At 34.1% G+C, this 71,501-nt stretch overlaps 4 protein-coding genes and 1 long non-coding RNA gene across 7 annotated transcripts; 3 read left to right on the forward strand and 2 right to left on the reverse strand.

Moving 5' to 3' along the window:
* The first annotated feature begins 338 nt into the window (after positions 1 to 338).
* Positions 339 to 4,954, forward strand: LOC105776936 (zinc finger CCCH domain-containing protein 44-like). The gene is made up of 4 exons (XM_052622087.1): positions 339 to 878; positions 1,312 to 1,391; positions 1,894 to 2,081; positions 2,236 to 4,954. The coding sequence occupies exons 1-4, from the start codon at positions 547 to 549 to the stop codon at positions 4,294 to 4,296; spliced, it is 2,661 nt and encodes an 886-aa protein (XP_052478047.1). The 5' UTR covers positions 339 to 546; the 3' UTR covers positions 4,297 to 4,954.
* Positions 4,955 to 25,504: 20,550 nt separating this feature from the next.
* LOC128034110 (uncharacterized) lies at positions 25,505 to 28,191 on the reverse strand. Its single transcript, XR_008190212.1, has 3 exons — positions 27,558 to 28,191; positions 26,592 to 27,466; positions 25,505 to 26,475 (listed from the first exon to the last, which is right to left on the reverse strand). It is a non-coding gene; the product is annotated as an uncharacterized LOC128034110 (long non-coding RNA).
* A 194-nt stretch (positions 28,192 to 28,385) lies between these two features.
* Positions 28,386 to 30,387, reverse strand: LOC105778556 (cytochrome P450 84A1). The gene has a single exon (XM_012602276.2). It carries the CDS (start codon positions 30,296 to 30,298, stop codon positions 28,751 to 28,753), a length of 1,548 nt encoding a protein of 515 aa, XP_012457730.1. The 5' UTR covers positions 30,299 to 30,387; the 3' UTR covers positions 28,386 to 28,750.
* A 34,749-nt stretch (positions 30,388 to 65,136) lies between these two features.
* On the forward strand, positions 65,137 to 66,759 carry LOC105777400 (glutaredoxin-C3). The gene is made up of 4 exons (XM_012600657.2): positions 65,137 to 65,466; positions 65,677 to 65,750; positions 66,221 to 66,319; positions 66,415 to 66,759. The coding sequence occupies exons 1-4, from the start codon at positions 65,300 to 65,302 to the stop codon at positions 66,468 to 66,470; spliced, it is 396 nt and encodes a 131-aa protein (XP_012456111.1). The 5' UTR covers positions 65,137 to 65,299; the 3' UTR covers positions 66,471 to 66,759.
* A 1,008-nt stretch (positions 66,760 to 67,767) lies between these two features.
* Positions 67,768 to 69,837, forward strand: LOC105777399 (WAT1-related protein At3g53210). 3 transcript variants are annotated; one of them, XM_012600655.2, is made up of 6 exons: positions 67,768 to 68,070; positions 68,168 to 68,230; positions 68,310 to 68,426; positions 68,530 to 68,929; positions 69,040 to 69,191; positions 69,267 to 69,433. In XM_012600655.2, the coding sequence occupies exons 1-6, from the start codon at positions 67,847 to 67,849 to the stop codon at positions 69,280 to 69,282; spliced, it is 972 nt and encodes a 323-aa protein (XP_012456109.1). In that variant the 5' UTR covers positions 67,768 to 67,846; the 3' UTR covers positions 69,283 to 69,433. The 3 variants fall into 3 exon arrangements, with proteins under 3 accessions (XP_012456109.1, XP_012456108.1, XP_012456110.1); XM_012600654.2 differs by having other exon boundaries at positions 67,776 to 68,070; positions 69,292 to 69,837; XM_012600656.2 differs by having other exon boundaries at positions 67,844 to 67,960; positions 69,292 to 69,837.
* The last annotated feature ends 1,664 nt before the right edge of the window (positions 69,838 to 71,501 follow it).

A 71,501-nucleotide genomic window follows, 5' to 3' on the forward strand; every position in this document is an offset into this window, starting at 1 on the left:
TACATGTCAAATCCAAGCCATTCGTGCAATAAGTACACATGCAGTAGCAATTTGACCCATGAGTTTTAAATATGCTTTACTTTATATTTGAGTTGGAATTTAATGTACAAACTAATGACAAGGTTGATAGAATTACTTGATTAATACAATACCAATACTTTGAAGATTCAATTAAAATAATTTAAAATTTAAGGACCAAATTAAAATATAGATAATAGTTTGGGATGTTTGATGAAATTAACCTTAAACTATAATTTACTTGTGTCCGCGCTTCCCCTACCTTCCTTCCTTCCTTCTATATCTTTGAAAAGCAAAACTTTATAAAAAGGTAATTAAACTTTTTTTTTTTGGTTCCTTCCAAACAATGCCTTGTCACGTCCCTTCCCATTCCATTTCCATGTGCCTACTACTACTCATAGCTCCACCACCACTGCCAAACCCCCATTTCAATCACTAGGGTTTTCAATTTGTATTTAATTAATTTATTTTCTGTACGTCTTAGGAAAATAATTAAAGAACGAAAAACTTTTTTCCCCAATTTTTAATATGGAAAATTGTCAACAAGTAGAATCCGCCATGGCTATGTTGAAACCTTGTGGTGATGTTAGGGATAAAGGTAATAGTTTGAATCGCGATCAATGCCAGGAGGTTCCGGATTTGGACGATTCGCAAAAGCTCGTTGGAAAATCTGACGTGGCGGTTAATGGAGTCAAAGTTGTTGAGATGAGCGTGGGGAAGCGCCGGCGGGGAAGGCCGCCTAGGAATCAGGCGACGGCCGTTTCATCATCGGCGCCTCCGCCTCAAAGGAACAATAACGATGAAGAAGATGTTTGTTTTATATGCTTCGATGGCGGGAGTCTCGTGCTTTGTGATCGCCGGTGAGTTTGGAGATTTTGCTGCTTTTATCTTGTTTTTGTCTCTCTTTTTTTGTTTGATTGATCAGAAAATGTAGGAAAATGGAAGAGAATTTTAGTTAGGTGGCCGAGATTAAGGAAAAATCTAGAGCGTGGGCTGAAAATTTATTAACCTTTTGTTCAATCTTGCTTATCATAGTTTTTATTTAGGCGAATTTAAACTGGAGTTAATTTCAGCGAAATATGGAAGTTGTATGCCGATGCCTTTAATTTTCAGTTTATTTGTTGATACTGGTAATTCATATATTGAAATTCATGATCTTCTTCTTTTGGAAACTAAAATTTGGTGTAGTTTTAATCTTCATCTGTTTATTCTGGCTCATATATTCTTTTTGTCCTTTTTCTTTTTTCATTTGTGTTGTATACTATTGCTGATTATATTGGATTTTACGGTCAGAGGCTGTCCTAAGGCATACCATCCAACCTGTATCAAAAGGGATGAGGCGTTCTTTAATTCAAAGGCGAAATGGTACTGTGGTAAGTTGCATTTTAGTTACTTCTTGTAAATATTTTCCTTTTCATTTAAGTTTAATTAATATAACCACTGGAAAGTGCCATTGCTTGTGTTAGCATTATCTAGATTAATATTACACTTTGCTTCCTTTGCAGATATTTATCTGCTATTTTGTTTTACTGTTGACATGCGCATGTCATATGGTAGCTTACCTGTTTGATGTTGGTTTAGATTCTTTGTTCTCGTGTAGTTATTGGATCTATTATATTTATCTTAGTTATGGTATGATATGATATGATACAGTTAACACTTGCATATTGAATGGTGGCTTCTCATGTCTGCCATTGACTTAGATTCCCTCTTCCGGAGTAGTTATTACTTTACGTTTTTCATCTTAGTCATGATATCTTACTGTCTCCATGTGCATATTGAATGGTTATTATGCTAACATTTTTATTTCAATTATTAGGAATGATTAAGTTATTTATTCCATTATTTTTCTGGTGTTCTACTTGTGTATTTCAGGGTGGCACATATGTAGCACTTGTCAGAAGGCTTCATATTATATGTGCTATATGTGTACATATTCCTTGTGCAAGGATTGCACTAAAGATGCTGATTATGTGAACGTAAGAGGAAATAAAGGATTTTGTGGATTGTGCATGAGAACTATAATGCTGATTGAAAACACTGCCTTAGGAACTAAGGAAATGGTATGATTAACTATGCCTTATACATTCAATTTCTTTTTGAATGTGTCTTCACCTTTTTCAATTAATTTGTAAGTATTGTAATTGGCATGTTCAGATTGCTGAAGACTGAAGAGATTTTGTCTACCTTAAAAGCCTTTTAATTTATGATGTGCAGGTTCAAGTGGATTTTGATGATCAAACTAGTTGGGAGTATCTTTTCAAGGTGTATTGGACTTTGTTGAAAGAGAAGCTATCATTAAGTTTAGATGAGATTATTAAAGCTAAAAATCCCTGGAAAGAAATTGCTACCATGGAAAGGCCTTTTGAAGACCTAGGAGCTAGTTATTCGAAGAGAAGAAAAACGATGAAACAACAGAAGCTTTTGAACAAAGTTGAATCTCCTGACGGCACAATTGGGGCTGGTGAGAAGGGACACACAAAAGAATATCCTTCGTTGCTTGGCAGGAAGGAAAAGGAGCTGGCCTCTCCACTAAAGGGAGGTGATGTCTTGAGTGATATTGGAAGCAGAGAAACTAGCATAGCAGTTCATTCTACAGAAATGGAGTTATCTGTAAATAAGATTGAGACAGATAAAATATGGCACTATCAAGATCCACTTGGGAAAATTCAAGGGCCATTTCCTATGGCAATGTTACGTAGATGGAGCATGAGTGGTCATTTCCCACCTGGTTTGAGAATATGGAGAGCAAATGAAAGGCAAGAGGACTCCACCCTCTTAACTGATGCTTTGGATGGGCGGTACAGCCAAGTGCAACAACTGCTTCATAACAGCTGTGTACCAACTGAGGACGAAAGGGATGGAGATATTAGGGAGAGTTGGGATCTGAATGTGGATCAGGTGGAAAGTAAACAAGTAGAAGGGTGCTCGAACTCAATGCAGAATAATGCGAATGGTCATTGTTGTGGTAACAATGAATCTGCAAAGAGCAAAGAATTGGGCTCTCAATCTTCTTCTTGCACCACTCCCGTACATACGGTCACTTCCAGTACAGTACAAACAGGAAGTCCTGTGCCACATTGGGAGCCTCTGAAGGGTGATAATTACTTCCCTGGCCAGCCTCGAGTGAGTAGTTCACGTCCCTCATCTACATTATCTGCAAAACTATGTGAAACGCAGTCTCTTCAAGTTATCAGAGGTCATGGGGTTGAAAAATGGGACCGTGGTTCCATTAACATTAACGAAAATTTGAACGAGACCTCTGAAGTTCAAATTATTGCTGGAAATGTGAAGCAAGAAGATAGTGAGGGAAAATCTGGCAAATCTTGTGGGCAAAGCTGGAGGTCACCTTTAAATGATGCTTTAAATGGATGGGATTCCAATTGTGGTCTCATTTCTCTGGCTAGGGTTCTTGAAGCAGCAAAGCACAATCATGATATTGATTTCCCAGACTTTCCTACCTCGACATCAAAGTTGAACCACAAAGACTCAGAACCCCAGGCTACTAAAAGCAAACAGTCTCTTTCTTCAAGTGCTCATCATCAGGATTCAGGTCCTAGTTGGAGCACAGCTTCTAGTCTAGTGGGTAATGGACCACAGCTTTCTGAAGCAGCTGGTGAATGGGGTGGGTATTCCTCCACCCCAGCGAAACCTTCTGTGGAGGAATGGGACTCTGATCTTGTGCCCAACTCTTCACTGAAACAAACTAACCTGGGAAGTGATCATGCTGCTACTCCAACTTCTGGAACTGGCCAAAGGGCACATTCTTCTCCCACAGATCCTGCAGAAAATGCATCTGGTTGGGATTCAATTGTTCCTGAACCTAATGAGTATTCTTTTGGTGATGAGTCAGTTTCTGATCTCTTGGCTGAAGTTGAAGCGATGGAGTCTCTTAATGGATTGGCGTCACCTACATCAAGTTTACGCTATGACAGAGAGTTGGTTCACGGTGCTGAACCTGGTTGTTTTTGTCCTGTAGGAGGATTTAGCCCTGCACCTGATCCAGGAAAAAATGATGCTTTGAGCTCAACAAATGATCTAGGAATGCCATCTGCGTCTACTTTGACCAATGAGCCAATTGGGGTCTCTTGGTCTGAAGTTCTTGATGCTCGGAAGAGTTCTGGTTGGCATTCTTCCACGAGTGCTGAAATGGATGAAGATAAATGGCCCAGCGATGCCTCTGTTAACCGATATGAAGCTGGTTCAGACATGCAGGTTCCTGCCCCACTGGCAACATGGTGCATGGCTGCTGTAGACACCACTTGGAGAGCAGGTTGAGAAACTACAGGAACCAACTGGGAAGCCATTCAGGGAACTCCAATTTTTCATTCTGGAGGTTTAGGTCAAGGAACGAGGAGTATTGGTTGGGGAAATAGTCAGGGAACATTCCAGGACAATGAAAGCATCAACTCAGGCACTTATTGGGGAAGCCAACAGAGGTATGTCAGTTCAAGAGGCCCTGATTTTCTGGCCAAAGATTCAAGTTATAGTAGGGATAGGATCTTAATGCATAGGCACTCAAACTACGGTGGCCCTCCTCTGAATGGAGTCGATACCTTCAGAGCTCCACCCAAAGGGCTACGGATTTGTAAATTTTATGAACGGGGAGACTGCAAGAAGGGAGCATCATGTAGTTGTTGGCAACCCTTGATAAGGTAAAGCACAGCAATTCTGTGCATTGACTGTTAGTTTATTCTCAAAATTTAAACCGTGAGCTGTAACAGTAGTGTATCATTCATTATTCAAGTCGGGCACGATAACAATACCATAAGATTCTACGCTTATAAACAAATAAAACAATACCTTACCTGTGGCAAAGTAGGTAGCCTAAGCGTTAGATTTTCTAATTTTGTGTATTTTATTGTATTATATAAGTTTTGACATTTATGGGTACAAGGAATTGATTCTTATGCCAAAGGTGAGTGGATTGGTAGAATATTTGGTGTCTATGTACCCTCTGAAATTCTGCTTCATGCCATCATGTTGCTTCTTCTTCATTTCCTTAACCATTCCAACCTCTGCTCCTTACTTATCACCATGTTAATTTTCAACTTGTTTATATCATTGCAAAATATGACACTGAAAATTATGAATAAGAGTTATTTTTTAGATCTTAGACTTCTTCCACGTGTTTCTTAACAAACATTTACATGTGATTTTATCTGTTTTTTTAATTCATTCAATATACTTTTACAATTTCAAAAACATTCCACTATTATTAATTTAATTTATACTAAATGTCTTAATTTTGAAAGAAATAATTGAAAATAAAAAATAATGTTTTAAAAGTAATGAAAATAAAAAAAGTGAAATATTAAATGATTAGTTAAAATAAAAAAGCATAAAATTAATTTATAAGATTAAAATAATTGAATAGTTTAAACACATAAAATAAAATAATTAATTACATACGGTTTTATTTTTTTATTTTTAAAAACAAGCAGTTTGTTTGGTATTAAATACTAACCAATAATATCTAACAAAAGATAAAAAAATTACTTTAATTATTTTTGAGATACTTCTAGCTTATCAACGTTAACAATGTTGATTTAATCTAAATCAATATAAGTAATTATTAGATGATAGATATAATATCTCAAAACAATTAGGTAAAAAAACATTCGCAAGTAAATTAAAATAAAATAATAATCTATCAAAAAAAATCAAATAATAAAAGTATCAAACATTTATTTTTACTCATAACCTTTTTCAAACCCTTAAATTGGAGGAAAAATGCGCTTAAGCGCGCTCAAACCTACGTCTTACTCATAGATACAATAGCAACGATCCCAACTGAGCTAAATCTTAATACATCAATTTATAGTCCTAAATCATAATTTTAATTATTATATAACTGTAACACTAATTAAGTTTTAATTAATCTAAAATAATAAGTATAATTTAGTATGGACTTGAAATCCAATGATTTTATAATAACTCTAACACTAATAATAAAAGATTAGTAATAAAATAATGATTAAGATATGCCATAAGTTCATGTACTCTTCAGTAAATTTAAAATTTAGTTCTGTACTTTTATTTCTAGGAATTTAGTCCTCTACTTTTCAGATTTCAAAATTCAAGTTCAACTGTTAATACCATTAAAATTATTTTATTAAATTCAAGTTCATTACAACGTCATTTTTTAGTTACTGATACTACCAAGTGAGTATTTTTTTTATTTCAAAATGTCACACATACAAATTAAAAACAAAATTTTAACAATGTTAGTTATTGAATATGAATTTTGAAATCTAAAAAGTAGATGGAGTACTTCTTAAAAATAAAAGTACATAGATTAAATTCCAAATTTGTGAAGAATACAAGAACCTATGGCACATTATAACCTAAAATAATTATTATATTTTATACTAACATTTAATTATCGAAAAGCTATGTAAAAACTATCAACTAGTTTTATATTCAAGATTGATAATAAAAATCATATATCAGCAATTTATCTATCCTATATTATAATATAATATAACAAGTTATATAAGCTATATATGCTATAAGTGACACATCTATGTTTCTTTCTTTCTTTTTTCTGTTTTTCATTTTATTTAAAAAAATTAAGTCTTACTTAAAAAACATTTAATTCTTCAAACTTCAACTTAATAAATTATTTTTGTATACTTGAATGAATAATATGAATTAAAATTCAATATTTTCAATTCTAAAATTCATTTATTTAATATTATGTTTGGTCTACAAAATATAAATCATCCCATGAAAGAATAAAAAAAAACATTACTATAGGTTTTATTATAAAAAATTAGCAAATTAAATAATTATTAAAAATATTGTTACTTTATGGAATCAAATAGTCACCAAAAATACTTAGGGGCTGGAATAGTAACACCAGTCACGCACCAATTAGAGAGCATACCTAATCTGATTGCATGGAAGATTAGTGTAATCATATATATATATAAACTAGATACACAAATATTAAAGTTGTGTCAAGTGACGTATCTATATTTTTTCATTTAATTAAAGACTAAATTAATCAGATAATTTATTCATTTTATTTAATTTATATTATTATCTATTTTAAATTTTAATTATCACGTAAAATTTTTAAAATTAATTATCACATTTTGAAAAAAGTATCTTAAAATTACGTAAAATTATCTATTCATTAAAATGTATCATTATTTTAAAATATTTAAAAATAATTATCATATTTATATTATATTAAATATTTAATTAAATTATTAGAACTTTTAAAATTTGGATAAATATTTAATTAGATAATTTATCCATTTAATTTAACTTAAATTATTTCTATATTATCTATATTATTATTTATTTTAAATTTTGAATTAAACATAAAATTTCTAAAAATTAAATATCAGATTTTTAAAAGAAATATTTTTAAATTACTTAATTTATATTTTATGATTAATTTAAAATAATTTTATAATTTTATATTATCTTAAATAATATTATATAAAAATAAATTTGAATAAGTAAAAATTAAAAAATAATCTATTTAAATATTAAAACTTGATGTAATTTTACATAATCAATATTAATGTATAAAATATTAATACTTGGGGCAAAATACTAAAAAAAGCCAATTTTTTTTAAATTTACCGAAATAGACCCGGTATTTTATTATTTACCGGAATGGGCCTTTTTCCCCTAAATCGCGTCCACGTAAGCGCGAAGTCAGGGGATATGTCAGCAAATCGTGTCCACGTCAGCGTGCTATGCTGACGTGGCAACAAAGCGCGTCCTTGAAAGTGCGTCCTTGAAAGCGCGATTTGTGTCACATCATCAAAGCGCGCTGACGTGGACGCGATTTGTTGCCACGTCGCACGCCCTTGGGGACGCGATTTCACCGTGTTTCCCTCGTTAGGATTTTTAGGGTTTTTCAGATTTTTAGGGTTTTGGAGAGAAATTAATTAATTAATTAAAATTAAATTACGTTTTGTAATTAAAATATATTAAATTTTAAGGTTTAGGGTTTCGTAATTAAATTAATTAAAATTTATTCAAAATTGGATCATGTTTCGTGTTTATGGGTTTTTAAGATAAAATCAAAGCAGGATGATTTATCAGAAGGATTTTTTGATCGGCATGCGTTATCGCTGCGCTTTTGCTCTGATGAGGTCCCGAAAAAATAATTTTGAGTTGACGTTTCTGAGCAAATAGTATAAAAACGCTTCAAGCAGGATGCTATATGCGAAGAATTTGTGAAATCGCGCCCTCCTGGACGCGCTTTTGCTACAGTTGGTCCTGAAATAAACAATTTCGAGTTGATCTTTCTAAGCAAATAGTATAAAATCGCTTCTACTAGGATGCTTTATGAGAAGAATTTGTGAAATCGCGCCCTCGTGGACGCGCTTTTGCTACAGTTGGTCCTGGAAGAAATTATTTCGAGTTAACGTTTCTGAGCAAATAGTATAAAATCGCTTCTACCAGGATGCTTTATGAGAAGAATTTGTGAAATCGCGCCCACGTGGACGCGCTTTTGCTATAGTAGCATGTTTGGGCTGAGGCTATAAATGAGGCAAAAAAAATGTTCTCAGAATGCATAAGTCACAGCAGAAACAATTTAGAGAGGCTAAGAAGGTTAGAGCTTCAAATATGAGTGAACGTATTAGTGCTGTTATTTACTATGATGGTGAGGTTTGCCACACCGAGAATGATGTTATTTTTTTGTCGGAGAATACGGTGCGACTGGTTTTAACCAGAACATAGATTTGACAGAACTTCGTAAAAGAATTAGGCGTAAAATTTTCAGAACGACGCCAATGAAAGTTCTGTCTATCACGTAACGATTTTGTTCTTCTGTTGATCCGGTGACATATGACTCGTTCGACATAAAAGGTGCTCGTATCTTGGAGGCAATGATGCAGACTCATCTTGTTAGTGGAGCACCTTATATTGAGTTATATGTACAATTTACATCGCAAAATGATGTACTTGCGACCAGTGTTCGAGATGTATACACGACCCTTGGCCGACACTCGGTTAGCGGGTTACAAAATATGGAACAGCCCATGTTTGGTGGTGGTGTCGAATGCACATCCCCTGCAAGACACTCTGTCGGTGGATGAGACATGTACGTCGGTGGCTCGATGTTTGATGCTAAAAATACGTACTGGGAACGACATCAAGTTCTAGTGGGTGGCAATCTACATCCAATTGGGGATGTTATGAAATGCCCAGAAGAAGGGATGATGTACTCCCTATGATGTCAACCGGTGAGGGGACCTCGTACGCTGTAGATGATTGTGGGTTAGAAGATGACTTAGATGTGGATCCACCTCGAGAGCCCGGGCCCAATGATGCAGAGGTTGGCTTATTTTCTGAACCAGAGCCTATTCTAACAGAACCTGAAGATGCTGAAAGGAGTACAGATAAAGAAGAAAATCCACGATTCAGAGCATACTCACCTCCCGCCCACATGCATAATGTCGATCTGTCTGTAGATGATGCGTTAGAGTTTCCAGATCTACCACATCGGTTGCGTGATCGTACAAGTTCGGGGGTAGATTCGGGTGAATTTGAAGTTGGCAATTAGTTTACCAAAAATGATAGTTTTATTGGGGCTTTGAAACAAAATAGCATCAAAAACCGTGTTAACTACCACGTCATTAAATCCAAATCTGATAAGTTTGAGGCGAAGTGTGCAGTGCAAGACGGCACATGTTCATGGAAAATCTATGCCTCATTAAGGAAAAGGACAGGGTTGTTGGAGATTAAAAAGTACAAAGGTCCACATACATGTGCTGCAGGTACAGTATTGACGGTTTCTGAATAATACTTTTATTATGTAATGTTGCATTATTTAATGTACTCCGTTTATAGGTGTTTCACAATATCATCCCAAGATGGATTCAGCTATGTTAGCTAGCTTGATACTGCCCACGCTAAAAGCAAATCCTAGGACTTCAGTGCCGGTGTTAATTGCCAATATTCGTAGCCAAATGGGGTACATGCCCTCTTACCGCAAGGCTTGGATAGCTAAGAAAAAGGTGTTGGAGAATATGCATAGTGGGTGGATGCCTCATATAATGAAATATGGCAGTGGTGTCAGGTGCTAGAGAGATACGTCCCAGGTGCCATCACAGACCTTGAAACGGAACATGCGCACTACAACGGCCGATTGTTACATGGATGCCAAGTGTTCAAACGCCTATTTTGGACCTTTAAGCAATACCGATACGCATTTCCATACTGTAAGCCATTGGTACAAATTAACGGTACCTTTATGTTCGGTAGATATACTCATTGGCTATTGCTTGCAGTGGCACAGGATGGCGGTGGGAGAATTCTTCCAATTGCATTTGCAATAACACCGGGGGAGTCGTCTGATGAGTGGGATTTCTTTCTCTCTAGGTTAAGGAGGCATGTATGCCCCCAACCTAATATCTGTGTTATTTCAGATCGGGGCACCGGTATACTAGCTGCAATTGATCGACAGGGAAGCTTATGATAGCACACACACCATAGATATTGCGTAAGACACGTTGTTTCGAACTACTACAGGCAATATCCATCTAAGAGTGAACGACGACAAGTGACCAATATGGGTATTTAGTCTCTATCTGTGTTATTTCGTTTTTCAATTTAAATTAGTTTTATTGGTATAAGTGGTATGTAATATTCGCTACGAACTTATATTGGCAGGGTATGAAATAAATAAAGACCATTTTCACGAGATGTTGGTAATTTTACGTTCAACTAACGGAGAAAGGGCGGACTACCTCTGTAACATACGTTTCGAATAGTGGGCACAAACATACGACGGTGGCCTACAATATGGCCATATGACGTCGAACCTGGCTGAATGCATAAATTATATTCTTAAAGGAACACGCCATCTACCGATAACATCGGTTGTGCGAGAGACATAGTTTCGTTTGGCGGTGCTATTTCCAAAGCGAGCAGCAAGTTATGCAGGCCAGATGTAGGGAGGCCATGTATGGTGCAGTAAGGTAGTTCAAGAAATTAACAAGGCCAAGGCGAGGGCAAACACCATGCACACAGTGTGTCACGATTGAGACAATTTATGGTTTCGCGTGACAGAGTTTGACAGACCTCACCAAGGTGTTGTTGGCGGGCAATATCGTGTACACTTGCGAAATAGGACTGTTGACACCATTTTTTTGGTTGAAAACAGGGTCGACTTGGGTTTGCAAATAAAAACGAAAAAACGGGAGTCGCCACCGATCTTTTTGATGAGGTGTGATCGGATCACCTTGAAAAATAGTTATTTTTAATAAACAATTTAATTTTATTAAAACAACGAATTTGGTCCACGAAATTCAGAAAAACGGGTTCGGGAGCCGGTTATGTACGAGGAAGGATTAGCACCCTCGTAACGCCCAAAATTGGTACCTAGTTGATTAGTTAATGTCTTAATGTTGAAAATTTAAAATTTTGAAGAATTTTAAAAATACGATCCTTATATTAAAAAAACACGTATAAATTTAGAGAGAGAAGCATATTTTCACGTTATTCAAGAAAAAGAATCATGTCCCGTAAGTTAGGATACAGTATCTAAAATTCTCGATACGGGAATAAATGCCGAGAAAAATTATTTGTTTAAAAGATATTTAGCTATCTCGAATTTTAAAAAAAGGGATCAGGCCCAGTAAGTTAGGACACGATCTTTTCTTAATTCTCGAGATCATTTAAAACTTGAATTTGAAAATATTCGTGCATTTAAATTTATTATGAAATTCGAAACCCAGTAAGTTAGGGCATGACTTTCTCAAATCTAAACACGCAATTTTATTTATTCAAAAGTTATAGTTTATGCGTTGAATAAAAATAATCTAACACAAAATAGTAGAAATAAAATACGATGTTAATTCTCGTAACAAAACAATATTGAATACGATGATGTAAAAATAACACGAGTAATAGCAACAAAAATAAGATAAACAAAATTACAAATCAATAGCATATGAAATAGCAATGTATACAAGCAAATGAAATTAAAGCATTCCTTCAAATCAATAATGAAAATGAAATAAATAAATAAATAAAATTATAAAAGTAAAAGGATATATATATACGTAAAAATATATGTAAGTATGTATGTATATATATATAAATTTAAAAATATGTATATAAAGATATATGAATAATATAAGGTATAAGATATATATATATATATATATATATATACAAATATGTATTTATATATATTTATGAAAATTAAAATGTATATAGATGTGTATTTATTACGTGTATATATATAAATTGTAGAATATATAAAATATATATAAAATATATACATAAGAAAAACATGAATCTTAAGATATAAAAATATATAAGTATATGTATATATATATATCTATGAAAATAAAATATGCATACGGATATAAAAATATATATATATATATATATATATATATATATATATAAGTATGTGTATACATAAATTATAAAAAGTAATATGTATATTATAAAATATATGCATGTGTATATATAACACAATTTAGGGATTAAAAGGGATACATGAATAAATAAAAGAATATTAATGATGCCATAATATTAAAATAATTAATTTAGAAATAAAATAATTAAAATAACAAATGAAGGATTAAATTGAAACTTAACTAGAATTTAAGGGCCAAAATCAAAGTAAAAAAAGTGTAAAAACACTGGAAGGGGTTAAATCAAGATATGCATGAAAGAAGGGGGACTAAACGGGAAATTATCCGCTTTTTTATCCCTTAAACGCAGCGTTCTCAAGTGCCAATATAGTCAGAGGACTAAAATAAAAACAAAACAAAATTATCAAGCTTAATTAAAAGGAATAAAAAAAACAAATGGACTTAATCGAAACAGGTGTGAAATGCGGAAGGACCAGGGTGGTAAATAGACCCTTGATCCAAAACACGCGGGTCCTCCTGGTAATGGGTCGGGTCACGCACGGGTTGTGTAAAACGGCACCGTTTAATGAAGCATCAAAATTCCCCATAAAAAAAACCTAGTTCATTTTCTGCAGCCCTCCAAAAAAAAAAACAGAGAGCCTCTGCCCCCTTGACTTCCCCTCGTGCCTTCCGACGGCCTCCTCAGGTCTCCATCGCGCCTCGCGGTGGCCGGCGGACGGTTCCGGAAATGAGCCCTTTAGCCACCGCTTCACGGTATCCTCGAGAGCCAAAGCTCTCTCAACCCGTGAGAGTCAAAAACAAGGGAGGCTTTCGGTCCCGTTGGGCGCGATTCGGGCGACGGAGGAAAGACGCTCCAACGGCAAGGCCACGACCGTCTGGTAAGTTCTTTTTCAGTTATTTCTTATTACTAATATTCTAAAAAAAGTAGATAAAACAAAAAGAAAAAATATTTATGAACAGAATAATGGAAGAAGAAAAAAAAAGAAAACCTTTGATCTGTTTTTTGCCTTTTATTTCTTTTTTTCTTAATGTTTTCTTTCAAAAAATCGGGACTCCCGATTACAGTGATGAAGCCCCCCTTTTACATTTGTTTGATTCGGCCTCTTATAGCCGAAAATAATGATACCGTTCTATTTCACTTCTGTTACTGTTTCTTGTGTCATGTCTCTGCCCTATTTTCGCCTTTTTGTTTCGTTTGCAGGACCTGATGAAGTCAACGGAGATGGAAAGCTTCCATTTTGGTACAAGGCACAGCTGGCGGTGGCAAACCTCGGGCGTGGTGCGCGCCGAAGACGCACATGGGTAGCACGGCGCGAGGCAAGGGCAGGGAACCCTAGGGTTCCCTGTGCTGTTTAGTTTTTGGGCCCCAATGGGCTGTTTTAGATTTTGGGCCTTGGGCTATTGGGTATTTGTTTTTGTAATTGATCCCCGGGTTAATGTTTTTGGCACTAGGCCTGGGTAAAATTGGGTCTGTACAGCTGCCCCTCTTTGCTTGATGTCATGTAACGAGAACAGAGCAAAGACTAAGAAAGACCAATTTTGCCCGGTCTCGCCACTCTTGACCTCTTGGTGCCCTTCTTCTTCAGGTAGCCTCCTTCCAGTCCACTGTGTCTTGTTGCTTCAACCCACTCTACTGCACTTTAGAGAGTTTTGACTTGTAGCTTTAATTTTCTTCGCAACAATTTCAGGGGGATGAAGTTTGTGGTTTTAGTCTACTCCACTGCAACGTCAGGGAGATAAGACTTGATGCGATCTGCTTTGCTGCAACTTCAGAGAGATAAGATTTGTGATTTTAATCTGCTCCACTGCAATTTCAGGGAGATAGGATTGGTTTATTTTTTCTGCTCCACTACTGCTTAGGGAGATCAGACTTGATGCGATCTGCTCCACTACTACTTAGGGAGATAAGATCTGTAGTTTTAATCCGCTCCACTGCAACTTTAGGGAGATAGGCTTGGTTTCTTCTGTCTAGACTTGATTTCTTCTGTCTGCTCCGCTACTGCTTAGGGAGATAAGACTTGATGCGATCTGCTCCACTACTACTCAGAGAGATAAAATCTGTAAGCTTCGACCTACTCCACTACTGCTTAGGAAGATAGGACTTGATTTCTTTTGTCTGCTCCGCTACTGCTTAGGGAGATAAGACTTGATGTGATCTACTCCACTACTGCTTAGAGAGATAAGATCTACCATCTTTGACCTGCTCTACTACTGCTTAGGGAGATAGGACTGGTGGCTTCAATCTGCTTCACTACTACTTAGGAAGTTAAGATTCGCCGTCTTTAATCTGCTCCACTACTGCTGAGGAATGCAAGATCTGTTGTCTTCAACCAGCTCCGCTACAACCGAGAGAAGCAAGGCTTTGTTTTCGATCTGCTTCGCTGTTAACACAGGAAGACAAGATCTGCTTCTTTAACCAGCTCCACTGCAATCGATGGAGGCAAGGCTTTATTTTCGATCTGCTTTACTGTTAACGCAGGAAGGCAAGATCTGCTTCTTTAACCAGCTCCACTACAACTGATGGAGGCAAGGCTTTGTTTTCAATCTGCTTCGCTATTAATGCAGGAAGGCAAGATCTGCTTCTTTAATCAGCTCCACTACAACCGATGGAGGCAAAGCTTTGTTTTCGATCTGCTTCGCTGTTAATGCAGGAAGGCAATATATGCTTCTTTAACCAGTTCCACTGCAACCGATGGAGGCAAGGCTTTATTTTCGATCTGTTTCGCTGTTAACGCAGGAAGGCAAGATCTGTTATCTTTAACCAGCTCCATTGTAACCTCAGGGAGATAAGATCTGATGCGATCTACTCTACTGTAACTTCAGAGAGATGAGATCCTTTATTTTAATCCACTCCACTGTAACTTCAGGGAGATAGGATAGTGTCTTGGATCTGCTCCACTGTAATCTCAGAGAGATAAGATCTCTGGCTTCAATCTGCTCCACTGTAACCTTAGGGAGATAAGATCTGAAATTCTTCGGTCTACTCCACTATAACCTCAGGGAGATAAGACCTGATGCGATCTACTCTGCTGTAACTTCAGAAAGATAAGATCCTTTATTTTAATCCGCTCCACTGTAACTTCAGCAAGATAGGATAGCTTCAATCTGCTCCACTGTAATCTCAGGGAGATAAGATATGAAATTCTTCGGTCTACTCCACTGTAACCTCAAGGAGATAAGACCTGATGCGATCTACTTTGCTGTAACTTCAGAGAGATAAGATCATTTATTTTAATCCGCTCTACTGTAATCTCAGGGAGATATGACTACCAGCTTCAATCTGCTCCGCTGTAATCTCAAGGAGATAAGATCTGAAATTCTTCAGTTTATTCCCTGGGGAACACGACCTATATAATGAACCTAATTATGCCTAATAATTAGGATGGCATGATCAAAATGAATCAAATGCTCCTAACTAGACATGTGTGAATGGTGTTTGCATGAATGCAGAATTTTATTTTTCATGAATGATCTCGCTTAGGTTATCATTACTCGAAGTTTATTAAGGCTTTGTCATCGAAGTGCTATAACACCTTTCTTCTCGACTGGTGTTTTCTGAAGAAACATTTAGCCAGGCTGCCCCCACTGTAAACCTCAAAGTTATATCCACTGGGACGCCAAAATTTGTATCATCTTTCTCCTGCTGTAATACAATGGTATAAATATGTGGCTTTTCCTCCGTCCTCTTTTATCACAATTCGGGGATATAGGATCTGAACCGTTCTGGTTTCCTACACCATTTTCAAGGTGTCGTACCAAAGTCTTATGCGCAAATGAAGGCTCTCTTCTCCGAGGTAACCTCTTCCTATTGCCTGATGATCATTGCTTGTTTGTTCATTTAAGCTTTGTCATTGACACGACATCTTGTCATTTTGTTCAATCAATGCACTTGACAACATAAATCCAAAGAGAAAGTCTAAATTCAAACACTTCCTTCTCAGATTTCCAACCTTTAAAATTGATGTGTTCTAAACAATAGTCCTGTTTCAGCCTCCTATATTATTTAGAAACTTTTCAGAGTAATATGCAAAACTTCCTTTGTGAAAGTTTTATTAGTCCATTAATCATTATTCCAATGCAACATGCTTGCAAAAAGGGTCATAACAATGGATAAGAATAAAGTTGGTTCTGAGCATAGCTCGAAAGAACAAGTTATCCAAAAATAGTAAAGAAGGATGACAAAGAAATTGATTGGGAATGTATATCTTGAAAAAGAAAAAAGGTATTCCAAGAACAACAAATAATATGAGAATTGGGTGCCTCAGATATCGTAGCTTGAACTTCTCCGTACAAACTTTCTGAAGACTATTTTGAGTTTGACATGTGTTTAGGAGATCTACAGTGCTTTGTCGATGCCCCAAGATGTCGCTTATCCCTTCCTGTTGATTCAAGCATAGCAAGACCACCACATGCCCCAATTTGATCAAAATTTGAATTGCTCTGATCACCTCATGCCCCATTCTGATTAATATTTGAGCCGCCCTTTTCGGGTTTTCAACTCAAATCCCCTTTGGCCTAAGGCGCCCTTTCCGAGTTTTCCCCTTAGCCTCTCCATTTTTCATTTTCTTTTTTTAATTTTCATTCTCATTTTTCATTTTTTTTTCAGAGTGCCCTTTGCGGGTTTTCACCTTGGTCCTTTCTTCTTCTTTAAACGAAATATTTTTTGACTGGATCCGAGTTTATAGGACTAGCAATCTCACTAAGGATCAGCGCTCTTCTGAAAAATGTCTTCTTTACAACGTAGGGACATTATCAGTTTGACATTCATTTCCCTCTGGAATCCTTTTGGAGAGGAATGATCTTTTTCGACATCCAACCCTCTCATGAAATTCTCTGGGATGACACTGTTCATTACAGGCTCGTATCATTTGTTTTTGCTACATCCGACCCTGAAGAATAGCTTTTAACCTTTTTCCTAGGTTCAACTGATCGTATCACTATCGGATCCATTCTGCTTCATCCAATTCTAGCTCAACTAATACCCAGAGAGAAAGGATTTCAATAGGTAAAACTACCTAAACTCCCCAAACCAAAGAGAAATGTATTGCCCCGGTACAGATGTTCGACAAGCAAAGAAGGCAAATAGTAATTTCTCATGCCAATCCTTGTAAGTCTCAGTCATTTTCCTTTAATTTTCGATGTTCAACTCTAGGTAATTCAGTGACGAATCGTGGTGTCCATTTCTGAGTTAATTTGAGACCTCAACGATCGTGCTATTGTTTAAGCTCAATGCATTCTCCAATACCCTCTTCTCTGAAATTCTGTATCGGTATATGATGACTTTGGCTCATGAAGTAGCCTCTCAAAATGAATCAATGCCCATTAGAAGTCTTCGATAATGGTGATGTCCATGCCTCATTGTGCTCGAAATTTGAGTCGCCCTTTTCGGGTTTTCAACTCAAAACCACATTTAGTCACAAAGCACCTTTGCGGGTTTTCGCTTTGGCCTCTCACTTTTCTTTTTCTTTTCTTTTTCATTCTGATTTTTTTATCTAGATTTCTCTTTTTTCATTCTTCTTTCTTTTTCTCATTGTCATTTTGATTTTGATTTTTTTCTTCTTTCTTTTTTTTGTTTTTTTTATTTTGATTTTTAATTTTTTCATTTTCCTTTTGACTTTGATTTTGATTTTTCTTTTTCCTTTTTTGATCTGAGCCTTTTAGGTGCAACTTCAACAAAAACTTTGGATCTTCCTCTTTAATCAGGATGGACCCGACAACAACTTGAAGAGATGGAAATTCGACTTCAAATGGGCAAAGCTATGCTGACTCCACGAGACAGGCATTGCCTCGGCAATGAATTACATTGTTCATACTGCAAATTTCTGACATCGTGCTGTTGTGCAAATTTTATTATAAGAATCGAGGCATACCCTGGTATGATCATACAAAGACATCTTTGAACTCTAGAGGTAACTCAGCAATGTCTTGCTTCGTCTCTGTGGTTAGGTCAATTCTAGTCTCCACCAAGCTCACAATTTCTAATGATTCCTTGAGAGGTAGGATCTGTTTATCCTCTTGTTCTACGATCCTCAACAAGTTCGGAGATAGGCTACAATTTATGTCATTTCCAAAGTCATGAGATCCGTCTAAACACATGCCTCGCTCAAAAGGAAAATCTGAGTCTGTAGCAGTGTCACTCATGTCATTGATATCTGAGGACTCATAATAAGTACCAAAGAATATACAAAAGAAAGTATAAATTTATGAATAATTATTTATACAATATGATTATGAATGAATGATGTGGAAGAAAATCTAAAAGAATGAAATAATCAGAAATAATTATTCAAAAAGAATGAAAGAACATTGGCTCAAAAAGGAATGCAAAGATGTATTTTATTAGAATAATGACGTTCAGACATTAGCCTATTTCACAAAGGAATTTCTATCGCTTTAGGCTAAAAACAACAAAAATGTTCTGAACATTACTCTAAATAAGATCTAAAGACTACAAGGATTTCTTCCGCAATCCAATCGCTTAGAACGCTCTCAAATTTATAAGGGCGGTCATCTAACAAGTTCCCTTTTCAATTGTGTCCTTATATATGTCATTGGTGTGAACACTTGCCAATACTTCTTCATACATCGCATTCATCCCGTTGTCAATATGATTGGGTAGATAGCTTTCTGCACTAGATGAGTCACCCAACTTGACAATACCCATGTTGATGAATTTTTTGACTAGCTTCTTGAAGGCAATGCAATTCTCTATTGAATGCCCCGTAATTCCCGCATGGTAGTCGCATTGTGCATTCATATCTTACCATTTGGGATAAGGAGGTTGTAAAGGGGTCAAGTAACGAGGAGCAACAACATGCGCATCGAACAAGCTTTGATACAGCTCCTTATATGACATCGGAATTTGTGTGAACTGGAGCTTCTCAGTACCTGGTTTCACTCCAGGTTCTTGCTTTAAAGGGCTTTGATGGCTGGTGGTCTCCGTCTTTGGCTTGCTCACAGTGATTGGTTTTGAGTGGCCCTTGTTATATCCGCCTACATTATCCCTTTTATTCCCCTTCTTCATTGGGGACTTTGTAGTATCTGGGTACTCTACCCTCATCTGCTTTATTTCGGCTAGATTAGCAACAGGATTAACTAAATCGTTCCTCAAATTGGATCCTAAGCCTGTCAGGTAATTCACTGGTGTTGATGTACCAGTCTGATAGTGTTGGGATCCGATAGTAAAGAGTGCTCCTTGTGGGCACCCATCTGGCTGGACCTGGACACTTGTCGGAGTACAATCTAAGGAATAGACAAGATCCTCATTATCAACCCCAAAGTAAACCACTAAGTCTTTCACTTCTTTTGACTTTCCAGCTAACAATCGGTTGAACTGGTTTATCATAGTTCTCCGTAGTTCTAGCATCTGATCTCTCATCTCCTGTTGAAACTCATTCAATTGCTCCTACATCTGGATCTGCATTCGCTCTAATTTTTCCAACCTTTGTTCCATTTCTCTAGCATTTGCTTGGATATCGTAAGGGTGTTTGGTTGGTTGGTTTTCCTGGTTAGCTGAAATAAATTTACTCGTTTAGACTCTTTCAATGGATTTTAATGCATGTAATGCAATGTGATGCAAATGCATGAAATGAATGCCTAAAGAGACGTTGATTCTGATTTAATTACATTTAGGAAACTTTTCTAGAAAGCAAATTCCCTTACAAAAAACAGATACATGTACGACCTCACCCTCGTATTCCAAGAAACAACATCGGTCTTTTTCTTCATCCATATGTTTGAGGTAATCTCGCCAATAGATGCCATTGCTAGCTACACTCTTGATCTTGGTTGCAATCCATCACCTGCCCGTCCTCATAAGGCTCGTCTGCCTCTTTAAGGGGGGGATGTTGAAGGCTCTCATACAATTGCCTTGAATCCTCAGGCCACGAAGCAGGGTCACGAACTCTTCCATCGTCATTCTTGTGTTTCTCAGAATATATTCGGGAAGTCGTATTATTTTCCACTTTATCAAGGAACCCGTATTCCCTGACAAGCTTTCTAATTTAGTAATCGAACTTGAATCAATATCTCTTTCCTACGATGCGAATGCAATGTAATGCAATCATAATCAAAACACAACAAGAAGGGTTAGAACAAAACATAAGCAAGTACGGAAAACAAAAAATACCTAATCAGGTAAATACTAGAGATTTGGAGTGGCTCTATCTAGGGTAAGTTCCTAAGCCCACCATATGAGGTTTGGCTCTAAAGATAATGTACCCGAACCAGTAGATTCCTCGATCTTCACCCATTATAGGCTCATACAGACCGTGTTTGGTTCAGGGGAATACATTTCCCTATAGGTGCACGGAGATGAAAATCTCACAAAGACATAGGTACGGATGTATCCCGAAAGTGATCCACTATCCTGCACGGAGGTGAAAACCTCACGAAGGAGTAGCTTCTCACTCCCACTTAAAAGGGAATAATCGAGCGATTATGTAATGCAATATGCAGAAATATATCAAAATTCAAACCAATAGAGCAATTACAAATCGAAGTAATGATAATCGTAACAAAAATGGACAAACGTACAACAAAATGACCGTAGATTTGAACCAAGCTTTCGGGTGACCTCTAGGCATTCGGTGTGGTTCTACCTAGGGTAGGCTCTTAAGGCTCATTATATGCGGTTCGGTTCTAAAGTAAAGGTACCTAAACCAGCAGATTCCTCTATCCTCACCCATTATAGGCTCATACGGACTGAGTTCGGTTTAGGGGAATATATTTCCCTATGGCCATGCAGAGATGAAAATTTCACGAAGACATAGGTACGGATGTATCCCGAAAGCGATTCACTATCCCATGCGGAGGTGAAAACCTCACGAAGGCGTAGTTTCTCACTCCCACTTAAAAGGGTGTGACCAACGGTCATGCAATGCAATGTGCAGAAATATACATCTAAACGCAGTAATTATAAACAAGATGATAAAGACTGAAATAAAGTCGAATGAAATGCAACACAAGGATCATATATTTAAATCAAGTTTTCAATTTTCGACAAAAAGACAAAAAGTAATCAACTCGTGGCTTGACTCTCTTATTTTGGTCCCCAGTGGAGTCGCCAAGCTGTTGACACCATTTTTTTGGTTGAAAACGGGATCGACTTGGGTTTGCAAATAAAAACGAAAAAACGGGAGTCGCCACCGATCTTTTTGATGAGGTGTGATCGGATCACCTTGAAAAATGATTGTTTTTAATAAACAATTTAATTTTATTAAAACAACGAATTTGGTCCACGAAATTCAAAAAAATGGGTTCGGGAACCGGTTACGTACGAGGAAGGATTAGCACCCTCGTAACGCCCAAAATTGGTACCCAGTTGATTAGTTAATGTCTTAATGTTGAAAATTTAAAATTTTGAAGAATTTTAAAAATACGATCCTTGTATTAAAAAAACACGTATAAATTTAGAGAGAGAAGCATATTTTCACGTTATTCAAGAAAAAGAATCATGTCCCGTAAGTTAGGACACAGTATCTAAAATTCTCGATACGGGAATAAATGCCGAGAAAAATTATTTGTTTAAAAGATATTTAGCTATCTTGAATTTTAAAAAAAGGGATCAGGCCCAGTAAGTTAGGACACGATCTTTTCTTAATTCTCGAGATCGTTTAAAACTTGAATTTGAAAATATTCGTGCATTTAAATTTATTATGAAAGACGAAACCCAGTAAGTTAGGGGATGACTTTCTCAAATCTAAACACGCAATTTTATTTATTCAAAAGTCATAGTTTATGCGTTGAATAAAAATAATCTAACACAAAATAGTAGAAATAAAATACGATGTTAATTCTCGTAACAAAAAAATATTGAATACGATGATGTAAAAATAACACGAGTAATAGCAACAAAAATAAGATAAACAAAATTACAAATCAATAGCATATGAAATAGCAATGTATACAAGCAAATGAAATTAAAGCATTCCTTCAAATCAATAATGAAAATGAAATAAATAAATAAATAAAATTATAAAAGTAAAAGGATATATACGTGTGTGTGCATAAAATTACGAAAATATGCAAAAATATATGTACGTAAAATATATGTAAGTATGTATGTATATATATATATAAATTTAAAAATATGTATATAAAGATATATGAATAATATAAGGTATAAGATATAATATATATATATATATATATATATATATACAAATATGTATTTATATATATTTATGAAAATTAAAATGTATATAGATGTGTATTTATTACGTGTATATATATAAATTGTAGAATATATAAAAAATATATAAAATATATACATAAGAAAAACATGAATCTTAAGATATAAAGAATATGTATAAGTATATGTATATATATATATATCTATGAAAATAAAATATGCATACGGATATAAAACATATATATATATATAAGTATGTGTATACATAAATTATAAAAAGAAATATGTATATTATAAAATATATGCATGTGTATATATAACACAATTTAGGGATTAAAAGGGATACATGAATAAATAAAAGAATATTAATGATGCCATAATATTAAAATAATTAATTTAGAAATAAAATAATTAAAATAACAAATGAAGGATTAAATTGAAACTTAACTAGAATTTAAGGTCCAAAATCAAAGTAAAAAAAGTGCAAAAACACTGGAAGGGGTTAAATCAATATATGCATGAAAGAAGGGGGACTAAACGGGAAATTATCCGCTTTTTTATCCCTTAAACGCAGCGTTCTCAAGTGCCAATATAGTCAGAGGACTAAAATAAAAACAAAACAAAATTATCAAGCTTAATTAAAAGGAATAAAAAAAACAAATGGACTTAATCGAAACAGGTGTGAAATGCGGAAGGACCAGGGTGGTAAATAGACCCTTGATCCAAAACACGCGGGTCCTCCTGGTAATGGGTCGGGTCACGCACGGGTCGTGTAAAACGGTGCCGTTTAATGAAGCATCAAAATTCCCCATAAAAAAACCTAGTTCATTTTCTGCAGCACTCCCAAAAAAAAAACAGAGAGCCTCTGCCCCCTTGACTTCCCTCCGTGCCTTCCGACGGCCTCCTCAGGTCTCCATCGCGCCTCGCAGTGGCCGACGGACGGTGCCGGAAATGAGCCCTTTAGCCACTGCTTCACGGTATCCTCGAGAGCCAAAGCTCTCTCAACCCGTGAGAGTCAAAAACAAGGGAGGCTTTCGGTCCCGTTGGGCGCGATTCGGGCGACGGAGGAAAGACGCTCCAACGGCAAGGCCACGACCGTCCGGTAAGTTCTTTTTCATTTATTTCTTATTACTAATATCCTAAAAAAAGTAGATAAAACAAAAAGAAAAAAAATTTATGAACAGAATAATGGAAGAAGAAAAAAAAAGAAAACCTTTGATCTGTTTTCTGCCTTTTATTTCTTTTTTTCTTAATGTTTTCTTTCAAAAAATCAGGACTCCCGATTACAGTGATGAAGCCCCCCTTTTACATTTGTTTGATTCGACCTCTTATAGCCGAAAATAATGATACCGTTCTATTTCACTTATGTTATTGTTTCTTGTGTCCTGTCTCTGCCCTATTTTCGCCTTTTTGTTTCGTTTGCAGGACCTGATGAAGTCAACGGAGATGGAAAGCTTCCATTTTGGTGCAAGGCGCAGCTGGCGGTGGCAAACCTCGGGCGTGGTGCGCGCCGAAGACGCACATGGGTAGCACGGCGCGAGGCAAAGGCAGGGAACCCTAGGGTTCCCTGTGCTATTTAGTTTTTGGGCCCCAATGGGCCGTTTTAGATTTTGGGCCTTGGGTTATTGGGTATTTGTTTTTGTAATTGATCCCCGGGTTAATGTTTTTGGCACTAGGCCCGGGTAAAATTGGGTCTGTATAAGGACTTGTGACTGTGGGATGTTTGATGCACTTCGTTACCCATGCGCTCATGTTATTGCAGCTTGTCAGAATCTCCGTCTAGATCCAATGAGCTATGTGGACGAAGTGTACAAATTAGAAAACATGTACAGCGTCTGGAGACGTTTTCCCACTGGTCCTAGATGAACGTAAGTGGCCACCCGTATCTCTTGCTCCTTTTAAGCTATTACCGGATAGAGAATTGCGTCGTAAACTAAAGGGTCGACCTTGCTCGACTAGAATACGTAACAATATAGATATCCGAGAAACAGCCAGTCAACACAAGTTGTGCGGATGGTGTAGGAATCCAGGCCATACAAGTCGATCATGCCCTAATCGGAAAAGTTGAATGTAATTGTAAATATATTATATTTTTTCAATTATTTATTGATAATTGTATTAATTGTTAGTAAAATTATCAAATTATATCAAATTATTAATTATTAGTACCAGTCAAAACATTTTTTCAAATCTAACATTATGTGAATGTAAAAATATTAACTGATAATTGTATTAATGGTTAGTAGAATTATCAAATTATATTTAACTTAAAGGTTAGGATTTTAAAGTTAAGATTTTAGGGTTTAAAAGTTAAGGGTTAGAGTTTTTAGATTTAGGGTTTAGGGTTTAAGGTTTTTAAGTTAAGGGTTAGGGGTTTTTAAGTTTAAAGTTTAGGGTTTTTAGGTTTAGTATTTGGGGTTTTAAAGTTTAAGGTTTAGGGTTTTTAGGTTAGGGTTTAGGGTTTAGGGTTTTTAAGTCAAGGGTTAGCGTTTTTAATTTAAGGGTTAGTGTTTTTAAGTTAAGGGTTAAGATTAGGGTTAGGGTCTTAAAGTTAAAGTTTTAGGGTTTAGGGTTTTTAAGTTTATGATTTAGGGTTTAAGGGTTTTAAGTTAAGTATTAGGGTTTTTAGGTTAGGGTTTGAGGTTTTTAGGTTAAGAGTAATGGTTTTAGGTTTAAGGTTAGGGGTTTTTATGTTTAGGGTTATGATTAGGGTTAGGGTTTTAAAGTTAAGGTTTTGGGGTTTAGGGTTTTTAAGTTTAGGGTTTATGGTTTTTAAGTTTAAGGTTTGAGGTTTTTAAGTTAGGGGTTAGGGTTTAAGGTTTTTAAGTAATAACTCAAAAAAATTTCTATTTTATTACATCAAATAATATCAAAATATTCAAAATATTTGTACAAATAAAATTAAATACAAAAATCAATCTCCGTTCATGGGATTCGATGCCACATGGCGATTGAATTGATGCCACATGCCGTCGTGATTCTGTATTGGATTCCTCCTTTGTCCAGCTTCCGGTGGCAGTTGTGGTTCCTCCAGCGGGGATTCTAATTCTTCCGGTAGGGCATCTGTTGTCAGAGTTGGGACTATGATCCACCTTGAAAGAATAGTGAATGTGGGGGTGTTTGCATTACCAACGGCGACGGTGTTTGAAACTCATACGGTGGTAGGGATTGGTAAAAAGAAAAGCTCCCTGACCGCCTCTCTTGCGATCCCTCGTGCACCGCTAGCCTATACATCGGCGGTCCACTCGGTGTAACAGGAAATAGAGCTGAACCGGGCCATTGGCTTCAACCTTCCATAGGACTCAGAAAAGGATATATATAAGGGTTAGGATACATAAAAGGGCTAGGAAACGCACCTGGCATCATTTGAAAAGGCGGTTGCGTGGGTATCATCGGTTGAACTGCTGGGTCGGGTGACTCTGTCGGTGCAGTCGTTGGGCCTGGTGATTGCATGGCCGTTGATGATGGGCCAGGTGAATGTCTGGGCCTCGTTGAGGGGCCAGCGTCGTCGTCTCATCGTCTTGGATTTAGAGGCCCGCGCATTTCCCTTTGGACACGTATTTGCCGCTGCCTCTCCTCTGGCGTTAGTAAATATGGCTTGCCATGGATCCTAAAGCATGGCATGTATTCTGGCACGCACGCTAACTCCGGAACGATGATTGGTTCCCGAGTAGGTATATATTCGTACCGATCTTCCCACATTTCTATGTACTCGGACCAGTATCTCGGCCAATTTGTATTCAATTGCCGAAGGTCGACTTTGTGTTGATCGTCAAACACCTCAGGTTCTACGGGAATTGGTTGTCTACATCCAAACTGTCGTAGCACTCTGTCTGACTGGTGCGGCTCCATGGTTACGTAGTTGGTCAACGCGACTTTCACGTACCAAGCATTTCGATTTTGTAAGAACTCATCCGGAATTACTGTCTGAATTACCGGATCCTCGTATGGTGTCCATTGAAACTATATGAACATTATAGAAATATTAGTTATATACATAGTACTAAATACTAAATACTAATTACTAATTACCAATCGACTAGCGAATGATGGAAATATCAATTTTATTTAATACTTACATGTGCTTCCGACTGTTGGTCTAATAGAAGCCGTATATCTTCAAGTTCGGTAGGTAATCGAGCATGACTTGCCGGATGGTTTCACATAATTAATTAAACTTTTAGCATATTTTTATTTTTAAATATCTACATAATAATTGTAAAATCTAATATAAAATTTGCCTTGTTATGAGTGGGAATGTATATGGGTGGTTCACTCGAGGACTTAGAAATAGAAAGCAAAACCATGCCCATGACTGCAGTAGTGACAGACAACCTCTAATTTTTGCTCTCCTCGGTCGCGTCGCCCCGCACATCTCCCGATATAATGTGGCCAAGACAGCAGACCCCCAACTCAATTCACCGGCTACTCTAAAATCAACGAGTTTCAGCAGCCATCTTAGATGTACGCGGCTCCGTGACAAGTCCGTCATCAGATAACCTCCAATTAACTGAAGAATGTATGCCAGAGCATATTGGATTCTTTCTATTTCGGTTGAATCTTCATCTGGATCCGGGAATATGTCTCGCAACCAGCCCATCTCGATCTTACCTCCGTACATTTTCTCCGGAATAGTGCCCAAAAGCTCGTAGCACACCGCTGGCCAATCGCTAGATTGGGCAGACCCCGTGACTGGGTACCCGTCCACCGGCAATCCCAATTACAGACTGACGTCTTCCAAAGTGACAGTGCACTCTCCACATGGAGGATGGAATGTGTGCGTCTCGGGTCTTCACCTCTCGATCAACGCACTGATTAGTTCCAGGTCCACCTTGCATCCCCGGCCTACCGTCGCCACGTGCCAAAAACCCGCTTCCCGCAGGTAGTTCTCTACCAACGGTGATGGAGGAGCATGAATATTCTGGATATTGTATTTCAATACCCGATCTACAGACTTTTATAACAAATAATAAATTAATAATTATCTAAAAATGCATAAATAAAAAAATCTTAAATAATATTTAAAAATTAAATTTAACACTTACCATTTTCATTTGTTCCACGGATATGTGGTGCTTATCAAGACGAGTCAATCCTCCATCCATTGTTGAAATCGTACAAATTTTTTCGGTTTAAAAATTAAGGATTTAAGAGTAATTTTTTTCGGTTTAAAAAAATCAAAATTTTTTAAAATTATTTAAAAATAGGGATTGAAGAGAAATTTAAAAGGAAATTGAGAGCTAATTGAGATTAAATATGAATTTGAGAGAAATTTGGAAGGAAATTGAGAGGAAATTTGAGAGAGGATTTGTTTGTGAAAAAAAAAGGGTGGGGGTATTTATAGTTTTTTTTTACCGTTGGAGGGGCAACGGTCACATTTTTGACCGTTGCACTATTCACGCGCTGTCTAAATCGCATCCCCAGGGACGCGCCACGTCATCAAAGCGCAACCACGTCAGAGCGCTTTACTGACGTGGTAACAAATCGCGCTTTCAGGGCCGCGCTTTGTTGCCACGTCATCAAAGCGCTCTGACGTGGCCACGCTTTGCTGACACATTCCCTGACATCGCGTTGACGTGGACGCGATTTAGGGGAAAAGGACCCATTTCGGTAAATAATAAAATACCAGACCCATTTCGATAAAATTAAAAAAAAAAAACTTATTTTGGTAAATTGCCCTAATACTTCCCCATAGTTTTAGATTAAAAATGTTGTCATAATTGACATCATTCACCGTAAGTACAAAAGCACCAATGCATTGATATGAGAGTTTTTTTGTTCAATGAAGAAAGCAAAACGTAATTCGAATCATGATTATTAATGGGTTTGTGAAAATAAAATGCCTACAATTTTTTTTAGAGATTAAAAGATAATTTTGAAAAAAAAGTAAATAAATTTATTTTGTTGGTTTTTAAGGATAAAGTACAATTTTAATTACATTGGACAAAGCCTGCATGGTATTCGCCTTTGCCTGCTACTGCTAATTTAGAAGCGTTATTTTCATTTATTTTTATCCAAATAAAAATGCTCTACTTACACAACAAAACAAATATTTAAGAAATCTTCAACAAAAAGAGTCTTTTTTATTCCGAAAATAAAATATTTATTCAAAAAAAGAAAAAAAAAAACCTTGTCACCTCACCTCCTCCTTTTTCTTCGTCAGTGTTGCCCTCTTTTCATTGTGTACCAGCTGCCATTAAAGGACTAGAGTGGATATTGTTTCAGTTTGGGATTTCCTTTAAAAGAGTGAACAAACGAGGCGGTTCTTTGGCACTGCATAGAGTCGAGTTGCCCGAGGTGCAGTGAGTCCAAACACATCACTCATGTCCAACTCACTCCGCTTCATCCCATCAGGCAACTCCCACGTAAAACAGTGCAGCAAGTGAGCCACTGCCAAATCAAGCGTATATAACCCTAGTTGCATGCCCGGGCACGACCTCCGACCCGACCCGAACGGAATGAACTCGAAGTTGCTTCCTTTGAAGTCCGGCATACCTTCTTTCATGAACCTCCTTGGCTTAAAACTCTCAGCATCTTCCCATGATTTCTTATCCCTCCCAATTGCCCAGGCGTTGATCATCACGCGCGACTTCGCCGGAATTCGATACCCCGCCACTACTGCCTCCTCTGCCGTCTCGTGGAGCAAGAGAGGAATCGGCGGGTGAAGCCTCAGCGTTTCCTTGAGGCAGCACTTTAGGAAAGGTAGTTTATCGAGATCGGATTCTTCCACACGGCGGTCGAGGCCCACCACCTCCTCCAGTTCCCGTTGGACTCTCTTCATATCCTCGGGACTTCTCATCAGCTCCGTCAATGCCCACTCAATCGCCGATGCCACCGTCTCCGTCCCACCGAACATCACATCCATAATAATAGCTTTAATGTTATCCCTGGTGACTCTGATTGAATTAAGATCCTCCGATTCGTTGACTTGAGCTTCTTCACTGTAAAACGCAAGCAATTCGTCAACCATGTCAGGGTCATAATATCCACCGGCACCGCCATTAACGTTTGTCTTCCTCTTCTGGATATGATCATCGATAATGGTATCAATGAACTTGTCTAACGCATGACGAGCCTTCTCGAGCCTAGAGTTGAGTCCCTGAGGATCAACCCAACCGAGCCAAGGGATGCAATCAGCAATATTAAAAGCACCAAAAAGCTTGGAAAACTCCTGCAAGATCTTGATAAATTCGTCTTGCCCTTCTTGGGAACTGGACCCAAAAGCTGCCCTGTAAGTAATATTCTTCGTAAGGTTAAAGATCAACTCACCCACATTCACAGTCTTCCCCGTATTAGCCGACACAGCTCTGACAAGCTTCTCCACTTCATCCCTTACAGACTCCCATGATTCAGCTCTTTTCCTACTAAAAAGCTTCATTACACAAAGCTTCCTCATCTGTCTCCAGAAGGGTCCGTAATGGGCAAAGGCCATGTCAGCCCTGTTGTAAGTTAAATAGCTGATGGCGATGGTGGCTGGCCTGTTGGAGAATATATTGTCTTGAACCTGAAGCACTTGGCGAGCCATTTCGGGATTGGAAATAGCCACCATATGCAAATACCCCATCTTGAGGTGAAATATGCCACCATATTTTTGAGCGAGTTTGGCGAGTCCACGATGAGTTAACTGTTCCATCATCATCATGTTGCCGATGATCGGCAACCCTTTGGGTCCTGGAGGAAATGTTTTTTTTCGAAACCGAGAAATGATACGCTGAAGGAGAAGGAAAGGGATGACGAAAAGAAGTGCCATTGGCAATGGTTCCATGGTTTGTAGTTTTAGGGACATGAAATGTTATAAAGTTGATAGTTTTATGTCATGAATTATGGGGTTTTTATAGAGGTTTTTGCCCAAGTCCCTTAAGGTGGAGAGATAATTTGTCTTACAGGCCAATCAAATTTGTACGTTATTTTATAAAGCAAAACAACTTAATTGCCGAAATGGGGTTTGAGTTATTCAAAGTTTATCAAAAACCTTTTCATATCTATTAAGGTCATAGCTTAAGATTTGTAAGTTAACATGGTTTCTTTCCCAGTAAGCCAAAAATTTTGAAATCAAATCATAAAGTTTTGCTCCTAAATCTTGGTGTCAGTCACTATAGTCATATAGAGTTGTATGTTAATAAAGCTTAGGCCTAAGAATAGGATGCAATACCGTACACTTGTATTATGGGTCGCTCTCTGTCCTTAGACATCCCCATACCAAATTAAAATTCATAACACACCCAAAAATTTTATACCATTTTCCATTTCTTTTAACTCTTAATTTTCGAATCAATTTAGTAAAGACTAAAGTTATGGTTCAAATAAATCAGTTTTGAATAATTATTTTATTGCTCTAATTTGAATTATTATTTATTTTAATTATACATGAAAGTAAACATGTAAATTTCAACTATTATTTTTTTTGGTTAAATTTGAAGGCGTATTTTAATTAATTCTAGAATAATTATATTTATACATAAATAGAGAATAAAAAATTTCGCAAACGAATTTAAGATATAGAATTTTATTTTGAATTTTTATCAAAGTTTGATCTTTGGAAATTTCAAATATGTAAAATTGCAGTTTAATTGAACATTGATGATTGAAGTCAAAATCCCCCAACCACAACCTTTCACTTCAATTGAAAAATGGAAGCCTCAATCTTCATAAATAACATGCTTGGAATCTAAGCATGTTTAATTTATACCCAAAGGCCGTAAATGTGTTGAGGAAAATACAAATCCATTTATTTATATATATATATTCCTTTAAACATAAACACGATTATAAAACAACACCAATTATCATATTTAAACATATCATGGATTTAGGTTAGATATAATTTTGGATAAAACTCAAACATCATTCAAGGATTTAACTTTTGCCAGTATATTAATATCTTATTTTTAAAAAAGAAGTGTATGCATGAATCAATTAATGGTAAAAGTAGGAGTTTGATTGCATTTTGTCTCATCTATTCAAAAAATGAATAAATTAATTATTGTACATTAAATTAAAGTGCAAATTAATATTTTTGTTAAAATTTTTATCTATTTTAACTGTTAAAAATAAGTCCATGTACACCAAAGCATGGTGTACATGTAGAACACCACGTAACATTGTATGGTTATTTATTCGTCGCACTAGCTTTTAATAATACAAATAAATAATTTTTTAATTTAATGTATGATGACTAATTTACCTATTCTTTTAAATAATTTTTTTAAAAATTTTATTAAAATTCAATTTTAATTATAGTAGTGTGAAAAGCTAGATCAGATTCATTTCTTCTTCAACTACTACTAGGGGTGAAAGAATCAAAATATCGATTGTGACATGATCTTATTACACAATCTTATATTCAAATCCTTTCTTTCTATTGTGGACATCTTCTGAGGAAAAGAGGACCAACCCTTTTATTCATTATTCTGCATCAAATAATGATTGAAAATTGGACCAACCCTTTTATTCATTATTCTGCATCAAATAATGATTGAAAATATTATTTTATCTTTTTTATTTTTTTCAAATCATATTAAAATAAATGAAAAATTAATGTTTTTTTAAATTCTGTTAACATTTCATACACATGGAGTATTACTTGAATGACATGTCAACGTTTAATTATATTTTTTAAAATTTAAAATTTCAAAAATTTATAAAAATATTTTAAAATCATTAACATTATTTAAAAATTATAAAAATATTTTGAAAATTTAAAAATATAAATAAATTCACAAACATTAATTTTTTCATAATTTAACAAAAATATAGGGAAAAATTTAGATAGAATACTAAAATAATTTATTTTAAGTTGAAGTTCCTTTAAATTAAAAGTAGTTGGGCGGAAAGGGGATTAGGTAGGTGAGTGAAGACATCAAAACAAGTAAGTTTCACAAAACGAATCTAGCTTTGGTTATCATCCTGGTGGAGAATACCTACAAGTACTTCCTTCTATGTTCTGCCTTCCAAATTTACCCTTTCTAAATTACGGCAATTCTACTCCATTAAATGAGTCTTTTTATTATTAAATGGACCACTTTAGTTTTATATTATTAAAAAGGATAAAATAAAGTCAATTTAAAATATATTTAACATTTACTGTACTATTTCACAGAGTTAATATTTAATTGTTCAATTGGTTTTATGCTACCTATTGGAACATTGATCTTGATTCTACTAGTCGATTATGTTCGATTTTGACAATCATGCTAATATAAATGAGTAATAATATGCATACATTTATACTAATCTATTTGAAAAATTAAATTCAATATTTTCAAAATAAGAAACTCAAAAATAATGTATACTCTATATTTATATACAACTTGGAATTGAATTAATTAGACACCAACTTAATTGGGAATGACAAAAATAATTTTATTTGATTTTAAAATATATATATTTATTATATGGAATAGAGGGTTTAAATGTTAATTAAAATAAAATTTTAAATTTTTTAGTTAAAATTTAAAGTTCTTTCATATCTATACGTATCTTTACTTATAAACTCTAATATCTATCAAAAAATTATAAGATTAAAGTTTTTGCGTATTATATATAATTGTACATTTTAAAATAACAATATTTTTATATAATTTTTACGTTTGCGAAATAATAACATTTTAAGAAAAAAAAAGAGTAGATAGCTTTTTCTAATAACCAGAGCTCACAGAGGTCTTCAAACAGAATAGAAAATTGGATTCACCTTTACTCAAATGGTGCAGTTAAGGTTGTCTCAAGAGATGCTGCTACTGGGGGAGTGATTAGAGACAATCAAGGGAGGTGGATACTTGGATGTAACAGAAGGTTGTGTCAATGCTCTGTTTTCAATGCTGAACTATGGGGTATTCTAGATGGTCTGCTTCTATTACAAAATAGGCATTGTGATAAAGTGTTGATTAGAACGGAAAACATGGAGGTTCTTTAAGATACATTCACGTCGACATCGTTTTTAGCTCTTAGCAGACGCATTCACCAACTATTGCAGGAAGTAAGTCTATGAAATTTTGAGTATATTCCTAGAGAAGAAAACACAGAAGCTGACTCCATCACTAAGATGACCTTTGAAAGAAATGAAGAGTTATGGTTATTTGCAGAAAATCCGTTAGACATTACTAGATAATTATACTTAATACATCTAGTTTTTTTATCACCAAATTTTTTATTAAAATAACGAATTATTATTTTTAAAGTCATGAATAAATTAAAAAAAATATTTTTTATATTTATATATCATAATTGGTGGTACGTAACATAATATAAATAAATTTTTCGTGATCTTATCCATATATATAATCTAGCTTAATTTTCAAATCCGTGGCTTTTTTTTAAATTTATTTTTTCTCTATTATAATTACCTTTTTAAATCATCACTAATAATAGCAAAAAAATAAAGTTTAATAAATTACATTTTTATTGGAAATTTTCTTGAAATTAATTACATCGTGTGGATGTTTTCCAATTATTATATGTCGCTTTTCCCTATCTTAAAAGACGTTACCGGCTAATTAATGCATGGCTGCATTCAGCATTGAATTGGATTCAATTTATGAAAGTCGGCAACTTCACCACTAAAAAGTTCCCATCTTTAAGGAACTTAATAAAATTAAGTAGGTTTCAAAGGAAATCTAATGGGACCTACTTGGTTTCTTCATCTAATCAGCTGTGACAGGATTGCTACCTGCTAACTTTCTCAATAAGTACACATATCATTATCATATGTGAAGGAAACAGCAACACGTGTTGCTGTTTTGATCATGTCATTGAATATACAAAGCTAACATTAATTTTGTACGCTAACCATACTGAGGTTGCAACAATGTCAAATATATTATAGAGACTTACTTGTATTAGGGTTCACATTTGTATTTCTACGATGGTAGAAAGATTGAATATTTATTATTTATAGTAGTTGCATAATGCTTCCATCACTGATGACATATAAAAATGTGGATTGAGGTGTTTGAAAGACATAGGGCATGTATAAGAACTTTGCAATAAGGTGGAGAACATGTCAAATTTTCAGATAAGCTTAGCTTTGGGATTTATTTTTCCAACAATTCCCTTGTTTATGGGGCACCTTTTTACTGATTTTTTTTTATATTTAAACTAGGTTGGTACTAGAGGTGCTCATAAATTTGGGCTGGTAGAACGAAAAAATTTTGCTGGGTCCTAGGCAGGGCACTGCCCGACTTGAAATATGGGCCTAGAATTTTGCCAGTGCTCGGCTGGCCGTTTTTAAATAAATACCAAAAATTTATTTTAAAAATTAAAACAAAATAAAAATTTTATTTTAAAATATTTTAAAATTAAAAAATTAAAAGTATTTTAAAAATATTTTAAAATATTTTAAAATTAAAAAATTTAAAAAGTATTTTAAAATTTTAAAAATAAAAATAAAAAATTATTGTATTCGCGGTGAGGCCTGGGCCAAAAAGTGGTGCCGAGGCCAGCCCGCTTTTTAATCGGGCCTCGTTTTTTGCCCAAGCCCATATTTCGGGCCTATATTTTTACCCAAACCCTCCCATATTTGGTGGTCGTCAGGGTAGGCCGCCCATGAGCACCTCTAGTTGGTACGTAAAATGAATTAATTCATTTCAAATAATTATATATACCTGCTCTATCGTCTATTTCAATGCATTCTGCAACAATAAACAAATTATATTCTATGTACTTTCATCGCTACTCTCTATAAAATATATTTTAGTAATCCATCGCTCAATCAATAATGATTAACAAATTTTTTTGTTGATAATGTCGGACCAATCAATTGAATATTGATTAATACGTAATCGATTGAACACTACTTCAAAACGGTTCTTTTGCTCAAAAACGAAATGTTCCAAATGCTCTTGGAAATTCTTACTCCCATTGGACCATTTGTATCTATATGCATTAGGATCCCGATTCATGGATCTCTTGGTCCGAGAAATCAAAATAAGAGGATCCAACCATTTCTTCTGACTCTTTATCAAGTTCGATAAATGTTGGTTGATCGTATATTTCATTATAGTTCTATGATTCAGAGTATCATTTCCTATTTGATCCCTTTGAATTCCATATTCGAAGTTGCGATCGGATCGATTCTTTTTAATGAATCGATTCAATACATTTCTTATGTACCCATAGGTGTTATATTGGATTTGAATCAGATTTCGGATCAATCTATCTTGATTGACTGCCTCCATTATGTTGTTGCTAGCAAATACCACTATTTTTGGTTTTTGATCTTCCAAATCATTCCCAGGAGATCCGGACCCATTTTTTTATCCTTCGATAAAAGATTCATTTTCTTCATAAAAATAGGAGGTAAAGCCGATAAAGATTTCTTTTTCGATTCATCCCTGGAGTTGAATACCTCATTCAAGAATTATTTTTGATCCAATCCGTAGGAATCAATAGAAAAGGCAAATCCCTTATAATACACCTGATCCGGCTCGGTTATTGATAGAGTGAATAGATTTATCATTTCTTGAAATCTCTCTTTTGATTCAAAATTGTGGTGTAACGTGTATCCCCTCCTGTTCTAGTCATGGAATAGATGAAATAAATCAAAAAATGGATTTTTGTTCAAGAATGAAATCTTATTGGGCGCCTTGATTCATCTTTCGGAACCATATCACATCTCGGATCTGATGAAATAGGATGAATTGAGACGGTATTTTGTAAATACGTAATTATCTTGAATATATTAACTATTTCTTTATTTTTCGATTGCTTGGAAGGGACAAAGGAAACATCTTGTTCTTTCTTCAACAATTTCTGATCTCGAGTGGACATCTCAGAAGGGTTTGAACCCAGATGAAGTTCTGACCATCTATCAGAGAAAAAAGAACGAATGGATATTGTAGGATTCCCAAGAAATTTTTTGATTTCTTCCGGAAGTAGATGATTATTCATCCGTTTCTCACGTTCCGTGAATAGCCAGGACATTGAGGAATATCTAGAAAGGCACTTAGGGAATCGATCTGATTCTATCTCCATTTATTCTATTTGAAGAAAGGAAGGATCCCGAAGAATCGATCTTTCTTTTAGTTGTTGAATCTCTCTTTGATTGGTAAATAAGTGAATATAAAATGTGTTTCATTCTTAAGGGATAAGGTGAGTAATCATTACACTACATCTCATAATTAGGGGTGAATCCAGATTTTTTTTTTTGTAGGGGCTGAAATTTAATTATAATTTTTCATAGGTCAAAATATAAGTTTATTATCTATTAATTTAAAATTTCATCATTTTTGAAGGGACTAAATAGAACTTTTTTCCATTTTAAGGGGCTAGAGTGTAATTTTTCCATATATTAATTTATTATTTGTTTATTAGAGGATTGAATCAAAATTTTTCATTTTAAGCGGGCCAAAGTACAATTTCACTATATATTAATATATAGATTATTTATTTATAAGAGGACTAAATTGAAATTTTTATTTTTGAGAGCCAAAGCCGCTACTTACCCCTTACCTTCCCCTCTGCTCATAACTATCCATAAATTTTTTTTTGCATTGAAAACTGATATTCATTTAATAGGTGTTTGGCTCAAGAAAGTCTGACATATTAACACACTACAGGGAAATGAAAAGTTGCAAAATCAAAAGACCAACCATTGAAGCAAAATAAAGCACACAGAAAACAGAAAACCATTAACTCTAGAAAAACACCCCAAAACCAAACACTAAAAAAACTCATCAGAGAATACTAGCCATTATCCTCATCTTCTACAACAACAACTATGTATAGCCAAACCGGAAGAAAGATATTGCCCTGAAAACCAACCATGGAGATTCCTCTGAACCTTCTCCATTTTCAAAACTAAACAAAGATTTCTCAGCGGTGTTGAAACCAAGCAGTCCAGTCCTTATCCACTATTTTTTCAACCGAATCTGAAGCCTCATCAACCCAGAAGCAGGATGTTTGGCGTCGACGTCCTTCCAGTGCCAGATTATGTGCCGCCCTGTTAGCTTCTCTTGGAACAAAATGGTAAGTAACTTCCACAAATTGACTTTCTAAGAGTCAAATGCTTGGAGAAGTCGGTCTGAGAATGGATCTGTCCTCCCCATCTGACTTGAGTTTTTTAATGATCGACAGAGAATCCCTTTCTAGAAGTCTGCTCTTAAAACACATGTCAATCGCAAACAACATGGCCCTTTCACAGGCCCTAGCTTCTGTGACAAAGGCATCTACGACTTCCTCATATAGGTAAGTACACGCCTCCATGATTTTTCCTTCGTTATTTCGAGCTAAAACTGCTGCTATAGACGTTTTAGAATCACTTTGAAAAGAAACATCAAAATTTAATTTAATAATGCCAGGATTAGGGGGTTGCCACAACTCTTTCACCATAGTTCTAGATGAGGAAAAAGAGACTCGACTCAAAATTATCTCATGTTTATAACCTCGAATAAAACCCAAAAGTTCCTGCATGGAGATCTTAAGACCTTCATGTATCATTTTATTTCTTCTATGCCACAAAGCCCAAAAGGAAATAATTAAAAGTTGTCTGATACTTTCATCTGCTGCATTAAAAATATTTACTAACAGGTCTTTGCAATTCGAGGTAATCCCTGCTGGAGCAACCGTGATATTTAAAGAAGCCTAAAGTTGTTGTAATATACCACAGGACCACATCAAATGGTCAAAATCCTCCGGAGCCTCCTTGCACAGTGGACAAGCTTCATCAACATATAGCCTTCGCTTGATGAGATTGCTAAAATGAGGCACATAATTATTGAATAACCTCCACATATGTATTTTCACTTTAATTGGTAGGTGCAAAGCCCAAAGTAATTTGTAAAAATCTTTGTCCTTGTCTGTTGTAGAAGGGTTGTAATCAGTATTCTGTAATTTTTCTGTAACTAAATCCTTATACCCACTCTTCATGGAATACTCCCCAGTGGCTTCGTGTTTCCAAACCAGCATATCATGAGATCTGGAGCTAGCAAGAGGAATGTTAAAAATGCATTTCACTTGGTCTCCTTCAACAAGTCTGCAGATCACCTCTTTATTCCAGGTATTTGACTCAACATCAATTAACTGGTTCACAGTAATCCAATAAGGATTTATACTCTAAACTGATAATCTACTACTTCCAGGACTAGGCAGTAATGGATTATTCCAAAACCTTCATCACTACAAATGCGCCAAATTAACCCTTCTGCAATCAGACCCCGAGCACTACAAATACTCTTCCAGGTAAATGAAGGGTAAAAACCAACTTTTGCTGACAAAATATCTGAGAATGGATAATAACGGGCTTTTAAAACTTTCGTTAAAAGGCAACTGGGTTGAGAAAATAAAAGCCAAACTTGTTTTGCTAATAAAGTTTTATTGAATAAAAAAATCCCGAAATCTCAACCCACCAACAACTTTGGGTTTACGCAACGCACTCCAATTACTCCAATGAATGCATTTAGTTGATTTGTTATTAGGCTACCAAAATCTATTCAATATACCCTCTAGCTTACGACATAAAATCTTCGGTAAAACAAAACACTGCATAACATATACGAGAATTGCTTGTAAAACTGACTTAATGAATACTTTCTTACCCCTCATTGAGAGATAACACAAACTCCACCCATCAATTCTTTTTCTGAGCCGGTCAACAAAATTTGAAAAAGCCCACCTCTTCTTTCTTCCAACCATCATTGGTAGACCCAAATACTTCTCGGGGTTTGTAGCTACACAGACACCCAAAATATTGGTAACTGGCTCTCTTACATTAGACTCCACACTTGTACCAAAATAAATAAGTGATTTATCAAAGTTAACATGTTGCTCAAAAACTTACTCGTACTCTAGAATAATGTTTCGAACTGTATTTACTCCCTCGCACGAGGCATCACCAAAAAGAATACAGTCATTCGCAAAAAATAGATGATTAATCGAAAGCCTTTCCCTTCTAATTGGAGCACCCCGCATCAAATTTTTCTGTTTTGCCTCATGTAGTAGTGTAGAAAAACCCTCTGCACAGATTAAGAATAGATAAGGACTAAGTGGATCTTGTCTCAACCCTCTCGAAGGTGAAAACCAATCGCTAGTATCCCCATTGATACCTATAGTATAAGAAACAGAACATCATAATGAGAACAACCCAATCAGTATGAAAACCTAACCTAAACATCATTCCAGCCAAAAAATCCCACCAGCACGATCATACGCTTTATTCATATTAAGCTTAAGCGCAAAATTTGCTTTTCTACTTTCCTTTTTCATTTTAAGGGAATATAAGACCTCATAAGTGATTAAAACATTATTTGAAATATGTCTTCCTGGGGTAAAAGCCTCTTGGGCTCCATTAATACAACATTCCAACATTGTACTCATACGTTCCACTAAGACTTCCGCAATAATTTTGTAAACCACATTACATAAACTTATAGGTCTAAATTGTGAAAGATTTTTCAGTTTCTCAACTGTAGGAATTAAAACGATATGGTTTTATTAATCTTACCCATTTCAATCTCACCTTTCAAAACAAACAATCAGTAACTAAAAATCTCATGCACAACAATATACCAAAACCTTTGATAAAATATTACTGGAAAACCATCGATTCTCGAGGCCTTTAGAGGTGCTATCGTCTTAACTACATGCCCAATTTCTTCATCAGTGAATGGTTTGAGTAGCTCGTCATTCATGCTCTTTGTGATTCGTTTCTTTGCTAACCCAAGCAACCTTTCATCATCACCTGTCTTTGAGGCCGAGAATAAGTTTTCAAAATACTTCAGAGTAATCTGTAACATCTCCTCATCCTTTGAAACCGAACGTCCATCCTCTCCTTCCAATCCAGTCATTCGACTACGATTTTGGCAAGTAACAGCTACTTTGTGAAAGAAACTTGTATTTCGATCCCCATTTTTCAACCTGTTGACTCGGGCCGTTGTTCCCAAAAGATCTTCTCTTTATCAGCCTCCAAATTAAGGCCTAACTAAACATCTGTAATTTCGGCCAAAGCCTCATATGATGGATCCCTGGCATAAAGTTTAAGCAACTGTTCCTCTAAATCTATTCGGGTTTTCCTTTGCTCCCGGCTCCTTTAGTGATTCCATTGTTGGAACTACTGTTCCACTTTCGCTAGCTTAACCGGATACTAACAGATGAATTAGCCCAATTCCTTTTTACTTCCTCCTCGAAAGATTGTTCTAAACACCATCTGGCCTCAAAACAAAAATGTTTGGCCCCATATCTCTTATCATCCCTTTGCTTTCCTATTGTGTCCAAAAGAACCAGACAGTGGTCCGAAAAATCATAGATGAGGCATGTATTTGATTTAAACGCAATAGTAACGATGAGGTGAAAGTAAAAAAAAATATCATTAGAGACATAATATTAAAATATGTATATATATAATAAATATAAAAAATATTAAAAAATATCTATATTAAGCAAAAAATAAAATAGAATTATATTCATGTTAAATAATAGATAAAAGTAAATAAATTTATATTATTATTAAAATAAAATTATTAAAACTATATTTATGTTATAAAATAATATAATAAAATATTATTAATATTTAATGCATTGACGGTGCATAACTCTATGACATGTCACTAAAAATGAAGTTAAATGAATTTAATTTTAAAATTTTGTGATGATGTGTCATCATCTAATTAATTTATATATTTTTGGTGCGTTAAACATTGACCCATAAGAATAATAGTTGTATTAGAAAAAACATAGAAGGGTAAAGTTGAAGTAGATCCTCCATTGGGCATGAATTTGATTGTCGGAACCTTGAATCAGTAAACATTAACCCATAAAAATAATAGTTGTATTACAAAAATGGTATTGCACCTAGATTATTTACGAAAATGGGATGCTTTTTTACAATAAACTTGAGTGCTGCAATATTGTCAGGCGACACCACTCTAGATTTTCTCTCCTTGCTACCATCAATCTTGGTGAAGTAAAAAATAATAATTTTTTAACTGATGCCGCCAAGTGGCTAGGCGACACCCAAAAAATACAAGTATTTTGTAAATACAAAACATAAACTATATGAATACAAAAAAAAATTAATAATATTATTTAGTTTTTTTAAAAGGCTTAACAAAGAAAAAAGGTTAATTTATATATATGCTGAAAAAAATCATTTGAGAAACTAACTTGAAATTCTAAAAATTTATTGACCTACGCTATTTTTGGAGAGAAAAAGGAAAACGTGTCCTGTAATGTGTATTTTCATTGCCACATCAGTGAAAATACGTCTATAGGATGCATTTTTATTCTCTCTCATGAAAACGCGTCTTACAGGACTCGTTTTCACTTAGCTAAAAAATATTTTTTTCTTTTTTTTTTCTTGCGGTTGGGGATTAGAAATTTGTAGAGTTATTTTTATTCGTGTTTGAGATAGATGTCGTTATAGTTCTAAGGAATTTTTGAATTTACAGTGGTGTTGTGGAGCTGGATGACCTACAAATTTCATTTGTCACGTGAGTATGGACCCATCACCCGGAAAGCTGGATCGCATTGCAACTCAAGGTCCCAGTTGGCGGTGATTATACGGTCTAGGGTTGAAGTGTAACTAGGGCTTCAAGTTTACAAAGCTTATGCTGTTAGGGGATGGAGCATAAATGGAGTCATAGTTGACGATGGTTGTGCAGGCACAAAAATGAGTTTCTTATTAGAAGAGGATGCTTTATAAAACTCAAACATAAATATGAAGAAGAAAATGTAGTGGCATTGTAGTATAATCAAGTAATGCGCCTTATCCACCACCACCGAAGGTGGTAACCCCGTTATTATAACCTGTGACAACATTGGAGTGTAATAGGTTATACTAACAAGGTCACTGCCTTCGGTAGAGATGAATAACACAAATAACTTGATTATAGTGGAAGGCCCCTTGCGTTTTCCTTCCTCGCACCTATGTTTGAGTTTTATGAAACATGTTCTTCTGATGAGAAGACTCACTGTCGTGCCTGCATTAGCACCGTCACTACAATCCTATTTATGCTTCATCCCTTGACAACATAACCTTTGTAAACTTGAAGCCTTAGTTACACTTCAATCTGAGACATTATAATCACCATTAACTTAGACCTCAAGTTGCAAAGAGATCCTGCCTTCTCAAGTGATGGCGCAATACTCATACGACAGGTGAAATTTGTAGGTTACCGAGCTCCATGACATCACCTTGAACCCAAACACAAATTAAAACTATGACTATGTCTCCCTCAAAGCTAGGGAGAAATAAATCTTTAAACCTGAAAATTTCAAAAAGTAAGAAGAAAAAAAACAATTTAGAGGAGATTGAGATTTGGTGAATAGGGGATGAAGAATGAGCATTTATATAGGGGATGGGGTGGGGTATAAAGGGGAAAAAAGTTTTGGTCGGGAATCCTGGGTTGCAGGGCTTATAAGAAATCAAGCTGGAGTGATTGAAATGACTAGAAAGAAAACGCTTCCTATAGGGAACGTTTTCATCTAACATGGCAGTGAAAACACCTCCTGCATGAGGCGTTTTCCACTAGCATATTAGACATGTGGCTTGGAAACGTGTACTGTAGGAAGCGTTTTCACTGCCATGTCAGATGAAAATGCTCCTTGTAAGGAGCATTTTCTCTCTGGCCATTTCAGTTACCCCAGCTTGATTGCTTCTAATCCTTGCAACTCAGGGTTCTCGGGATAAACTTGATTGAGGAAAATGTAAAACTCGCACTTGTAGAACTCACACACCAAAGTTAATATTAATTATTGAAGTGTAGAAGAACTAATTAAACCACTAACTCATGCAGTGAAAATACTAATTTATTCGTTTATTCATTAATTTTTCCTATAAAGTAGGGGTGAGCATTCGATCAAATCGAATCGAGTGAAAAAATTTGAGTTAATCGAGTTGACAAGTCATATTTTATAATCCTAACTTGACTTGAAAATTTTCAAATCGAGTCGAGTGTAATGAAATTCGAGTCGAGTTTAAATTAAAAAATTAAACATGTCAAATTAAAATATTGTTATAGTATAACTAATTCTATATTAGAGCACATAAATTTGATGCCATATATATTTGAAATTTTTTTAAAGCAAAATAAAAAATACTTTAGTATGATAAACTTGAATCGTTAATTAATTTAGTTAGGTTACCAAAATTATTATTCTAGAAAGTTTTAAATTTTTAACTTTCTTTATATATTTTTAGAGTTTTTTTTGAAAATTTTATAAATTTTTGAAAATATAAATTTTGGAATTTTATAAATATTTTGAATTTAAAATTTATTTTAAATTTTGAAATTTATTTTGAGACTTTTAAAATTAACAAATGAACGGAGAAAAACTTAAATGAAAAATAACATAAATAATTGTAAATTTTAAACTCACAACTTGATTGTGTAAAAATCAAATCAATTTAATAAATTTGTTTCATACATTGTAAATAAGTATACATTTCGGATGTAAAAAAAAGTATATAAATAATTACAAAATTAAAAAATAACGTAATCATCAGCGTCCTGAATGAGTGCCACTACCTCGAGCTCGGTCAGTATACCACTGTGTCTTGCGGGGTTGTTCCACCTATCTAAACAATATGTTATTTCAAAATTATAACAATGAAAAATATAAATGTAATGATATTGTCAAATGAATTTTACCATATGACGAGCGAGAATTCATAAGGGAGTTCCACTAGTGGGCATAAAAATGGTAGTCGATACCATGCCTACGATTGAAGAAGGAGCATGCAACCGTTGATCTTAGCTTTATCTAGTATCACCGCTTGACACATTTCTCGGTACAATGTCGTAAACGTCGCTGATCCCAAACTAAGTTGTCTCCAGTTTTTCAAGTCGGCAAATAGTAGTAGCCACCTTAAATATACCAGATTCCTAGATTTATCTCAATAGCTTGGAAGTTGTCTTCCAACCATCTCCTCTCGATCCAGCTACCCTTAAACTTATTTGACATATTGTCAGTAGTTGCTTGCATGTTACACCAAGTTGTAAAATGATATCCTCGAGTGTAATTGTAAACTAGTTATAGGGAAGATGGATGTTTGCGTCTTCAATCTCCATCTCTCGACCAAAACACTGATGAGTGGGGGATCCAATTTAGTTTTCCCAAGCATACAAGCTGTGTATAAAAGGTCTGCATCTTGCAAGTGTCCACGAATGACCTCCGGTGCACCATCGGTTAAATTATTTATGCACGTCTCCAAAATTTGATCATCGGGCTGAGTATATAAATATAAAAAATTAATAATCTAAATAGTGTAATAATTAACTATTTAAAATTAAATAATTTAATAAATTTTCTTACCATTTGTAATTGAATGCCAGAGATATGCTTGTCATCACAACGAATAAGTTGATTTGTTATTTAAAAATTATAAGAAGAGAATAAAATCGAACAGAATAAAATTAAAAAATAAAAGAATTTAAAAAAATTGAGGATTAAGGATTAAAAATTTGAAATTGAAAATTTGAAGATTGAAAATATAAAATTCAAAATTGGGGATTGAAGATTGAGGATTGAGAATTTAGGAAGGAAGAATGAGTGTGGAGTATTTGGTTGAAAAGAATGAAGTTTGGAGGGGTTTATATAGGAATTTTTATAGCTATTGGAGCCCTAGTAGCCATTAGAAAAGTTACCGTTGGAATAGTGACCGTTGAAAGGAAATTCTCTCTCTTAAAAACGTTTCCTACATGGTACATTTTCACTGATTTGGCAGTGAAAATGCACTCTGTATAATGTGTTTTCCTTTCTCTCTCTAAAATTAACGTAGATCGGTAAATTTTTAGAATTTTAACCTAATTTCTCAAATGATTTTTTTCATCTTATATATATAAGTTAACCGAGAAAAAAACCTGAAATAGAAAAAATAATGGTAAAAAAAGTTGATGTACATTATAGGGTTGGGAGTCGTGACCGATTGGTTATGTCAACAATAGGCATCAGTTCGGTACCCTTATTTATGATATTGGTCCCCCTCTTCAATACACACACAACTTGGGATTTGAGTGAAGTAGAGTGAAATTTTTTTTGTAGTTGGTTGTTTTGTGCTAGAGTTTTAGGGAGAAATTGTGAAAATATTAAGGTATGTTCTTATTGGTTGTTTTTTGTTTCAGTTTTTATTTTTCCTATCATCCCTTCTTTTTTTATAAAAAAAAACACATTGGTGCCGCCAATGTGTCAGGCGATACCATAAAAAAATATATTTTTTCCACTTTTTCAACTCTTTTTTTCTATCAGCTTTTTTTTTAAAAAAAAATCAAACCAGTGGCTCCAACGTCTTAGGCGGCACCATAAAAATTTCTTTTACTTGTATATCTTCTATATTATTTTTAGGAGGAAATATGGGTATTTTTTAGAAATACATGTCAATGCCACCAATATGTCAGGTAGCCACTTAAAAAATTCATATTCTTTTCAGATGGTATGATTGGTTGATGACGAGGAAGAATTTAGAGTAGTGCCACTAATGTGTCAAACAGCAACAATTGCCAATGTTACTATAGAAAGCACCTCATATTTGTAAATAATCTAGATTCAATACTGTTAGAATTTAGTGACCCGAATCCTTATTTAAATCAAATACAGTGGTAAAATAAAATAAAAGTAAAATCCTTATAGAATTATACTTCTTTTATTTTATTTTAGAATAAGGTTTTTTAAACCTTATTAAACTCCATCTATTTGATATTAATTAGAATAAGGTGTTTCAATCTTACTACACTCCTATTAGAATATGGTTTTACAAGCCTATAAATAGACATAGTCTACTCCTATTATAATTATTCAAATTCGACATAGTGAATTTTCTTGTCCTCTGCCCGCGGTCTTTTTCTCAAAAGGGTTTCCACGTAAAAATTTGTGTGTTCTTTATTTTTTTATTTCTCTTTTCTTTGTGATATATTGTCATGACTGACATTTTATTTTCACAAATTGGTATCAGAGCTTCTGGTTGTTCATCTCAATCACAGTAATGGCGTCTTTAAAGTATGAAATTCCGCTGTTGGATCGCAACACCAGATTCGCGTTGTGGCAGATAAAGATACAAGCAGTTCTTGCACAGATGGACTTAGAGGAAGCCCTACTAGGGGTAGATAAGATGCCTTCAACATTGACAGAGGAAGAGAAGAAGTGCAAGGGTCGAAAGACGTTAACACAATTACATCTGCATTTGTCTAACGAAATTTTACAGGATGTAATGAAGGAGAAGACCGTCGCTGGACTATGGAAGAGGTTGCAGCAAATATGCATGTCGAAAACTCTAACTAGTAAGTTACATATGAAGCAACGTCTTTATACTCATCATTTGGAGGAAGGTGCATCTGTGCACAAACCCTTAACGGTGTTTAAAGAAATTCTCTCAAACTTGGAGGCCATGGAGGTTCAGTATGATAAGGAAGATTTAGGGTTGATTCTACTTTGTTCGTTGCCACCGTCTTATTCAACCTTTAGAGGTACGATATTATATAACCGCGAGTCTCTCACATTTGATGAGGTTTATGATTCTTTAACCTCGTATGGTAAGATGAAGTATCTTGTGGTTAAAACTGACTCTCAAGGAGAGGGTCTCATTGTTCGTGAGAGACAAGAACAGAATGCTAATGATGATCGTGGAAGGACACAGGAACGGAATGCTCACGGTAAATCTAAGGATAGATCAAAGTCTTCAAATAGATGTAAAACTTGTAACTTCTGCAAGAAAAAAAGGGCACATTAAATATGAGTGCTATAAGCTATAGAACAATATCAAAAAGGAGGCTGTGAATCAAAATGGAAAACAACCAAAAAATTTCGGTAAAACTGATGTTGTAGAAGACTATAGCGATGGTGAACTTCTAGTTGCTTCTGTCAACAATTTTAAAGTGAGCGAGGAGTGGATCCTTGATTCGGGTTACACCTTTCACATGAGTCCCAATTGGGATTGGTTTACAACTTACAAAACAGTGTCTGAAGGTGTTGTTTTGATTGGAAATAATACTTCATGTAGAATCGCAGGTATTGGAACAATTAAAGTTAATATGCTTGATGGAGTTGTTAGAACACTTAGTGACGTACGACATGTTCCAGAATGAAAGAGAAATTTAATTTCGTTGAGTACTCTTGATTTAAAAGGGTACAAATACACAGCTAAAAGTGGGGTTTTGAAGATTTCCAAATATTCCCTCGTTGTGATGAAAAGGCAGAGAAAGACTGCCAAGTTATATATTTTGCAGAGTTCTACTGTTACTGGTGATGCAGCTGTCGCATCCTCTTACTTGTCAGATGATGATATTACTAAACTTTGGCATATGCGCTTAGGGCATATGAGTGAGAATGGCATGATAGAATTGAGCAAAAAATGACTTATTGACAGGCAAGGAATTTGCAAACTGAAGTTCTGTGAGCATTGCGTTTTTAGGAAGCAAAAGAGAGTTCGATTCACCAGAGGAATCCATAACACGAAGGGAACGTTGAAGTATATTCATTCTGATCTATGGTGGCCATCCAGAGTGCCTTCGAGAGGTGGAGCTAATTATATACTAACTTTTATTGATGATTTTCCAGAAAATTTTGGGCGTTCTTCCTGAAGCAGAAAAGCAATGTGTTTTCCACATTTAAGTATTGGAAAACTATGATTGAAAAACAGACGGGAAAACAAATAAAATACTTCCGCACAGAACAATGACTGTTCTGATGAGTTTAATAAACTGTGCAAGTTAGAAGGGATCGTGAGACACTTGACAGTTCGTCATACTCCACAGCAAAACGGCGTTGCAGAACGAATGAACATAATGATCATGGAGAAGGTTCGATGTATGTTGTCAAATGCCAACATACCAAAGTCATTTTGGGCCAAAGCAACTTCTACTACATATTTTTTGATCAATCGATCTCCATCCGTTGCCATTGAGAAAAAGACTCCACAAGAGGTATAGTTTGGTAATCCTACTAACTATTCTGATTTAAAGATTTTTGGGTGTCCTGCGCATGCTCATGTTGATAATGGAAAATTTGAACCTAAATCCATTAAATGTGTTTTTCTTGGTTAAAAAGCTGCTGTAAAAGGGTATAAGTTATGTTGTCCTGAAAATAGAAAAGTTGTGGTTAGGAGAGATGTTGTTTTTGATGAAACTGCTATGCTACCTAGCTTTTCTCTTAAAAACTCTTCCAATAAATAAAATCAAAAGTAGGTGGAGCATCAGATTAATCCAGAATCTACAACATAGTCGACTTCTCAAGCTAGTACAAAAATTCAAAATAGAGTTGCTTCTTCACCATAATACTCTATCACTAAAAGCAGAACTAGAAGATAAATTAAACCTCCAAAGAAGTATGATGAGGCTGATCTAGTTGCTTATATTTGAAATGTGGCTGAAGATATAGATGCAAACCAAGAGCCATCTAATCATTCTGATGCTGTTAGCTGTGGAGACTCAGAAAAGTGGATGTGTGCTATGCAAAAGGAGATAGAATCACTCCACAAAAATAAAACATGGGATCTTGTGAAACTTCCTAAGGGTAAAAAAGTTGTTCGTTGTAAATGGGTGTTTAAAAAGAAAAAAGGGACAAATTCCAAGAGTGGGCTTCACAGATGTGTTCTCCCCAGTTGTGAAGCATAGTTCGATTCGAGCTTTGCTTGGTATTGTGGTCATGCATGATTTGGAGCTTGAGCAGTTAGATGTAAAAACTATATTTTTACATGGAGAACTTGAGGAGGATATTTACACGCAACAACCAGAGGGCTTTACAGTCTCAGAAAAAGAGGACTATGTTTGCTTGCTGAAAAAGTCCCTATACGGTTTGAAACATTCACCAAGACAATGGTATAAGAGGTTTGATTCCTTTATGACTTCTCATAATTTTAAAAGAAATAGCTTTGACAGTGGTGTTTACTTTAAGAAAAACAGTGATGGGTCTTTTGTGTATCTACTCCTTTATGTTGATGACGTGTTGATAGCAGTGAAAGATAAATGAGAGATAAGAAAGGTTAAAGCCCAACTAAGTGAGGAATTTGAGATGAAAGATTTGGGACCAGCAAGGAAGATACTTGGTATGGAGATTCTCAGAGATAGAAAAGCAAGTAAATCGTAACTAAGTAAGAAAGGGTACATTGAGAAAGTTTTTTGCAGATCCAATATGCAGAATGCTAAGCCTGTTACAGACATTCATCGACTTTGTCTCCACAATCAAATGATGAGATTGAATACATGTTACATGTTCCATACTCTAGTGCAGTGGGATCTCTCATCTATGCTATGGTTTGTTCATATCCAGATTTATCATATGCAGTCAGTGCAGTTAGCAGATACATGATGAATCCCGGTAAAGAACATTGGAAAGCAGTTCAGTGGATTTTAGGATACTTACGAGGTACTACTGATGTTTGCTTACAGTTTGGAAGAACCAGAGATGGAGTCATTGGGTATGTTGGTGCTGATTTTGCTGGAGACCTTGATAGAAGAAGATCTCTCATAGGTTATGTCTTTACAATCGGAGGTTATGCAATTAGAAGGAAAGCCACTTTGCAAACTACAGTTGCTTTGTCTACCACTGAAACTGAGTACATAGAAATTATTGAGGCTTGTAAAGAAGTTATTTGATTGAAGGGACTCTTTAGTGAACTCAATGAAGACCTTCAAATCAATACAGTATTTTGTGACAATTAGAGTGCCATTTTCCTTGTAAAAGATCAAATGTTTCATGAGAGAACAAAACACATTGATGTTCGGTATCATTTCGTTCGTGATATTATTGCTCGTGGTGATATTGTTGTGAGCAAAATTAGTACTCATGAAAATCCTGCAGATATGATGACTAAGTCACTTCCTATAACCGAGTTTGAGCATTGCTTAGGCTTGGTTGGTGTTCATTTTTGATGTTAAACCCTTGAGGGGTTTTATGGAAGAGGAGGAGAACTTGTTCGTTGAGAGTTCGCGATAAAGAATTTGTTCATTAAGAATTCGTGTCAATGTGGAAATTGTTAGAATTAAGTGACTCGAATCCTTATTTAAATCAAATACAATGGTAAAATAAAATAAAAGTAAAATCTTTATAGAATTATACTTCTTTTATTTTATTTTAGAATAAGGTTTTTAAAACTTTATTAAACTCCATCTATTTGATATTGATTAGAATAAGGTGTTTCAATCTTACTACACTCTTATTAGAATATGGTTTTACAAGCCTATAAATAGACATAGTCCACTCTTCTTGTAATTATTCAAATTTGACATAGTGAATTTTCTTCTCCTCTGCCCGTGGTTTTTTTTTCCCAAAAGGGTTTCCACATAAAAATTTGTGTGTTCTTCATTTTTTTTCTTTCTCTTTTCTTTGTGATATAGTCATTACCGATATTCTATTTTCACAAATACCATTTTCATAATTAATTTTTTTTAACAAAACCTGTGAAAATACTGAAATATGATGGTTAAATTTACTTACTAATGAGATCCAAAGGAACATCCACAATCAATTGAATATAATTTTTTACTAAAAGACTTATAGAAAAAATCATTTTAATATAAATTACTAGTTAATGCGATCGATTATTTATGTATTTTTATATTTGTCATGTAATATCTCAATAAAACCCTTAATTTGGTTTTAAAAAAACTCTTTACAAGTTACTCTTTCAGTAAAAAGTATTATCCTTTTAAAAAATTATCCACTTAAATTATATATTTTACATAATTTTTAAAATGATTATAAAAAAGTTAGTTTTAAGTATAAATGAAATAATATAACATCATTAATTTTAAAGACAAAAAAGTTATTTACATTCAAGATTACATGAGTTTGAATGCGTTTAAACACATTTTTCTCTAATTTAAATGTTGAGAGAGGTTATAGATAGAAGTAGGCATATTATGCTTGTTTAGTGTTTAATTGTTTTATAGAGAAAACAAAGACGACTAATTTGTCATAATTCGGTGTAAGAGATTAAACTAGTTTTCGCACTTAAAGAGCTTGAATACGAGCATTTTCATTATGTTTTAATTAAGTTTTCATAGTTTAGTTTAAATGCAATAAAAAGTGTATTATGAGTCCTTTATTGACCTTAGGGGCCGGATGGTGAGCTAATATACTTAGTGAGTATGCAACAGACCATCAAAGAGGGTATAAACTCAATACTGGTCGTTGTGTTGTAACACGGGAAGTTTGATGTCACAACATAGAGAGCAGAATATAAGAATATCAAGACTGCCTTCGGTGTCGCGACCCAACCCTAAAGTAACCCTGAACCTGAGCATATTATTTTCGATGTCACGACACAGGCACTAGGGTGTTGCGACTTTGGTCTTGTATGAGAGATATCTACAAGCCAGGGGCGTTTTGGTCTGCATAATCAAATATCTAACACGAGAGCGTCAGTTGATCTAGGGTTGAGGAAGACGACAACCCTAACTCTATAAATTGTCACATTTAGCACTTGTTATGGATAGTTTTTCAAACTTAAGAATTTATTTGTAATTTCAGTTTTCAACTCTTAAACTTTAGGTTTATTTTTAGTTCTTTTTGTGTTTTTCGGAGAACGTGGTTCGTGAACACGATCAAACGCTAGTGGATTTTCTATGCTTCATCTATTAAATACAAATAAGATTCTTTAAACTCTATTCTTGATATGTTATCTATGTTTATTTTTATATTCAAGATTATTATGTTCATGAGATCTATAAGGAACCAATCCTCTTATAGGGGATTAGCGAGTATTGGTGTGATTAATTGATTCTTATGTAGGGTTTTCTTAGCGGATTAACTGTTTGGGAGAGGAAGAACTTAAACCCTAAGTTTGACGACCCTATAAAGTCATTTAGGTGGGAATTAACCTAAAATTAGTATGACCTATTCATGAACACCTTATCCCCAAATTGGTCTGGACTGTGAGGTCGAGAGATAAGTAGTACTTGCCAACTCATTAGTTTAATGGAAGATCGAGAGATCTTGTTAGGGTAATGACTAGTTGATTAAGTAAAAACCCAAAATAGGAATTAATTATGATCACCAAAGCTAGCTAATCACTCGTGCCTAGAATTAATTTAAGTTTATAAATTAAGTTTTTTGAAGTTTTTTATAGGTTTTTGTTATTTCTATTTTATTATTTATAAAAATCTAAAAAAATCTTCTTCTTCTTCTTTTTTGTTTTGTCATACTATAATGTATGTAAATTACTAATTAGATCAATTTGTGCTTAGGTTAGAGTTAATTTAAGGCTAGTCACCCTTGAGTACGATCTTCGGAGTACTTACCTACTTCGTTGTAACTATATTACAACCTAACCCGTATACTTGCGGACACTACTTTATTTTATTTCTTTGTGTAGTATTCTTACTTTGGACGTTGGTATGCCGGGGAGACAACGTTACTAGATTAATTTTAATTTTCACTTTTATTAGAATAATTAAGAAAGTTTTAAAATATAGATGCGATTTCTACTTTATTTTTACTAATGTTTTTATTTTTGCTTTTCGGTTTCAATGAATGACTCCTAGTAGTGGAAGGCCTATAGAGCCAACCACTGATCTAGAAAGAATAATCTGTAGGAATCATCGACAACAATAGCAGATGTAGAACCAACCACTTGCTGTAGGCAATTTAGCACTGCGAGATAACCCGTTGTTTAATGAAATTAACAACAATATCCCACAAGACTTACCACCACCACAACTACCTGTAAATGTATCTATGGCGCGCAATGAAAGAGCTCTAAGGGACTATGCGCTACCAAGTCTTTAGATGGTTAAAAGAAGTATAACAAGGTCAGAAATCACGAGTAATAATTTTGAGATCAAACCAGCGATGATCCAAAACAATTTACAGTTCAGAAGCATAATGATGAAGGACCCGAATTAGCATCTAAAGTCGTTTCTTCAACTTTGTGACACATTTAAATATAACAGGTTCACTGATGACGCTATTTGTCTATGGTTGTTCCCCTTCTCCTAAATAGATAACGCTTTCTCTTGGTTAGTTTCGCAGGCACTAGGATCTATCTCAACATGGGATGAACTCGCAGGAAAATTCTTACAAAAGTTCTTCCCTATCAGTAAAACAGTCCGACTAAGGAGGGAGATCATAACTTTTAAATAATTAGAAGGAAAAAGTTTTCACAAAGCTTGGGATCGTTTCCTCTCTTCCATTACATCAATAGTCCTACCGAGGACGTGAACTACATTGAGAATAGGGGTGGAAACCCTTATTCAAATACTTATAATCCTGAATGGAGAAATCACCCAAACCTGAGATGGGGCGGAAACTAGAGAGAAGGTAATAATTCGAACCAAGTTAAAAATGCTAATTAGCAACCTCCTTATTTACAAAAGCCTCAGTGGAGGGCCAACCCGAATGATCATACTGTATGTGGTCAATGTCGGGATCGGATTGAGAGTCAGATGCAGTCAATGAGGACAGAAGTGAAAGAAGTACAATCTGAGTGTACTAGTACGACAAAAAAATTAACTTAGCTCGAAGATCAGATGAGCCAATTAATGAGCATGATGGAGATATCAAAAGGCAAATTGGCATAGGAATCCTGAGTAACACAGAAAATAATCATCAGAGAGAGGCGAAGGAGCATGTGAAGGCAATAACCCACCGTTCAAGTAAAGTACTAAGAAGCCCAAAAAATCTCACTCAAGAGTAAAATGAAGAGGACTTTGAAGATCTTCAAAAAAGCTATCAAAGAGCTAATGTTGAACCAGAACTTGAAGAGGTAACCAAGCCGGCAATTGAGCCAAAAGATAAATCCATAAAGGAATCTACATTGACAAGGTTACCATTCCCTTCACGACTGAAAGAAACACAAAGATAGGATGAGGCAGAATTTCTAAGTTTTCTAAACTTATTTAAATACCTAAATGTTAACTTACCTTTAATTGACTTAATTTAAAAAGTCCCTTAGTACGCCAAATACTTAAAAGAAATTATGTTTAGGTATAGGAAAGTAAAAACATGGGAGCAGGTTAACATAAGGGCCTCATGTACTAAGATTATTTTAAAAAACATTCCCCCAAAACTAAAAGACCCGAGAATTTTTACGATACCTATAGAGTTAGGGGACATTCATTTTAGTAAGGCTCTATGTGATTTAGGAGCAAACATTAATTTAATACCCCTATCTATTTATGGAAAACGTGGGTTAGGGGATCTAAAAAATACACAAATCACACTACAATTAGTCATTAGGTCTTCAGTACAACCTAATGAAGTACTTGAAGATGTATTGGTTAAAGTAAGAAACTTTATCATCCAGGTAGACTTTGTAATATTAGATTTTGAAAAAGACCGTGAAATACTCATTCTATTGGGTAGACCCTTTCTAACTACATCAAGGTCTGACCTAAAGAAAAATGAATTAACAATGAAGATCAATGATGAAATAGAAACTTTTAAATGTGGTCCCCAACAGAGTATGGGAGATAGGGAAAAGTAGGAAAGCAGTGTTATGAAATATTTATCCAAAAGTCTAACTACCTTGAGCCAAGAAAAGTGTTCTCTATAACTAGTACAGATTGGAAGAACAAGTTTCGAGAACGGGACAAGCGCAAGAAAGTGGAATGGCAAGATAGATGTTGGACGAACACTGATAGAAACGAAACAGGAAAAGCATCCACGAGCACGCTAATTGAGCTGACGAATGAATCCGGCAGTAAGACCTAACATACTTTTATTTAAACGTTAACTTTATGTATATTATTGTATATTTAACTAACTGATTAGTTTAGACTTCAAATATTATTAAATTTTTTATTAAACAGAACTTGAGGCACTTTGGAAATTACAAAGTTGGGTTAAAACAGAGTCCGTGTCGCAACACCACGTTCAGAACCGAAGAAATTGAGAAAACTATCTCGATTTTGTGACAGAGAACCTCTATGTCGCGACATAGAAGACAATATACCAAGGATTCTAAAATTTTAGAGTGTGTCATGACATCGAACCCCGATGTCACAACATCGGTATCCTATCAGGGATGTCGCGACATGGAACCCTTATGTCGCGACATTGTTGCAATTTTCTGTAGGGTCGACTCGACCTATCACGCGATCCACCGGCTCTTAACCTTGTTTACCCTGATTTTTAACTTAAAAGTACCAAAAATTTTAAACATAAAACACTTTTAAGTTGTTTTTAAACTTTCTCTAACTTTAAACTCTCTAAAAAATCTCCTGAATCCCCAAAACCCCTATTATTCTTTTCTTCCTATTTTGTTGCAATTTTTTTCCTTGTGTTTTATTTAGTGCAGGTTAAATATTCTGCATTAATGAGGAATTTGCAAACAAGCATTCATAAGGAATCACGAATTTCTGAACCGAGGTTAAGGGTTCCTAATTTTACTGTTCTATTGCATTATTCATTAATTAATTTGAAATATATTGTTTAAATTTTGATTAGTCTTCTAGTTAAAAGATTATTGAAAGTACCTCCTAAAAAATCTAAAAGAATAAATGAACCCGAACCATCGGTGGTTGCAAATCCTTCAAATTTTCCAAACCCAAACGTCGAAAAATTCTTTTTAGAACTTTAAGGAAAGACGTTTATTCAAGAATGGAGACTTGAGCCATCGATGGTTCTATGTCAAGAAATATGACCTCTGGTCTAATATCATAGATTAGATAGTTTTGTGTAATCCCTAAAGAGTCAATCGTGGTTCCAGTAGTATAGAAATTTTACCCATACGAGGGAAAGAAGTGTGAGTCATCCCTTGAGTTATTTGTGAATTTTATAACACTCCATATTATGGAAAGGATTTTGTGGAAGAAACTGATTTGGAACACTTTAAAAACATAAATATGGATAACGTTATAAATTACTTAACAGAGGGTAAGGGTGAATGAAAGTCGCCCAGGTATTGATATCCATATGTCCTTTAATCAGGCAATCATGTTTCCTGTAGCCAAAATGTTGATACAATTCTTATGTACGCAGTTGTTCCTGCTTTAAATGTCTCTAATGTCAATAATTTTCGAGTAGTCTTGCTTTATACTATTTTGTAGAAAAAACAGGAATGCATTAGAACATGGATATATCACTATATGAAACGATGCGTTAGCAGCCAGAAAGTTGGGATCTTCTTCCCTACTTAATGATGACTTTGTGCAAAAAATCAAACGTCTTAATGGTGTCCACTGAGCAATTTATAAAGCCATCCATAAGCATAATAGGAGACACATTGTGTACACAATACACGAAGCTTCGTATGGAACAAATAAAAGAGTGGAACAAACACCAACAAGAGATGACGGCTTCTCTGGCCTCATCTCAAATGAGAGCAAAAATGGTAACTCGGTAAGAAATTGGCGAGAGCAGTCATCCAAAGTTGGATTGGATGATACATTGGATGCAAGAGTTGGACCTAATTTTCCAAGAATTTGCACGACAAAATAAAATTAGAGTACCCAATAATTTGTCGGATATGTCCAGCCTAGTGCATCTTGAGTAGGAAGAAGAGAAGCAAGAAAGTGATGAAGAGGAAAAGAGTGAGGGTGAGGAAGGAGAATGGACGGATTTTCATGAGGAGGAGGATAATTAAGCTACTAATTCTATTTTTTAAAGGACTGTAATTAATTTTAGGATAATTTTATAGAATTAACAGTAGATTATTATTTATTTTATTTTTCTGTTCTAAGTTTTCTATGTAGGAACTCCATACAAAAGAAACACAACAATTCAGAGCTTTCAACGAAAAATGGAAGGGAGCACCTACCATTAGCTGACAGTACTATCACGATCAATCGAGTAACCTCTTTTCCCTATCTTTTCAGAGATACACATTGAGAATAATGTGTTATCTAATGTGTGGGGAGGTAACATTGGAAATTTGTTTTTAATTTTTATTATCAATTGTGTGCTTGAGCTTGTGGAAATACAAGTGATTGGTTAAGAACATGTATATAGGTTGATTGTATTTACTATAAATTTGGCATGATAGTAGATAATGCTATTTTTTTATCATTAGACTACTAAGTTCTATATATCACATTGTAAATAGGCATTGAGCAATTAAATGTACCAAATGATAGATAAAATACAGGGAAACACATCTACTAGTATGCATGATAGATTATTGAATTTGTGATTGTTTGGTTGATTAAATTCGTGAATATTGAGATACCTAGGGATGACCCAAGACATTGTTTGGTATACACCCAGAGCCAAAATGCTAACCTTATTTATTCATCTTTAGTACCTGTATTTGAGCTAGAAAACATTTCTTGATGAACTTTCATACAAAACCCAAGCCAAAAATTTTAATTTGTATTTGTCCTCTTTCTTTGGTCTTGAACTGCACGACTATAGACATCTAGCCATACGTATTGAGGGTTAAGTAGATACATCATGGCAAATTTTGTAACAACAGATTGAAATAAGAAATATTAGTGTGCTATCATAATTATAGGATAGCTTATATGTGCAACAAAATAAAATTTCAAAAATAAAATCAAAACAAGTGGAAAAAGTACTTGAAAAGCAAAATCATTTGTGAGTGAGATGTATTGAAAAAGAAAAAAAATGACAAAGTCAAAAAAATAAGAAAAACCCGTTTATTAGTGTGCAGAAACTCGTGAGCTAGCCATAGTTGTTTTACTATGCTGTAATTTTATATGTGAAGAAATAAGAGAATGATAAATAAGGCGGTGAGTGGGTAAGGTTCACTAAAGGGGGAGAATAGTGAACATTACGATGTGCCAAACTATTTTTGTGCTTGAAACTATTTTGATGCTTATCGTTCTTGAATTCTATACCTGCCCTAAACCTCAGAATGTTACAAGCCGAAAAATCGTATGTGGCCTAGGTAGACTTATTCATGAATTGACATCATATTAAATAATTACATTTACGATCGTCTATATTCTGCTAGGATAATCAAATTATCTGTATAATTTATTGACGGATCCATACATTTGGAAACCTTAATGTTTGTATGCCTTGTAATATACTGAACTTAGGTGTTTGATATCAAAAGTGGTAAGTCATCTATATATCATGCCAGGATTATGTGTAATATGAAATGCCTAGTTACATACTCCAAAGCCAACATTTGTACTATACTTGCTCAAGAGTCATCTTTTAATTTGTTGTTTTTGTTTGCCATGCTTGAGGACAAGCAATGACTTAAGTGTAGAGAGTTTGATCTGCCGTAATTCGGTGTAGCAAATTAAACTAGTTTTCACACTTAAAGTGCTTGTATACGAGCATTTTCATTATGTTTTAATTAACTTTCCATAGTTTAGTCTAAATGCAATAAAAAATGCATTATGAGTCTTTTATTGACCTTAGGGGCCGGATAAGGCCTAAAGCTGAACTAATATACTTAGTGAGTGTGCAGGAGACCATCAGAGGGTGTATAAACTCAATACTGGTCACTGTGTTGCAACACAGGAAGTTTGATGTCGCAACATAGGTAGCAGAATAAAAGAATATTGAGACTGCCTTTGATGTCGTGACATAGCCATGGGATGGTGCGACACAACCATGGTGTCGTGACACACCCTTGAAGCAACCCTGAACCTAAGCATACTGCCTTTGATGTCGCAACATAGGCACTAAGGTGTCGCGACATCAGTCCTGTACAGGAGATATTTATGAACCAGGGGCATTTTGATCTGCACAATCAAATTTTTGACATGAGAGCATTAGTTAACCTAGGGTTGAGGAAGATGACAACCTTAACTCTATAAATAGGCTCATTTAGCACTTGTTGTGGACAATTTTTCAGACTTAAGAATTTTCTTTGTAATTTCAGTTTTCAACTTTTAGACTTTAGGTTTATTTTTAGTTCTTTTTGTGTTCTTCGGAGAACGTGGTTAGCAAACGTGATCAAACGCTAGTGGATTTTATGCGCTTCATCTATCAAATTCAAACAAGATTCTCTAAACTCTATTCTTGATTTGTTATTCATGTTTATCTTTATATTCAAGTTTATTATGTTCATGAGATCCATGAGGAACTAATCCTCTTATGGGGGATCAGCAAGTAGAGGTGTGATTAATTTATTCTTATGTAGGGTTTTCTTAGCGGATTAACTGTTTGGGAGAGGAAGAACTTAAACCCTAGACTTAACGATCTTAGGAATTCATTTAGGTGAAAATTAACCCAAAATTGATATGGCCTATCCGTAAACACCTTAGCCCTAAACCGGTTTAGAACGTGATGTCGAGAGATAAGTAGTTCTTACCGACTCATTAGTGTAGTGGAAAATTGAGAGATCCAGTTAGGGTAATGACTAGTTGATTGAGTAGAAACTCGAAATAGGAATTAGTTATGATCACCAAAGCAAGCATTTAAGTTTATAAATTAAGTTTTCTGAAGTTCTTTATAGGTTTTTGTTATTTTTATTTTATTATTTATAAAAATCTAAAAAAAATATTTTCTTTTATGTTTTGTCGTAATATAATGTATTTAAATTACTAATTAGATCAATTTGTGCTTAGGTTAGAGTTAATTTAGTGCTAACCTTTGGGTACGATCCTCGGAGTACTTACCTACCTAACCCGTATACTTGCGGACACCGCTTTATTCTATATCTTTGTGTAGTACTCTTACTCTGGACATTGGTACGTCTGGAGGCAGTCAACAACTAATGTTAGGGATAAGTAAAAGTAACTATTTTTAAACCCAATTTATATTTAAGTTTGATTCTTTATTTTTTAAAAACAATCTAATTAAAGTTAGTGTAAATTATATTAAATATCCCTAAAATTTATTTAAAATTGTATTTCGATCACCCAATTTTTAAAAGTTACAAAATAGTCATTAACGTTTTCAAATTGTTAGATTTTTGTCACCCGATTATTACCTGCCATTAAAAAAGTAATGTTCCACCTTAAGTCAAATGGTTATCAGCTAATTTGGTCCTTGAGCTATAGATAAAAAAATCATTTTGATATGTTTAAAATTTTCTTAACAAAAAAGTAAAATAAAAATAAAAATGTAACAATAAAAAATCATATAAAAAAGCAATTGCAGCAAGAAAAAACCAAAAATTTTGTATCTAATTTTTCTACATCCAATCTCATAAAAATCACAGAACTTTCACAAAAAAAAAACCATTAAATACCAATTAATTTTGATTCTACTCGTTTTTTTCATTTGCTTTGTTATTTTACGCTCTCTTCATTTTTATCTTTCTTTGCCTTTTCTTTTCTCTTTTTCATGCAAATCAAAGTTGGATCCGCTCTTCCAAAATCATTAAAAATAATATATATGTTTTTTTATTACTGAAAGTAAAATCTTGACTTGAATTTTAGAGGAGAAATGGTAGGTTTAGAGAAGAAGAAGAATAACGCTTTGTATTATTAATTTAAAAATAAAAAATTAAAATTAAAAGTTACTCAAAACCCAATCAATCTAATAACTGTATAGAAAAAATAATGGGTTTAGAAAAGAAGTAGGGTACTTTATATTATAAATTAAAGGGAAAAAAGAATCAAATTTCAAAAATATAATAGAACATTTTGCTCTTCTCTCTTGCCTTTTCTTTCTTAATATTTTTCTCCTTTCTTTTTTCATAATTACCAGGAAAATCCTATAGATAAGCCATTGATGGTAGAAGTATGATTTTCATGACCGAAAGCAATGTTACAAGCCTAGATTTTGTTTCTTCAAAATTTGAGCAGCAACAATCAGTCTAATATTGGAACTCAAATCTTGCACCGAGATGTATTTTGCTAGGGTTTTTAGGGCTTTGAGAAAAATAAAATAAAATAATTTGCAAAGCAATTTCTGGGTAAAACAACATGATGTTGGTGTGATTGAAGGTGTTCATTAATGGTGGAAAACAAATGGAAATTATTTTGAAAATTTTAAGATTTTTATATAATAAAAATTTGCCAAAATGTTCATTTCAATTTTTTTAGTTATAATTTTAAGAATTTTTTAGATATATACATATTTAAATATTTTATATTTTTAAAAATTATTATTTTTAAAAAATTTCTAATAATTTTAGTCTAATTTTTTTACAATTATTGTTAAGAAAATTTTAAAAATATCAAAATGATTTTTTAACTATAGCTCAAGGACTAAATTAGCTATTAACCCTTTGACTTAAGGTGCAACGTTACTTCTTTGAAGGAAGTTAATAGCGAGTGAAAAAAATGTAACAATTTGATAATATTAGTGACTATTATATAACTTTTGAAAGTTGAGTAACGAAATGTAATTTTAAACAAAATTTAGGGACAATTGATGTAGTTAAAGAAGATATCAGATATGATTGAGTTTATAAAACCTTTTATGTTTTTAAAATTTAATGACGTGTCACTACATGATTGAAGTTAAATTAAAGTTTTAGAATAATCCAAAGTTATATTATCAATCTAATGTTTTTAAAGTGTAATAAGTAAAGTACAATTTAAAACTCTCATACATGAGGCATTACATATAGTAGGTATTAAATTTGGATACTCAAATCGTAGAACCTTTACTGTTACCAATTGAGTCAAGTTACCATTACATATATCTAACATATGTTTGCACCTTCTCAAACTTAGATTTTAATTTTAAAATTTTCATAATCTCCTCCTTAATTCTTACCATTAAATCTAGATTTAATTCACCACGTGATTTAATTTATATATTTATATTTAAGTTGGTATCATGAATTAAGTGGACGCTAAATAGGTTAATAAATTATTAAAATACCATTTAATATACAAAATAAGTTATATTATTATGAGACTTTTAATTTTAATTTATATTTTCATATAAAATTAATAAAAGCACAATGAATTTTAAATATTTAACTCTACCATTTAAAAAATCATTTAATTTTTATATAAACTTTTAAAATATATATATTAATTACATGATTTTTCATTTATATCATAAGTGTGCCGTAATCTAATCTGTACTATCATTTAAACCCTTGGTGAGTTGGTTTACAAATCGGTTGGGTAAATTATTAAGTCATTCTTACATCTTTGAAATAAGTAATATTCATATAAGTGTACTTTTATCTTTTATAGTTTAAATAAAACAAATAAAAAATTACAAACGATGAGATTTGCACCCATGCTATTAAAATGATAAAGCCAAAACTTCATTTTTATTTATTATTATTATTTTTGTTATGATAAACAATTGAGTGCATTGATTACTCTTATTATGATGTATTTACCTATTTAATTTCTTTTTACTCACAATTTAAACTAATTTTTATTTTAATTTTTACATATTGTATATGCGTTTTATTAGTTCCAAACCAAATATTTTATTAATTATTAGAAACTCTATCACACGTGTATATGTGTGGAAGCCACATAATTAGGACACATATTTGTGTTACAAAATAACATACAATAAATAATAAAATGTACGGTTTGAAACTAATTAATAATAACACATGAAATATGTACAATATTAAAATGAAACTATTAGATAAAATTGTGAGTAAAACAAAATTTAAATACATAAACACACCAGATTAAGAATACTAAATGCATTACAATTGTTTATCATAGTGTTATCTTCAATCGTGAGTTAGTGTTGAGTTGACTTGTGACACCAACTCAATTAACAATGTTATAAATATATACAATTGACGAGGTAATAAAGCATGCGTAATACAATTAAAATGTAAATATTATATTAAAATAAATTTTTAGTTCAATAGTAAACTTAATGTTTTATTAACATATAAGAAGTATGGATTCAAATCCAATCCCATGCAAAATTGTATTGATTTTTAAAATAAAAGATTAAAGTATTCTCAAATAATATAATTTATTTTAATTACAAAAGGATAATTTCATATTTTTCAATCGAATTGGTGCACGATTCAATCGAAACCTAAATAATAATATAAATACATAATTTTTATATGTGATAATTATACAATTATCTTGTTTTTATTTACAATGATAATTTCTTATTTTAATTTTATCTAATAGCTTATGTATTTATATTTTAAATTTTTTATATTCATGTTACTTTACATGTTTTAATTTTTAAAATTAAAATTATATTGCGTTGAATATTATCCACTAGAGCTTCCAAACACGTAATAGTGGAGTAGTTACAAAGTTAACTAACAACGCAATCTAAGAGAAAATAAATGTCCTAAATTCTATCTAGATAATATTGTTATTAAAACCAGATAATTTAGTTTAATTAAAATAATATTTTATATGTGATAGAGATATAACACCTTTGCAGTGTTTTCTTCTAAAGAAAGGATATATACATACATACATGTATATGTAATTATTCCTTTTTCAATACATCAATTATCTATCTATATTAGAGGTGCTCCCGGCCCGACGGCCCGCCCAAAATATGGGAGGGTCCGGGTAAAAATATAAGCCCAAAATATGGGTTTGGACAAAAAAAGAGACTCGTTTAGAAAACGGGCCGGGCATCGGGTATCACTTTTTTGGCCCGGGCCCGGCCCAGCCCGAATATATAATAAATATATATTTTTATTTTTTTAATTTTAAAATACTTTTTTTATTTTTTTATTTTTAAAATAAATTTTTGGTGTTTATTAAAAAAATAGGCCGGGCCAGGCCGGGCTCGGGCTTAGGAATTTTTTCCCGGGCCGGGCCTGGACAAAATTGCAGGCCCATATTTTGGGCCATGCCCGAGCCTAGGACGCGGGCTGAAATTTTTTCTGGGCCCGGCCCATGAGCACCTCTAATCTATATTTATATATTAAGATTTTATCTTAACAAAACAATAAATATTATTTTGAGTAAGGGTATGCATTTGATTGAATCGAGTGAAAAATTTCGAGTTAGTCGAGTTGATGAGTCTTATTTTATCATCCTAACTCGATTTAAATTTTTTTGAATCGGGTGAAATAGTTCGGATTAAATTAAAAAAATTAAACTTGTCAAAATAAAAATATTGTTACATTATAACAAATTTCATATTAGAGCACATAAATTTAAAACAATATATATTTGAAACCTCTTTCAAAGAAAAATAGGAGAAAATGAGAGATTTTAGTATGATAAACTTTAAACAATATATATTTACTTGTTTAAGTCCTCAAAATTATTATTTTGATTTTTTTAAAAATTTAAACATTTTTATCCTTTACATTTTTAGAATTTTTATTTTTATAATTTAAAAATATGAAATTTTGGCTTTTTATAAAATTTTAAAATTTGGAAATTATTTTGAATTTTTTTTGAAAGAGACCAATTTGCTCATTTTGAAATTAATAGGATCAAATTGTTCATTTAGACCACCTACCATTTAAGTTATTCAATTATTCGAGCTATTCAGATTGTAAAATTCAACTCAACTCGAATAACTGAATTACTTATTTGAGTTAACTAAAAAATATCAAATAAATTTTCAATTCGATTATCTCAAAATTTAAAACAAATCGATTTTCAAGTTGAATTGAGATTTATTCACCCTTAATTTTGAGAATTTTCTTTTGTCTTTTATAGAAAATTTAAAAATACGTGACAAGTTTTGAAGTCAAAAGATGAAACAATCACACTCATTTCTACCCTTTCAACTAAACTATATTTGATTTTCATGTAATTTTAAATAAATATATTGCGCCATAATTTAATTTTCGTTTTGGAAATACACATTTATGAATTAAAAGAAAAAAATATATATTTTGCAATACATGAACATGGTTAATTAGTATTGGAGGGGCTATTTGTACTTATTGGGCGTTAGTATAGCTGTTTATTCTGCCGCCATTTTTGGGTCGAAGTCTCAAACTTGGAAGTCCAATGAACTAGAATTGGCCTCAAGTTTGATGGGCTACTCGCCTAGGCCTCTGGAGATGATGAATCAAAAACACACTTTGATGTTTATGAAACTCTACAAATCGGTAAAGTTGATTCCTTTGTGAGTTACAGGCAAAACCCCAGAAATTCCCCCCTTTGGAATAAAAGAAATAGAAGACATGGTGAGGCAATCGAGGTTGATCCTTTCACTACTTGGCGCAGTTTTGGTGTTGCTGGTGATTGGAAATGCTCTGAGGCTAGCCAAAGCCAACAATTCAGCCTCCGCCTTTGTCCAAAACGCCATCTTCTCCAACAAGATCGTTATGTTCTCCAAATCTTATTGCCCGTATGTCTTTGTTATTTACAGTTTCACCTAAAACTCTCAATCTTCATAATAAAGAATCAAGATATCGTAGTTATCTAGTACTCCGCATAATCAATCTTATTGCCGTTTCTTTAACCCCATTTTCTTCGTGGGTATTTCTTCTAAAGTTGAACTGAAACGTCAATTCATTGATGGGTTGCTCCAACTTCTTTCGCTTTGTCTTGTTCGTAGGTATTGCATGCGTGCCAAGCGCATTTTCGCTGAGTTAAATGAGAAACCTTATGTTGTAGAGCTTGATCTCCGAGGTATTTGTGGATGTTCTTTATTTGCTTCTGATATGTATGTTCTTTATAGGTTAAATTGTATAGAAGGTCCTTGTACTAGGCATTTTTTATGGATTTAGTCTCTCTACTATAATTTGATCATTTTTAGTTCTTTATGTCTCGAGATGTGTATTTTCAATCTCGAGATCAATATGTTCTGTTAATTCAGTCAAACAGTTTGACATCGCTTTTTTTTTTTTTTTTATCATATGATGATGTGCCATATACATATTGGCATTTTTTGTACATCAAATGTTTAAAGAAAAATAAGGTAGTCAAATTATTTGATTGAATCAATTGAAAGTAGAGATGAGCAAATTATGGTAGAGGGGCAAAATCTGCCAAAAACACATAGTCCAGGGACCTTTTATACAATTCCAACTTCTTTAGATATATATGTTCAAAAAGAGTAATTTTAAATGAAGCTTTGACTTGTTGAGCTTTTGTTTTAGATGATGGAGCTGAAATCCAGTATGTCATCCTGGATTTGGTAGGTCGTAGAACTGTTCCACAAGTGTTTGTGAATGGAAAGCATATTGGAGGCTCTGATGGTTAGATACTTAGGCTCCATAGTATTTTTCTTCCTTGATATTACTTATATATATATATTGACTTTCACTTTTCGTACTTATTTGCAACTATGTAGATCTCAGTGATGCAGTCCATAATGGTACATTGCAAAGCCTTCTAGCTGCAAGTTAATGTTAGAAAGAAGGAAATAAATTGACTTGTGAACTGTAAAGCTGCCTGTGGATTAGAAGATCATTTCTGGGTTGTGAACTTAGTAAGTTCACTGCAAGATTTTGTTGAGTGCGCTGTGATAATGGCATGTCTCTTTGAGGTTATCTTATATTTCATCTTCATCATGGAAGAGAATGACTATGTTTTAGGTCTAAAGTTCATTGTAAATGTAGGTGTGGGGAGGGAGCAATGACTTTGATTTAGTTTTCACATAATCTTATACTTACTGTCAATGGATCCCTTTTTTCTATTTTGTTGTTTCTTGGTATAGGCATGCTTTCTTTGAAGTGGGATTTTTATGGTGTTGGATTTGATTCATGGATTTGACTGAAGAATCATATGTAAATGTTTGGCCTTGAAAAAAAAAGAAGAAATTTGGCTCTAACTGAACAAAGATTTTGAATCATAATGAAACTATTCTGATTAAAGGATTTCCCCAGAGTTTGTGCATATTTATTGGCAGGACTTCTCTCAACAAATTGCCCCAGCAGCCCAGCCACATTTAAATGAGATAATAATAAGCAGTAATGACATTCACAGTTCACAGGCAATGGCCAGTGGGACTTTGTTTTTGGGGTGAAGGCTTGTAGACATTTATAAAACAGAATAGGCCTAGAGTGCCAAAATGTCAATAATTTGAATGACTGGCAGCACCACTGCATGTGCCTAGGACCTGAGGCCGAGGCCTACCCTGAGGGATCAACTGATTCTCGTGGCTCACCTGTTTGGTTTCCTGCTGCAAGGAGCATTTTCTGATTTTAATGCTCACTCAATGAGATTGGCTCCAAATTCAGTGTTGGAAATCACTGTACCACCTTACATCACCCCCTCAAGAGCTGCCATTGCCAAGATAGCATCATATGCCCATGCAAGCCCCACAATACTATTAGGAGCCCGCCACAGCTGCCAAAGTGTCATTGGCTGCATCAAAAAAGTGAGTGAAAAGGAAATAAAAAAGGCATATATAAGCTCCATTGCCTTGGAATTCTATATATGGGAAACACCCAATAGTTACCCTTGTGGTTGTTCTTTTGCATCATCTATTTCATCACACATGATTAAACTATTGGTTTTTTTTTTTTTCAAAATAATATCAAAAAGAAAAAAAAAACAAAGGAAATCTGATCATGTGCAAATGAACAAGTTGGCAATCGATCCGGAGACGCAAATATCCAGTAAGAAATTAGGACTGTGTCCCCCACAAATAAAATAATTATAAAGTTACTATATTAAGCTTTGAATACAAAAGTAGTTGTCGTTTCCTCAATAATTTTATATCATATTAACATCCTCTCAATTCTCACCGTTTACCCTTCCTTTTCAATTGCTCTTCTCCAATGGCGGAAGCTGGCTCTGGGTTAGCCTCTGCTACAAGAACATGTAGGGTGCCGGAACGAGCAAAGCTGCATATTGCCATGACAATTTTTCAGCTTGGTTATGCCGTGAACCATGTAATTATGAGAGTTGCTCTTAATATGGGTGTAAGCAAGCTAGTTTTCCCATTTTATAGGAACATCTTAGCCCTGCTTGCCTTGGCTCCCTCTGCTTATTTCCTAGAAAAGTATGGCCATTAATTTGAGTAGGAAAATCAAGAATCTTTTTCATTTGGGTTTTATTTATTTTTCACATTTTTTTTATTTCTCTGGTTCGTTTTACAGGAAAAAGAGACCAGCACTGACTATTTCTTTTTTGATACAATTCTTCTTTCTTGGATTTATAGGGTATGAATCATTTCTGGACAAATTTTCCACTTTTTATATCAATCAATGAAGTTATGTACTGATATTTCTGTTTTGCTAGAATAACTTTGAATCAAGGATTTTACATATTTGGCTTAGACAACACATCGCCTTCATTGGCTTCTGCTACTGAGAATTCTGTCCCAGCTGTGACTTTTATCATGGCTGCCTTACTTAGGTGAGACATAGACCCTTATTACATACACATCGTGTTAATATCCAATACTGATTTGCTTATTTTCTCTAATTTCCAAGGATCATAATTGTCTTTTTCTTTGAAGAATGGAACAAGTACACTTGGATCGTAAAGATGGAATAGTCAAGGTGCTAGGGACTATTGCTTCAGTAGCTGGAGCTTTAGTAATAACGCTTTATAAGGGACCAACTGTTTACACTCCAAATTCACCCTCAAACAAGCCACATTTTTCATCTTTAGGAGATGCTGAAGGGAAGAACTGGGCAATCGGTTGCTTATGTCTCGTTGGCCATTCCCTTTGTTGGTCAAGCTGGATTGTGTTACAAGCACCGGTCCTAAAGAAATACCCAGCTCGCCTCTCTTTCGTTTCATACGCTTGCTTTTTCGCTGTTTTGCAATTCGGAGCGATTGCAGCCACCATTGAAAGAGACCCCCGGTCTTGGCAAGTTCACTCCGGCAGCGAAGTCTTCACTATTTTCTATGCGGTCAGTATCGGCAACCTTAAAATGCTTAAAACCCCTACAGTTTAATCCTTGAAATTGTTGAGTTTACGGTTTTCCTTTGAAATGATTGGAAAGTGCTTGATGTGGTGCAGGGACTCGTAGCTTCAGCAATGGTGTTTGCTATACAAATATATGTTGTTGATAGAGGAGGCCCTTTGTTTGTCTCAATGTATTTGCCTCTGCAAACCTTACTTGCGGCTTTAATAGCCACTGTTACATTGGGTGAAGAATTCTACTTGGGAGGGTAAGCCTTAACTTTTAACCCATACATTGTTGCCTACAATCATACTTTGCAGGGTTGGAGTGACATTGAATATAGCTTGCAAAATATGTGAAACTTGCAGGGTAGTAGGAGCAGCATTGATAATAGCTGGATTGTATCTGGTTATCCTAGGAAAAAGTGAAGAGAGCAAGTATCTGTCTGAAAATGAACCAATTTATTCAGTGTCTGAAAATAATGACATGGAATCCACCTTCATTCGGCCATTGCTGGGAAATAAATTGCAGAGCTGAGGCAAATGGATGAATTTTCATATCAGCTCCATGGCAAAGTCAGTCATCCAATCCACACTAATGCCATTGAAGCAGCCTGCTGCTATTGAAATTGAAGGACAGCAGACGTGAATGACGGAGTTTCCAACAATTGAAATGGGAAAAAGAAAAGTTGAATTGTTTTGATCAACATGCATCATGGATGACATATGAAATCATTTTTTATTATTAATTTTGAATGGAACACAGAGGGTGCCTTCTCTGAGCTCTAACAGCCATGCTTATGTATTTATTTATGTTTATTTGACCCTGTTGGTTTGGATCATCATTTTGTCTATTGTTGTTATTTTATGATATTAGTGAATATGAAGTACACACCTATTTCCAAATTTTAATAATCACCATGTTTATTTGCCACCGATTCACATGAAAAGTAGCAATCTTTAAGGTAAACTACAGATATCGGGTTCTTTTTCCCTTTTCACTCTTTTTCATTTTCTATCACCACCACTCAAAGAGCTAAAAGAATTTACATAATAATAACTCTAATCCTTAACATTTATATATTACATCAATTTAATCCTTAACGTCTCCACATTGTATAATTTGATTTTTTTTCAATATTGATTTTCTTTGTGACTCTCTCACCTAAAAATTAAAAAATCTATCAACTCGAAAATATACCAAAAATGAGAACACCCAAGAATTTTAAGATTCTCGTTCTTTTAAAGTTAACCTTCAATATCATAAATAAAAATAAATTTGTAAAAAGAAAAACTAAATTACACAGTGTAAATAGTTTTGTTTGAAGTATAGACTAAATTGACACAATTTAAATATTGAGGGTTAAAATTGTGATTATTCTAATCTTAAAATTATTAAATTATCTTTCAATTAGTAATTCAGTGGTTAATGACAAAAAAATGAATAATTAAAGGATAGTTTTGTAACCTTTTATAATTGGTGAAAAATGGATACTTATATTCGCGAGATACATTCATTATCTCTTAACTTTGCGAATTGAGGATGTTGTAAGAAACGGGACATGAGGATGTATGAAGTAGCAAAGAAGAGGTTTTGAGGGGAAGAAATGCTTACTGAATAGAAGATGATGATGTTTGTGGAGGCTAATTCATGGACTGCATAAATAGTAAAGATGATGTGTTTGATTCTCAGTTTCACCATAGTTTCATGTTTTTCAAGCTTAATTCTACAATTGATGATTTGGAATAGTCAAGCTTGTGGGCTTCTGTCTTTTGGTTTCTCTGTTTCAGAGTTATTATTTAATTTTGGCATAATGATTTATTTCACTATTTATCTTTACAGAAAATATTATTTTAACTCTCAATTAAAATTTTCACATGTTTGAGTTTTTAAATTTGTATTATTTATCAAACCTCAAAATGGATAGAAATATTAATGTTCATTAACTTTGTTGACATTGCATTCATGTGGATACCACACTCAAGCAATTCATTAAGTGTTTTTTTTTTAATTTTTAAAGTTATAAAAGGTTATTTTAAAAAAATTAAAAGAGATTTTTATTTTTAATATTTTTAAATTTTAAAAATCATTAATGGTTAAAGTGGGTAAAGTTTTGTCTATTTTGGAGTGATTTGATAAACAATACAAATTCAAGAATTAAAAGAAGTAAAACAAATTATATATAAGACTAAAATAAACTTTTTTCAAAGTTAGAGAACAAAATAAATTATTATTTTACTTGTAAAATATGAGTTTGTAGCTATATATTATCGAGATTGTCTTATTATTTGAACCGCTTTCTCTCCCAACATTAATGAAAACCAACTAGATATTATCTAAAAACAAATACAATTTTAAAAGAATAAAATTTGATCAAAATTAATTTAAACTTTTAAATCCCTAATTAATTATGCTCGAAGATATACTCACAACATCCAACCACCTTTTGCTAATCTTGTAAAATAAATAAATTAACATAGAAAAGGAATGGGTCAAATTTTATTATTACTTGTGGATTTAATTTCATCATTTTTAGTTTATATATTTTTTGAGTTGGTCAATTTAGTCTTGACACAAA

The sequence above is a fragment of the Gossypium raimondii genome, chromosome 10 (genome assembly GCF_025698545.1).
Source record: "Gossypium raimondii isolate GPD5lz chromosome 10, ASM2569854v1, whole genome shotgun sequence".
In the NCBI taxonomy this organism is placed as follows: Eukaryota; Viridiplantae; Streptophyta; class Magnoliopsida; order Malvales; family Malvaceae; genus Gossypium; species Gossypium raimondii.

What these genes read in the sequence shown, in the direction of transcription:
- LOC105776936 (XM_052622087.1), top strand. Translation starts at nt 547, where the DNA reads ATGGAAAATTGTCAACAAGTAGAATCCGCCATGGCTATGTTGAAACCT. An exon ending in CTCGTGCTTTGTGATCGCCG is followed by an intron (nt 879 to 1,311) that starts GTGAGTTTGGAG and finishes TTTTACGGTCAG; the next exon opens with AGGCTGTCCTAAGGCATACC. An exon ending in AAAGGCGAAATGGTACTGTG is followed by an intron (nt 1,392 to 1,893) that starts GTAAGTTGCATT and finishes TGTGTATTTCAG; the next exon opens with GGTGGCACATATGTAGCACT.
- LOC105778556 (XM_012602276.2), bottom strand. Translation starts at nt 30,298, where the DNA reads ATGTCCCTAAAACTACAAACCATGGAACCATTGCCAATGGCACTTCTT.
- LOC105777400 (XM_012600657.2), top strand. Translation starts at nt 65,300, where the DNA reads ATGGTGAGGCAATCGAGGTTGATCCTTTCACTACTTGGCGCAGTTTTG. An exon ending in TTCTCCAAATCTTATTGCCC is followed by an intron (nt 65,467 to 65,676) that starts GTATGTCTTTGT and finishes TCTTGTTCGTAG; the next exon opens with GTATTGCATGCGTGCCAAGC. An exon ending in TGTAGAGCTTGATCTCCGAG is followed by an intron (nt 65,751 to 66,220) that starts GTATTTGTGGAT and finishes CTTTTGTTTTAG; the next exon opens with ATGATGGAGCTGAAATCCAG.
- LOC105777399 (XM_012600654.2), top strand. Translation starts at nt 67,847, where the DNA reads ATGGCGGAAGCTGGCTCTGGGTTAGCCTCTGCTACAAGAACATGTAGG. An exon ending in TCTGCTTATTTCCTAGAAAA is followed by an intron (nt 68,071 to 68,167) that starts GTATGGCCATTA and finishes TTCGTTTTACAG; the next exon opens with GAAAAAGAGACCAGCACTGA. An exon ending in ATCATGGCTGCCTTACTTAG is followed by an intron (nt 68,427 to 68,529) that starts GTGAGACATAGA and finishes TTTTCTTTGAAG; the next exon opens with AATGGAACAAGTACACTTGG.